The sequence below is a fragment of the Eurosta solidaginis genome, chromosome 4 (assembly GCF_040869045.1).
Source record: "Eurosta solidaginis isolate ZX-2024a chromosome 4, ASM4086904v1, whole genome shotgun sequence".
Classification (NCBI taxonomy): domain Eukaryota; kingdom Metazoa; phylum Arthropoda; class Insecta; order Diptera; family Tephritidae; genus Eurosta; species Eurosta solidaginis.
In genome coordinates this window covers 277,170,786-277,242,874 of record NC_090322.1, presented here as the reverse complement: position 1 = coordinate 277,242,874, position 72,089 = coordinate 277,170,786, and the positions used below count along the sequence as shown (strand labels likewise).

At 37.8% G+C, this 72,089-nt stretch overlaps 4 protein-coding genes across 6 annotated transcripts; 3 read left to right on the top strand and 1 right to left on the bottom strand.

The window, feature by feature from the left end:
• The first annotated feature begins 12,498 nt into the window (after positions 1–12,498).
• GstT4 (Glutathione S transferase T4) lies at positions 12,499–36,028 on the top strand. Of its 3 annotated transcripts, none has more exons than XR_010951847.1 (5): positions 12,499–12,888; positions 31,783–32,069; positions 32,135–32,270; positions 33,555–33,832; positions 33,969–34,107. XR_010951847.1 is itself a non-coding variant. In XM_067778445.1 (4 exons), exons 1-4 carry the CDS (start codon positions 12,774–12,776, stop codon positions 34,133–34,135), a joined length of 705 nt encoding a protein of 234 aa, XP_067634546.1. In that variant the 5' UTR covers positions 12,503–12,773; the 3' UTR covers positions 34,136–34,432. The 3 variants fall into 3 exon arrangements, 1 of the variants encoding a protein (XP_067634546.1); XR_010951846.1 differs by lacking the exon at positions 33,555–33,832 and adding an exon at positions 35,872–36,028 and having other exon boundaries at positions 12,503–12,888; positions 33,969–34,189; XM_067778445.1 differs by lacking the exon at positions 33,555–33,832 and having other exon boundaries at positions 12,503–12,888; positions 33,969–34,432.
• Positions 36,029–40,270: 4,242 nt separating this feature from the next.
• On the top strand, positions 40,271–41,377 carry MED8 (mediator complex subunit 8). The gene is made up of 3 exons (XM_067778444.1): positions 40,271–40,573; positions 40,639–40,981; positions 41,043–41,377. Exons 1-3 carry the CDS (start codon positions 40,409–40,411, stop codon positions 41,294–41,296), a joined length of 762 nt encoding a protein of 253 aa, XP_067634545.1. The 5' UTR covers positions 40,271–40,408; the 3' UTR covers positions 41,297–41,377.
• A 126-nt stretch (positions 41,378–41,503) lies between these two features.
• LOC137247492 (coiled-coil domain-containing protein 34-like) lies at positions 41,504–43,857 on the top strand. Its single transcript, XM_067778443.1, has 3 exons — positions 41,504–41,989; positions 42,060–42,308; positions 42,774–43,857. The coding sequence occupies exons 1-3, from the start codon at positions 41,829–41,831 to the stop codon at positions 43,252–43,254; spliced, it is 891 nt and encodes a 296-aa protein (XP_067634544.1). The 5' UTR covers positions 41,504–41,828; the 3' UTR covers positions 43,255–43,857.
• Positions 41,609–45,490, bottom strand: Ts (Thymidylate synthase). Its single transcript, XM_067778442.1, has 2 exons — positions 45,266–45,490; positions 41,609–45,209 (listed from the first exon to the last, which is right to left on the bottom strand). Exons 1-2 carry the CDS (start codon positions 45,459–45,461, stop codon positions 44,398–44,400), a joined length of 1,008 nt encoding a protein of 335 aa, XP_067634543.1. The 5' UTR covers positions 45,462–45,490; the 3' UTR covers positions 41,609–44,397.
• Between the last annotated feature and the right edge of the window lie 26,599 nt (positions 45,491–72,089).

The window sequence follows — 72,089 nt, the reverse complement described above, 5'->3', positions numbered from 1 at the left end:
AGATAATTTAAATGAGATGATTACGAATGATTCAGAGTCTGATTTTAAAAACAATACATTCCTGGTGATCGTGGATTCGGTAATCACTGGCATTACTGAACGATTTGCAGATATGAGAAATTTGAGCGAGACGTTTTCCTTTTTGTGGCAATTTGAACATATGGATGAAACTACGGTTCGGGCGAGCGCAGCAAAATTTGTCGAAAAATACAAGTCGGACATTTCTTAAAGCTTAGAATGCGAAATAATTCACTTGAAACACATTTACGAAGCAAATTTTGATAAAGGTCTGTCACTATTGGAATTGCTAAATGCCATCTACATATGTTCAAAATCTGTATACAATTTTCCCCAACATTTGTGTTGCTTTACGTATCTTTTGCACTATACCTGTCACTGTAGCCAGTGCAGAACGTTCTTTCAAGGACGCTGAATCAAAAACGTTCATAGATCGTGTTCATCTCAAGAGCGAGTTTCAGGACTTGCCACGCTTGGTGTTGAATCCGTTTTGGCAAGACAGTTAAATTTTGATATTATTATAAAAATTTTGCAGCGGAAAAAGCAAGTAAAGCCACTCTTTGATATCCGAACTTTCTATATCGAATAATTAAAATTTATAATCATCATTAAATTAAACAGACATGTTTTAAAATGTTACCAAATAACTAGAACAGATTATTTGAAATAATATGTGGCTGTTAAAAGAGAATTTTATTTCTACGTTACAAAAAAATTGTTGAGCAGTCGAGCTCAAAGAAAGTCTTTTTTCGGGTTTTTCACGAATTTTTCACTGTGTTTTTTTGGGTTTTAATATGTAAAAGTACCTATTTATCGGTTTTCTTACATCGAAAAGCCATTTTCACTTGACAATATTGATATTGACTTTTAATTTGTGGATTTTACTTTTAATAAACATTAATAAATAATATATATTTGTGTGATGCCGTGTGTGTGCGGGCATAAAGTTGACCGCGGTAAACCAAAAATATCTTGTGCTCAATGCAAAGATTATTTCCATTTGGAGTGCGTTGACTTATCTTCCGATGATGCGGATTTTCTCTTAAATTCTAATAGACAATTCTTTTGCAAGTCTTGTTTGTCTGAACGTCGTAAATCAATTCGTTCGCCTCCACTCTTTTCCGCTACCAACAACAATTCATCGAAAAGCCATTCTATTGAGTGTGACAACAACTGCAAAATACATTCCGCTACTATCATTAAAGAAATGACTGCTCTTAGGGAAGAGAATGCTCGTATTCTTTCGACTTTGAGTACAGTATGTGATGACTATAAATTCTTGCTAAAAAAATCTAATGACATGCATAGTGAGCTTTGTGCCATGCGCGCTCTACTTTCTGATAAAAACAATGCACTATTTAAGTATTCTTCAAATGTAAATAAGCCACGCTGTTGTGATATCACGAACGCTCATCATTAATTTTCGGCTGCCAACAACGGTGCTGACAGTTTAATCTCTTTTCTGCCTTCTCCTTCTTGTTCGGATGCTGCTACGGCCAATGCTACGTCTAGAATGAAATGGCTACACTTATCATCGTTTTCTTCTAATGTTTCTACTGCCGACATCTTATCGTACGTGTCCACACAAGCTAGTATTGATAAAAAATACCTGGCTTGCTTCTGTTTGGTAAAAAAGGATACCCAAGTCTCAGAGCTGCGAAAATCAACTTTAAATTAGGTGTATCTGAGGGTTTATACGATAAAGTTTTAAATCCATGCATCTGGCCAGTGAATGTTAAGATTCGCCCTTTTGTAAATATCGCCGCGCCTCAGCCAGTTCATGCTTAAATGCTGAAAATAAGTTGGTTGCGAAGAATATCCAAATCTACTTCCAGAATGTCTCTGGCATCAGGACAAAATCTAAAGATATTTTTAATTTGAGTGCTCACTTGGATTATGATGTTTTTGTACTTGTTGAGACCTGGCTGAACTCCGACTTTTACGATAATGAATACTTTGATTCCAATCTTTACAATGTCTTCCGCAAGGATCGAGACCCTAAAAAAACTGGTCTGTTAAGAGGTGGCGGCATTTTGATTGCTGTCAGTAGGAGGTATCGAGCCTCTGTTGTTCCATTGGATAATGGGGACTCTCTTCTTGATCAGCTTTGTATCAGTGTACGTGGTGCGTCTGATCTCATAATCTGTGCTTCGTACATACCGCCGGCAAGCGCTGACGCCATCTATAAAATGCACGTGGACAACATTGTGGGCTTGGTTTCTAAGAATTATAATTGTAATTTCTACATTCTGGGTGATTTTAATTTAAGTAATTTAGAGTGGATTTCCTGTGATAACAACTTTACATTCTTTCCAAAAACTGTTATTAGTTTTCCAGAGTCTTACGTAGTCGACAACATGGCAAGCTTAGATCTTTCTCAGGTTAACCATTTTTCCAATAGTCTTTTTAGATATCTTGATCTTATTTTCGTTAATGATAATATAAATTTTTCTATAACCGAATGTTTGGATCCTATTTCTAAGACAACCATTCATCATATTCCTCTTATTGTACTTATTGAGTTCTATAATTTTAGAGAAGTTTCGCTTAAAAGTGTTTGTTCAAGTTTCAATTTCAAACGTGGAAACTTGCATAATGTTAATTTGGATATAGCTGCCTTAGATTGGGACTCCTTACTTGCTAATATCAATACTGAGGAATGCTTTGAAGTATTTAGAAATAGAATTCAAGCATTTTGTTCAAAACATGTTCCAGTTTTTGGGAAGAAATGCCATAGGATACCATGGTATACATCGAAATTAAAGAGGTTGAAGAATCTAAGAAACAAATTTTACAAAAAGTACAAGTCTTCTAACTCTGTTTCTCATAAAGAAAAATTTCACCGCTATCGCAAAGAGTTTAAATCGCTAAATAAGGACTTATACCGAGATTATGTTCATAATTTTGAATCTGACATCAAGCAAAATCCAAAGTCTTTTTGGCGTTTTGTTAAATCCAAAAGAATGTGTTCTAGCATACCATCGGATGTGTTCTATAATGGAACCAGTGCATCCTCTCCGCAAGAGGCCGCTAATCTTTTTGCTGACTTTTTCAGCTCTAATTTCGAGTCGTCGTCTGAGCCGTTCGATGACAACTATTTCCCAGATACCAATTCACCAATTAATTTTGGATCACTTTTCCTATCGCCTGATGATGTGCTCGATGGTATTCTGCATATTAAGTCGTCTACGAGTTCGGATGTTGATGGTTTCTCATCTTACCTTTTCAAAAACTGCACTGCTGTTGCTTATCCTCTTATGATAATTTTTAATAAATCACTTCATTCGGGTGTTTTTATTGATGCCTGGAAATTTACCTCTATCACGCCTGTTTTCAAAAAAGGTAATAAAAATGATATTGCCAACTACAGGCCAATTTCAAAATTGTCAACCGTATCTAAATTGTTTGAATATATTGTCAAGCAAAAGATGTTCTTTTCCATCAAGAGATATATTTCGATCAACCAACATGGCTTCATGTCTGGTCGATCCACGGTTACCAACCTTGCAGTGTTTTCTGAATTTTGTACATCTGCTTTTAATGATCACCTGCAAATTGACACTATTTATACTGACTTTTCCAAGGCCTTTGACAAAGTGAGTCACACACTTTTAGTTGAAAAGTTGGCGAATCTGGGCTTTCACTCTACTTTTCTATCTTGGATAAAATCGTACCTTTCTTCTCGGCATTGCATTGTAATTGTTGACAATTTATCATCTTATGACTTTATTGCCTCCTCTGGTGTGCCTCAAGGTAGCATTCTGGGACCCTTACTCTTTATCATTTTTATTAATGATATTTGTGAGTGTTTTACCTTCTCCAATTTTCTGCTATACGCTAACGATCTTAAAATTTATTCCTCTGTTCGTTCTCTGTCTGATTCATCCAGAATTCAGAATGATTTAAACAACGTTGTTTTGTGGTGTGAAAAAAATCGACTTCTTCTTAATGTTAGTAAATGTTTCCATGTGTCGTTTGCGAAGTCTCGTTCCTCTATTCCCACCTCCTATTCCATTGGCAACTCTAATCTATCCACCCTGAATGAAATATCCGACCTGGGTGTTATTTTCGATGCTAAATTTTCATTCTTGAGCCATATCAATAGCACTATAGCAAAATCGTATGCTATGCTTGCTTTCATTCGTCGGTTTAGTTCGGACTTTAGTGATCCGTATACGCTAAAGCTCTTATACACGTCACTTGTTCGCTCCAAACTTGAATATGGGGTCTTTATTTGGAGACCATATTTTGATTGTCATATCAAACGACTTGAACGTGTTCAAAAGGTGTTTTTGCACTATGCTCTACGCTCATTAAATTTTATAGACCCACTTCCACCATATATTGCCAGATGCAAATTAATCAACCTGAAATCGTTAAACTCCAGCAGAACTATTCTCTCCCTCTCTACAGTGTTCGACATTATAAATGGTACAATAGATTGCCCTCTTTTACTTGAACGTATATTTTTCCATGTCCCGCAGCGTTGTCTTAGGAATAACGATCTTTTTTCCTTAAAACAAGTCAGAAGTACTTATGCTAGCAATGCACCTATCTATAGAGCTTTAAGGGAACTTAACTCTCCATCGGGTTCTTTTACCTCTGATTTATTTAGCTCTAAAGCCAAATTTGTAACTTCACTACTTGTAAGTTTTGATTAATATTGTAATTGTATAATCGTGTAATATTTATATTGATCACTTAACATTTATTATTTATACTAAGCACAAAAAAAAAACAAAAAAAAATCTAAAGTTTTGTAATTAGTCTGTAAGTGCACTCTCGTCATGTATGACTATAAATAAATAAATAAATAAATAAAATAGTATAAATAATAAATATTCTCTGTTAATTTTATTGCCAGCTCTTAGTCCAAAATCATTTAGTTGATGTGGCAAGACTTTTTTTTTATGTAATCCATCCATAATGATTCATCAATGAGACGTCATTAATTCAAGTTAATCAAATGTATTAGTGGATTTTTTATAGGGGGCCCGTAAATTGTTTAGTCCCGGGCCCGGATTTTATATATGCATGTGTTTTTGCGTCTCTTCTCCCCTGCGTGTACGTACATATGTGTAGACATAATGATTGATTCGTTTATGTAGATACAAGTGACTGCCTGCTTTATTGTTGTTGTGACTTCATTTACTTTGCATTTACTTAGCATCAGACTAGTGATGTGAGTATCACTTAGTGTCACTAATATTCGTCACAATATCAAAACTCACAAATATCTTAGAATGCGGAATAGTTTTAATTAAAGATTTCGCATATGTGGAGCCAAGTAACCATCACACATTTTAAGATTGTGTAATTTTCGTCACAAATATATTAATACACATTCTATGTATAATAAATTAGCTCCTGACGTATATTTGCTTGTCGGGGAAGCCTTTTTTCACTTCCATTTAAGTTCATCGCATTTAAATAGCAAATAGTTTAATTTACCGCAACTTTTGATAGCAGACCATCAACTTAAAACTTATTTTAAAAAATTAAAATCGGGCTCATGTCATTTTAAATTTATAATACTTTTTTAGAGATATAATAGTGTTTAAGTGGACTATAACATACTTAAAATGATATTTAATTTAGAACGATGTTTAAACCAATAAAACTCTATTTTATTTCGACTATGATTACGGGCCTATGTCTTTAAAGCCTTGCGCACTTTTCTTTGAGCTCTTCCCTCACCAAACCATTTTAAGGTAGGGTTGGACACAGAATCATGCGCATCTGCCTCATCAGACGCCAAAATATCCTCCATTACTCCACAAAAAATATACTATAATATAAGCTAGATGCCACAAAAAACCCCTGAATAAAAATCCAGTTAGGCAAGAATACCTGCACTAAAAACGTAAATATGTCACATAGATAAAATGAATTATACACTAATTAACTTTATTATAATTTTTATGCAAAGAAAATAGCCGCTATTGTTTTGGTTTTCACTCTGTATTTTTGAAATGGATTAAATTTTATCTTTCCAACCGTGGTAGTTGATGGTGTGACCTCATATCCCTTCATAGCTTCTTCAGGCGTTCCTCAGGGAAGCATACTGGGCCCTATTCTTTTTGTGATTTTCATAAATGATATTGCTAGCTGTTTTGACTCTTCACAATTCCTGCTATATGCAAATGATGTGAAGATTTTCAACAAGATTATTTGCCTTTCCGACTCAATTAAACTTCAGAAGGACCTAGATAATGTAGTTACTTGGTGCACAAATAATAAACTTGTGTTAAATATTAAACAATTTTGTCTCATATTCTAAATCATAATCTAAGATTTTAATATGCCGTTTTATTTGGCGACCGTTTTATGCTTGTCACATTTATCGTCTTGAAAGAATTCAAAAAGTATTTATTAAGTGCGCTCTAGGTTAGGTTAGATGTTTGCTTGCCAGTCTTAAGACTTTGAACTGCAGGAGAATTTTTCTCTCTCTAATATTTGTTATACTCAGCGTGCTTTGCACACAGAGTATATTAAATTTGATTGGATAACGGTTGGTTGTACAGGTATAAATGAATCGATATAGATATAGACTTCCATATATCAAAATCATCAGTATCGAAAAAAAATTTGATTGAGCCATGTCCGTCCGTCCGTCCGTTAACACGATAACTTGAGTAAATATTGAGATATCTTCACCAAATTTGGTACACGAGCTTATCTGGACTCAGAATAGATTGGTATTGAAAATGAGCGAAATCGGATGATAATCACGCACACTTTTTATATATATAACATTTTGGAAAACACAAAAAACTTGATTATTTAGTAAATAATACACCTAGAATGTTGAAATTCGAAATGTGGATTGATATTGAGACTCTTGATAAAAATTTGAAAAACATTTTTAAAATGGGTGTGGCACCGCCCACTTGTGATAAAATCAATTTTATAAATATTATTAATCATAACTCAAAAATCGTTAAACCTATCATAACAAAATTCTGGCAAAAAGGTTACCTTTACATAAGGAATGCTTTGAAGAAAAATTAACGAAATCGGTTAAGAACCACACCCACTTTTATATAAAAGATTTTCAAAAAGCTTAATATCAATGGTATTTCATTTCCCCAAGTATATTTATAACAATAAATAGGAAAAACTTCAAATTTTAAGAAATGGGCGTGGCACCGCCCCTTTTATGACTAAGCAATTTTCTATGTTTCGGGAGCCATAACTCGAAGAAAAATTAAATCGTAATAAAATTGGGTACACAAATTTTCCCTATAGCAGGAAATATTTATAGAAAAAATGGACGAGATCGGTTAAAGAACATGCCCACTTTTATTTAAAAGATTTTTAAAAGGGTCGTGGACGAATAAAATAAGCTATATTTTTGCAAAAAAGAGCTTTATATCAATGGTATTTCAGTGGTATTTATAACAACAAATAGGAAAAAACTTCAAATTTTAAAAAATGGGCGTGGCACCGCCCCTTTTATGACTAAGCAATTTTCTATGTTTCGGGAGCCATAACTCGAAGAAAAATTAACGGATCGTAATAAAATTGGGTACCCAAATTTTCCCTATAGCAGGAAATATTTCTAGAAAAAATGGACGAGATCGGTTAAAGACCACGCCCACTTTTATATAAAAAATTTTTGAAAGTGTCGTAGACGAAAATAATAAGCTATATCTTAGCGAATCGGCGGCCACCGTGGTGTCATGGTAGCATGCTCCGCCTACCACACCGTATGCCCTGGGTTCACACCCCGGACAAAGCAACATCAAACATTTTAGAAATAAGGTTTTTCAATTAGAAGAAAATTTTCTAAGCGGGGTCGCCCCTCGGCATTGTTTGGCAAGCGCTCCGAGTGTATTTCTTCCATGAAAAGCTCTCATTGAAAACTCATCTGCCTTGCAGATGCCGTTCGGAGTCGGCATAAAACATGTAGGTCCCGTCCGGCCAATTTGTAGGGAAAAATGAAGAGGAGCACGACGCAAACTGGAAGAGAAGCTCGGCCTTAGATCTCTTCGGAGGTTATCGCGCCTTACATTTATATCTTAGCGAAAAAGAGCTTTGTATCTATAGAATTTTACTTTCTAAAATGAATTATAATATTAAATTGGAAAACACTAAAATTTTTAAAAATGATTGTGGCACCGCCCCTTTTATGACTAAGCAATTTTCTATGTTTCGGGAGCCATAACTCGAAGAAGAATTAACATATCGTAATGATTTTGTGTACACATATTTTCCTTATAGCAGAAAATATTTCTAGTGAAAATGGACGGGATCGGCTAAAGACCACGGCAACTTAGATATAAAACAAATTGAAAAGAGTCGTAGACTAGAATAATGAGCTATAACTTAAAAAAAAATTGTTTTGAATCAATGATATTTCACTTATCAAGTTTTATTATAAGAGGAAATGGGGAGACATTTTTTAAATGGGCGATGCCACGTTTTATGTAGAAAAGTAATTTATCTGAAATGAAATGTACAATTGAAGCTCACGCTGAGATATAATGTTCGGTTACACCCGAACTTAGACACCTTTACTTGTTTTTAATTTAATACGTGGGGCGGTTGATTGTCCTTACCTTTTAGAACGTATTTTCTTTGCTATTGCACATATATGCTTAAGAAATAATGCATACTTTTTTGTGGGATTGGCAAGAACTAACTATGCTGCAAATGCTCCTCTTTCCAGAGCTCTTAATGAGTTTAACTTGCTCTCAAATTCTTCTACTCTGAAAATACTTTCAATTGTTACTTAATCAAATGTTAAATTAGTGCGTTAAGTCTTTATATATGTCAATAGTCTGTAAGAAATGTAACAATTTCAAGATGAGTAAATAAATAAATAAAGAAATAATACGCATAAAATGCAAGCATAACATATATTCACAAAAATACGAATAAAGTCGCAAAAATTCACCGCAAATTGGTTCTGTATACTAAAAAAAAGTAAATAACAAGACGCTGCTATTAGAAACAGCTTGAAGTTTGCTGCTACACGCATGAAAACGCCTGTAAGTAGAGATGCGTTCGAATGCGTTTTCGGACATAACCTTTAATTTTCACATGTCAAGTTCGTGCGTGCATCCCGTGAGAGTATATAAATTTAACTCATCTGTCAAACACAGGCATTCGTCTTAGCGTGTTACGAAGTGCCACTTTAAGGCGTTAGCGCAATTGTGCCGCACAGAATAGTGTCATCCATGCTTAAGTGATTGAAAAGTAGGTGTGGTTTTAACGGGTAAAATTGTTACATACAATCACAATTTAAAGATGGAAAAGTAAATTCTACACTTTGAACAAATTTCATTAAATGATAAACCGACCGTAGCCCATTTAACCCTGCCTTCATAACGTTATTTTGTACCCCTTAATTCATAACGATACGCCTGCCAGGCGTATAATGTTTAAGGACATCACCTGATGACTAATGAGTACATATAAAAAAAAACATCATGTTTCAGATATTTCAGTGTTATTTTTTTAATAAGAGTCATTTTTATAAACAGCAATTGCTTATTTTAATACTTTTTTTAAAAAAGTTTTATTGTCATCCAAAAATCAACAAAAAGGGCAGTATTCTCTGCGAGGAACAAAAAGTTTCCTTAAAAACTAAAATAATAATTTTTTTAATAATTCAATAAGTTACCAATATTTTATTTATACAATGTTAATTCATAAAAGTACAATTATTAATTAATTTATTAACATTCTATAAACTTAATTAATTAAATATATATAATTAATTAACATTCTATATACATGAGTTACAAATAATAATTTTATGTCCGTTACATACGGGCTTTGAACATTTCGTACAAGTCATTTTAGACACACGTTGAATTTTTGATGGGCAGAATGTACAATATCTCTTTTTTTTACTTAGATGTTTCTTCGTTTATATTCCTGGCTTCGAAAGATCTTTCAGGTAAACTTGCTGGTATACTGCTGCGCAAGCCACGTTTTAGAGATATTTCAACATTTCTCCACTGCGTAATTTCGGATATTATTTCATCCATGAAAAAGGCATCAAAACACGAGATAGGTTCGCAAAAAGATTTACATGTTCGGGTAGGACCTCTGGCTGTTCGAACGATGTTCATTGACAGCACTCTGCCAGCATTTCTTTCCTTTGAACTAGTCCAGCAATATTGGCTTCTACTTCGTATTGTGGGCTTAAGTACTACAATTATGCGCTTATCGAAGGACCGTGTGTCATTTAAGGCTTCATGTGGCTCATCCACGTCTGGTTGTGTATTCTCGATACTATCTTCTTCATCAACGTTTTCATCTTCTGTGTCACTCCAAACAACATGTTCTAATAACTCGTCTTCTACCTCACTATCCTCTTCCTAGGAACTATAGTCGCTGGAAAGGCTTTGCAGATACTTAGCAATTTGCCTGTCGTCTAGTCCTTGATTTCTTTCCATTTTTTAGTTAAAATTTCTACGACGATGGCCTAGGTACCTTAATTTTAAAATAAATTTAAAGCGGAAAAGTAACACAAATCATAACGATACGTCTCTCAAGCGTATGTAACATCCATATTTCATGAAATACGAAACTTACTCTGCAAAATCAACCACCACTGCAAAGCTGTGAGTAACGACTGAGATAAATGTAAGTATGAGCAAAAATTTTGGAATATAAAGATATTGCATGCGCGAACTTCGGTGGAAAGCAGCGGAGCGTAACAAAATTCTAGTAGGTCACTTTCACCACACCAAAAACCTTAACACAATTTTTAACATAATTTAAGCACAGAAATACACTGATTGAAGTTTTAGTGAGTAAAAGTTAAAACTCTGAACACATTAGCTGAATAAAAAGTGTACAAATAATTATTAAACAACAAATACAGACAGTGGTAGTTTAACAAATTCTGCTGTGGTAAGTGGTGAATGTGACATACTAGAATTTTGTGAAGCTTGCCTCACACGATTTTTCGTCTATGCAATGTCTCTATATTTTATCGTTTCTGGTATGAGTTTGCTGAGACAGCAATTGTAAGAGGGAGACCAAAAATAAAAAATGTGATACGCCTCGCAGACGTATGTTATGAAAGCAGGGTACTACAAATGTACTACGTGTTATGCGTTGACGAATATTACGATTCGACCCACGGTGTTGAAATATTTCATGCATAAACATCTTTGCTCTCGTTATGAAGAATCCAGAATTTAAATAGTGTCTGTGTCAAATCTTGGTGTCTGATTGGTTACTGAAAATAACGAGATCAGAGGAACAAAATTGAAAAATAAAGGGGAAAGGGTATAATAATAAAGAGACAAAGTAATGTAAGGAAGCTGTAAGAGAAGAAAAAGCAGTACAATCATTATGACGAGTATGGAAGGAAAAAGACGGCAGTCGCGAAAAAGAGATGAAAGAAAAAGAAAGAACAGGAAAAATAATAGTAAAAGGAATCGAAATCGCAACCGAAACCCAAACTTACAAAAACCAAAGCGGACCGAAGGTAGATTCGAAACCGGGACTGAAACAGGAACCGAATGCAGAACCAAAATCGTAATCGAATCCGAGTCCGAACAACCGAGATCGGAATAGGACAAATATATGAACCGCAACCACAATTGAAAGGAGTAAGCCATAACCGAAGATGGAGCCCAAACAGAAACCAAAGCCGATCCTGAAACCGCAAACGTAATTCAAACCAATACCCATACTGCGAATAGCACCAGAACCGGAACTTTTACCCAAATATCGGCTTCTCAGCCGGACATTATTGCAAAATAGTTTAGTTATTGAAAAAACATTAGCTTTTTCGGAGTCAGCATAAAACATGAACATGGCTCATCTACAGCAATAACACACCTGTTGCTAGTCCTGAGTGTTTAGGGAAAATAGTGCGATATATGTGAAACTACTTATTAGTACAAAATTACCCCCACTGCAGTAAATAATTGTCCAAGTGTTGGCTACATTCTCCATCTCCTTTTGACAATCTCTACGCCAGTGTAATGAAAGAAATAAAATAAGCTGATGAAATGAGTCAGCCATATAACTTAGCCATGCGCCAATTTGTAGGGAATTTAAATTGGAAGAAACCTCAGGCGAAATCTTCCTTTATTAATCTTTTTAGTTTCTAGACGTACAGTTCTTTGGACATAGTTTTTGGGTACCTTGGGCTAGTTTTAAAATTTTTAAGTTTTGAAATCCAGTTCCAGGCTTTTTAAATTTCTGGGTTTTGGTAAACTTTGAAGTAGTTCAAAATCGAGCTTTGGTTCGTCTTAGCCTGTGAACAGTTGATTTCTCCAAATGACTCTTCTTCGAGTTCAGTCGATTAGTTCTATACATCACTAGTAGTACACGTATTTATGTATGTATTTAAAAATCCAATGAGAGAGGTGTGAGCACAACAATTAACAGATAAACCAGAAAGTAAAACGAAAAGGCAAATAAAAACATTCGATCGACCGGCTTTTGCTGGTACTTTGCTAATCGGCAATGACATAGTCCACGGGTACGCAAGCGAAGCCCGTTAAACAGTAGATCAACAACAAATTTATGTATGGTATATGTAAGTTTATAGAGCTTGAATTTTAATTTTAAATGCTTGTTAATAGCAAAGCACTGCTCAGTTAATAATAAACAACGATCGAAGTCGAATCGCAATAATTAATGGACGGTGACAATTACGTACTAAAAAATATTTCGAAACTTGTAGTGAAACCTTTGAACAAAGTGCTTAATAGATTTGTTTACCAAAGAAACCTTACCTTCTTACAACAGCCAAACATATCTATACAAGAATAAAAAAAATGCAGCCAGTCAAATTTTATTTTGATTTTCTGAATCAATCGAGTCGTGCGTTGTACATTTTGATGGAGGCAGCAAAAATTCCATTTGAAGCAATACAAATATCAATACTTAAAGGCAAGTTACACATACACATATTTAGGTAATTCCCAAGACCTCTTAAAGTCTTATGTAATATTTTTTAAAATATGTCCTATTTAAATACATCTGGAAGGGCCATCAGTAAAAACCAATAACAAATCTAGATGTATGAAACCGTTAATCTTTTTATTTACATTTATCATTTCTTCGTTATCAAATAATTTTATTAAAATTTTATATGAGAAACAACAAAATTTAAAATAATAGCATTACGACAAATCGGAGACCTTGGGAATTGCCTCCGTACAAATTTGAAGAAGTTGCTTTACCTTTAAATTTCCATTTAATCAAGAATTTAAGCTCTGAATACCTAATATGAAATCACAGTCAAAATAAATTCTGAGCGATAGCCGCAATTCCATTTGCATTATCGGTAATAATTTACAAGAGTCGAGGTCGAGTGTTAAAAAATGTCGCTCTCCCTCTACCACTCTCAACCCCACTCTATATACATATTATCTCCATAAATATTTAATAAAAAATTAAATACTTGGAGCGATTTAGGCCGAGCTTCTCTTCCAGTTTGCTTCGTACTTCTTTTTAATTTGAGCGGCAACTGCAAGGCAGATGAGTTTTCGCTGATAAGCTTTTCATGGCAGAAATACAATCGTAGTGTTTGTCAAACCACTGCCTAGGGGCAACTCTGCTTGGAACAACTTCCCTCTAATTGAAAAAATTTTGAACATTTCGTTAAGAGCGGTTGAGAACTTTGAACGCCCATAAAACACACACACTCATATTGTACTTTCCCCTTTAGTTCTCGCACCAGTTGTGTATGTCTGCCGGCGCACTATGGAAAATAAATGCCTGTTTCTGATTAAAAATCAATAACTTTTTCACTTCTGATTATGTTCTAAAATTTTGCACAAATATAGAATAGGGTATATGGCTTCAAATGGAATGTAATTTATTATGATTTAATTTAAAACCATACCTTAAAAAATAAAAGAAATTCAAAATTATCAAAATGAATACTATATTTTATTGCTTACAAAAACCAAATGTCAAATAGTGCATCAAACATACATACAAATCAATTTAAATAATAAAAACATAAAAAAATGGTGATTGAAATTGAACACAGATTAGTTAATTAATTGTAATGTTTACTATTGTTATTTTATATATGTTTATTATGTTATTTATACTTAATTAACTTCGGGATCTAAAATTAATTCGTTCACTTTCAAAAGATCTAAGGTGTCTTCAAGTTCCTTCACGTTTATACAGTTTTCTAATGCTGCTTATGTAAGGATCTGAAGTATAAAGAAGAGTATGAAATACGTCCTCGTTTGTAGCGGATCTTGAGCATTTTCTAGAATGATATAGACGAAATTTTTTTTTATCCTTATTACGGGATTCTTGTGCATCTTCCGAAAGTTGACCAATAGGGAGTAATGCAAAATGCTTTATGACACTTTCTCTATGAATCAAAATTTTGTGAACTGAATATGGCATGTAATACCATTTATAATTGCTCACATAGCAGCAGAGCAGCTTGCATTCTGAAAAAATCTTCTGGCAGTATTACCGTCATTAGTATTACCACTTACTTGTCTTCGCTTGTCGATGATCAATCCTAGCTCTTCATAGAAACGCCTTTGTACCAGGGTTTTCTTCTCTTGCTTCAGTCGTTTCTTTTCTTCGCTTGTGGATGACCATGTTTGGAAAGACAGATTATAGGAAATTTGTAAAATCATATCCATACAACAAATCCAGGCGTACAAAGTAAACAGTCCGTATTGATAACAATCTTCATTTTCAGGCCTAGCATTCACTTTAGTCAAATCGTTAATTTGTCGTGGAGTAGCTCCACATATTGTACATGTGGAACCCGAAGGCGTATCTGTTAATATCTGAGCTACTTAGCCATCTATCATTGTAAGAAAGAGATCGTGCTTCACTTGCACACCCTCACCTTCTTTGTTAATTAATTATGGCCCCAAAGAAATTATTTGACCTTTTATTTCATCCACAACAGCTTTAGTTTTCTCGGGAGTTTCTTTGTTAAATTCTATTAATATAGGCCGACAAAAACGAACAGATGAAGGTACCGGATTTTACCAAACAACATCGCCTGTTAGCTCGTTAATTAATTTAATAGGCACCAAAGAAGTGATAAATAAGTTTGCATCAGAAATTAGTTCAGACTCTTCCGGCATTTTTTGCTTGTACTGGCTTTGACCGGATGAGCCACCACAGCCCCATTTACTGTATAGAAGCAAGTTATTCAATCCATTCCTATACACTGAATCTATTGTCAATATTCTAACTGTAGTGTGATCTAATAAATCTTGAAGTCTTACTATCTTTGCACTTGTGTATGTAATTTCTATAGCTGAAGGTGGTGGAAAGCAAGTAGTTTTAACTTCTTGCACTTTGTAATATGGGTGAAAAACAAAACATTTTCGTTCGTTCGTTAAATTTCTCAAGTACAAATATTGTGCTTTCGTTAAATAAATAAAATTTCGTCAATAAATACGCTCAATGCTTCTTCATCCGTTAACATTTTTGTCTGCCTTGCATCTTCTATGAGACTCGAGAATAAGGTCTTATTTTCACTGTCAGCAAACCTTAATGTTTCCACAAGTTTAGCTTCTGTTCCTTCTCCTATCGAACGCAGCCCTTCAAGATATGCATTATAGATGTGTTCAAATCCATATTCATTAAGTAGCATTGTATTTTTTCTTCTTTTACTGGATTCTGAGAAATGCCTCCAAGGATTTTTCTCCTTCGATATACGAAAGTATTATTTCACGTTTAAAACACTTGAAAGTAGACATTTTGAAGGGACAACAAAACACGTAGTTAATTGTATTCGTAACAATTACACTTCTAATAATTCACCAATATTTTGTTCATATACTAATATGAAATTTATAGGTAGTGCATTAAAACAAAGGGTATTTTGGAAATTCCGTTATAATCGCTTTTAACCTCGTTAGTTTCCTACCTAAGGTCTACATTCATAAATACTCCTAAACGTATGCCTAAGTTCCTTGCGCAAGTAGGTAGAAACCAAATGTCCCCATGCACATGCTTCACACTCATTCAGTCTACCCAATAAAATTTAAAAAACTAAAAATTCTTAGTTTAATGTATTATCCGCCCACAAAGTTTCGAATTGTAGGTATATTATGCAAAACTACACTTAATGTTTCACTTTTTTATTGTTTAAAATAGGATTCAACGCTCAATGTCACACGGCATAACTGGAATTTTTATTGATAAAAAATAGGAATAATACACAGTAATAATATATTTCCGCCCACTGAAATTCAAAAATTTAGGCCAAACTGCATTTAGTGTTTTTGTTATGATGTTTGAAAAGATAAAGCTTTACTTTTTTATTGTTTAAAACTGTATTCAACCCTCACGGTCACTCGAGAAAACTGGGAATTTTATTCAGAAGAAAGAAGAATCATTCAGCGCTGCGAGTACAAAAAAGATAAACGTCCCAATATCAACCAAACATTGTAAAACTTACCGTAAACTATTGATTTTTTGGTAATTTTTATAGCCTTATGCGTTTATGTTGTGTTAATAATAATGAGCTTAAAGGTCGTGGTTAAATAAAACACAATGTTTAAAATTTCATTGGTTTTGATCAAGCCGATCAAGAATAACCACAAGTTCCTGAAGATGGCTTCAGATTGAAGCCGAAATATTGACAAATTAAAAAAAAAAACCAATGAAATTTTAAACATTATGTTTTATTTAACCACGGCCTTTAAGCTCATTATTATTAACATAACGTAAACTATTGATATAAACGGCAACATTCATGATTTTTACTAGTTACTCCGAAAATCGCAAATTTCCGCAGCTTTTTTTATTTGATATTGTTTATAGATAGCTGCGCTACAAACCAACATAAAATGTAAAGCGTGGGTAAACGTGGGCAACTGTCAAAAGTCTTGATGAAGTTTAAAAAAACGTTTTTTTCACCATATTTTATTTTGCAGTTATTTTAAGGTAAACATTAACATAACATTAAAAACATATTAGTTGTTTATTATTCTTCAAAAAACAAGGTTTCGAGAAATATATAATACATCATACGTTTTCCTGTAACGTATAACATTAAAATCAATTTGAAAGTGATGAAGGGAACGGGCTTAACATGGACCTCCGTCAAAACTATAAAGTTTGTCATGTTGTAAAAAAAATCATTTCATATAACTGGTATAATTTTTTGGTTATAGTCTAGTTTGGTTCTTAAACTATTGATTAAAATAAAACAAGCATGCCAGTAGCGACATTGAAAACAACCATTTTTAATCAGCAGTTGTCCTACGATTTTCCATAGTGCGGCGTCCCGGACTAAGATTTCATTCCACAATGTTAATTTGTGATATATTTATATCTACCGTTATTTGAACTTTGCACAAGCAATACGTAACGAAGATGGAAATAAAGTGCCTTTACTAATTAGTGGAAACAGTTTTTAAATTGTTTGACTTGTTCGTTTTTGGTGCAAAGCGTAGGGTGCGTATTGGTGCGGAAAACAACAGTAAAAATACTGTTTACGCCGACCGCGGATGCCCTAAGGCCGACAAAAGGAGTGAGGGTAAGTTCCATTCCGCATAAGGAAGCGAGCCCTAAGCCTTGTTCAAAGCTTGATTCGTAGACTTCTATCATGAAAAATATTGTCCATCAGAAATAAATTTTGAATCCAACGTTCTTAAGCTCAAAATCTTTTTGCTACAAGAAATTATGGGGTGACGGTGTTTTAGTCATAACATAGTGGTGTACCAGTTTGGCAGCTAAGATATCTGACAGCCCTATAGTTATGCCAGGCCAGTAAAATCTACGTCCTATAGCAATGGCATGTAACTAGAAGATTAAATTGTGATAGGGTAGAGCTATGTACGAAATTTGAAAATATGTTTAACGTGGGCGTGGTCTTCCCCTTTTCAAGCTTTAACCACCAATACTTTAACGCCTTAAGACGAAAAAATACATATGTACTTAATATAATGAAATTTTTTAAAAAAGAAAAATATTCCTTCCAAAAATTAAGTAAAACAGTTGAAACCCACACCCAGTGTCATAAAATGGCGTATAAGAGATGCCATATGAGAAAAACTGTTAAATATTTGCGAATTGGTATATTTGTTTTATACAGAAGTATGTTCTTATGAAAATATAAAAATAAAGTATAAAAATTTTGATAACACCTTTGTTCTTGTTTTGCTTATTTTCACTTAAGCACCACCCATGGTGGTTCCGTCATGGCACCACCAAAGCTGCCATCCCACAGCCATGATCCACGGTGCCCGAAGGGTGTGACGTCATCTTGTACCTAGATTACTCATAAGAACGTACGAGTCGCAATTGAGCAGGGTTGATAAGCGCAATACACAGCATTATAGCTTCAGAGCTTCCGCAATCTAATTCTCAACCTCATCTACGCGAGGGGAATTCTGTTACAAATATGAATGTATCATACACATATTTAACCGACGAGGCTCTGGTGATCCCAAGTTCCTCAAGTAACTAGGGGGTGGAGGGCGGAATGGCCTAGAAGGTTTAATGTGGCCATGTTAATCGTTCCCGAGACGGTCGGGCTAGTACTTTAATGGTGCTATGTTACCGCAAAGTACCGGATTTATATCCGACAAAGGACCATCAACATCGGAAACACTAGCCAAAACCTTCGGGGGGTGCCTTTATCGTTAATATAAACACAACATCCACCGTGTAACTGACAATGGACCAACCCTACTCCATTACACTCACAATGTGGCCTTAGAAATCCAAAATAGAGATGTATTTACGTGACAATGACTTCTATCCGGAACGGTATAACATAAACATCAGGCTCAACAAAGTTTAAGCAAATTACAAGCCCTTTACGGAATGGAATAAGCATTTGTTTACCACGCACTTTGTACATATATACATAATGGTGCATGTATGGTATGTATGTATGTATGTGTATGGCACCTAAAACGAACAAAATCTGACAACTTAGGTTAATAATTTTACATTTATTAAGTTTATATTATTATTAAAATTGTCAAATGAGAACCAAATGTTTGTGTGTTTGCTTAATCAGTACTCGAGTTGTTTACTTATTGTATCTACCTATGTTGAAATATTTACATATCTACTAACAAATTTACAATATAGATACTGTATAATACTTATCAATGCATACAAGCTGGAGCTCGACTAAGCTCAAATAAATTGTTGACTACTTCGCAACCAGTGCACTTTAGAACCAACTATAAACTAGCCCCCTTATTCATAAACATAAAATATGTTTAAAAGGCCCGAACATATAAGAAAAACCTATTTGGCGATCCCCATACAAACCAAAAATTTTTGAAGATAAAGATGTTGCATGCGCGAACTTTAGTGGAAAGCAGCGGAACTTCACAAAATTCTAGTAGGTCACTTCCACCACACCACAAACTTTAACACAATTTTTAACATAATTTAAACACACAAAATACACTGAGTGGAGTTTTAGAGAGTAGAAATTAAAATTTGAATAGATTAGCTGAATAAAAAATGTACAAATAATTGTTAAATAATAAATACAGACAGTGGTAGCTTAACAAATTCTGCTGTGATAAGTGGTGAATGTGGCCTACTAGAATTTTGTGAAGCTTCAAACTATTTTTCGCCCATGCAACATCTCTATCTTAAATTGCTCTTTACAAACACATGCAGTCAACTGCAGGATCGTGCGCTGGCAGATGGGTTGACTGCATGTGTTTGTATGGTGATCGTCAAATAGGTTATTCTTATGTGTTTGGGCCTCAAAGGTCTGGGAATTGGAAATTGCCGACCGCCGTGGTGTGATGGTAACGTGGTCCGGAAGATCCTGCGTTCACGCTCCCGAGCAAAGCAACATCAAAATTTTAGAAACAATTTTTTTCAATTAGAAGAAATTTTAAACTCTAATCAACTTTCACTGGAGTTTAAACCCACAGAATGGTACACTATGGATCGTTAATTTTTTCGCTGATTCCTGAATTATATGGCTGGCTCATTGCATCAGCCGACTTTATTTTATTCATTGCACTGGCGTATGGATTGTTAAAATTTAGTGCATTATTTTCCCACAACACATATAAATTGCACAGTTGCGCTTTCTTTCCATTTCATTCGCCTAGCACCAGTACGAAGAAATTGACAGACTGAGAACAGGTATTTTTGATCAAGAGATGAGCCAGTTTTATAGTTGACTCATGGTATTTATTCAACTGTTACTAGCCAGCACGAAAAGAACCTAACTACAAGTTGGCTTCTAAAAAACTTACTTACGTTATTGTCTATTTTTTTTTAAGGGAACTACTTTGTATGGCAATTGCCGCAAAATAGCCAGAGATAATTCTTTCTGCAGTACTTTTCAACCAACTACTATTCAACTAATTTTGAATAATCTATATGATATTTTTTTCGTATTCTAATGAAAATTTCAAGTGCAAAATGCAGAATTCACTTTCTTTTTGACAAATTACTTTCTGACTAAGGCCCGGTTTTTCAGTAGTTGGTGAAGCTAAGCTTAAACTAAGTTTGCTTAAACTCTAGTCAAATTTAAAATCCAGTTAAACTACTGAGCAATGAACTACTCATGGCGGAACGATACAAGGCGGCAGCATGGGACAGCTGATTATAAACTTTTTTTATTTGATTTGATACATCAACTTCCGGCGCAGTACGATTTTGACGTTTCTCCATCGAATTTACAAAAACAAAGTACATGGAATTTTTACTCATGTTTGTAGGTATGTCGTTCCGCTATGGAACTACTTCAGTGACAGTTTAAGGCCGCCCTTGGGGCAGACTTTTGTACGGCAACATTGTTTTTTATTATCTAGATAATTTTCAGAAACGCAACAGCTGGATTTTGTTTACCCAACAGACATTCAAAAATATTTATCCAGCCTTAGATAAATATATACATATCTACTTCCGGAGCTGATACCCAACACCATGATCTAATTATTCTTAAACCAGATAGTTATCAAGTTGATATCCCACTTCATTCTCCAATAACTTTCCGACCTTTGAGATATTTTGTAAAACTTATAGTTCTCGAGTTGATCTTCGACGTCATTCTCAAATTATCTTCCGACCTTTGAGAAATGTACATCTCTCAAATGCATATCTAACACATTTCTCTAGTTTATATCCTACATTGGATATAGAGTTGAGGTGGGTTGAAAAAAATCTTCCCTGAGGTGATACCACCAAAGCCAAATGATGTTTATTGTGAGAAATAAACACCTGGTTGATAGCAGTAAAGAAGCGCTATTAATTAAAAATAAATTATACATGTTTTATTTTATTTTCGTTAAAATACTATAATATTGGAATCTTACATTTGAGTCGAGTTAGAGAAGCACACATAAATACAAATTGGGAACTATCATTTTTTTCAACTTAATCGCATTTTTGGCTTTATAAAAAAATTCCTTATTGCTGAGAACGTTATGATTCTCAAGTTGAATCACTGTTTCGAAGCAACTTTTGAGATTTTAGAAGTACGCCTTGTTATCAACATGAGCACTAATGGAGCCCAAATGCTTGTTGGGTATTTTCAATGAATGCAAATAACTGATAGGTTAACTAGAGTTTGACCCTGTCAGATCGGCCGCTTAAGCTCAGCTTAAACTTCAGTTTAAATGGACTGAAAAACTGCAGAATATGTTTAAGTGTAGTTTAACTGACAAACTAAGGCAAGGTGCACACGAGGCTATGCGTCATAGACGCTGCAGGCGAAATTTGTACGCTTTGATGCCGAACACATGTATTTGAATGGAGAGCTGCATACGAGGCGTCAACTGCATGAAAGCGACAAAGCATGAAATTTTCGTTTAGTTAAGCGTACAGCAATGTTGGTCGCTGAGCGTACGTACGCTTGAAAAAAAGGAAGAGCAAGATGTTTATTTACATTTTTTTGTATACAAATTTGTGTAATTAGTTAAAAAATGTTACTTTAGTTAAAACAAGTGCGTGAAAGGTATATTACCAAAGCGAAAAAGAGTATTAAACACCACAACAGCTTGGTTAGACATTGTTGAAGCGTTTAAAAGGCTAAAAAGTATTGGAAACTAGAAATCACCCTTTTCTCTAGTCCGCGGTGGTTTAAAATTGCCTTTCATAATTTACAAAGGCACGGGGATTCCTTTGGTTTCGGGGGCAGATATAGCCGAAGAAATTTAATTTTTTATTTTTTTCAATAATTGTTTGCCTCATCTACGCGAGGGGAATTCTGTTACAAATATGAATGTATCATACACATATTTAACCGACGAGGCTCTGGTGATCCCAAGTTCCTCAAGTAACTAGGGGGTGGAGGGCGGAATGGCCTAGAAGGTTTAATGTGGCCATGTTAATCGTTCCCGAGACGGTCGGGCTAGTACTTTAATGGTGCTATGTTACCGCAAAGTACCGGATTTATATCCGACAAAGGACCATCAACATCGGAAACACTAGCCAAAACCTTCGGGGGGTGCCTTTATCGTTAATATAAACACAACATCCACCGTGTAACTGACAATGGACCAACCCTACTCCATTACACTCACAATGTGGCCTTAGAAATCCAAAATAGAGATGTATTTACGTGACAATGACTTCTATCCGGAACGGTATAACATAAACATCAGGCTCAACAAAGTTTAAGCAAATTACAAGCCCTTTACGGAATGGAATAAGCATTTGTTTACCACGCACTTTGTACATATATACATAATGGTGCATGTATGGTATGTATGTATGTATGTGTATGGCACCTAAAACGAACAAAATCTGACAACTTATGTTAATAATTTTACATTTATTAAGTTTATATTATTATTAAAATTGTCAAATGAGAACCAAATGTTTGTGTGTTTGCTTAATCAGTACTCGAGTTGTTTACTTATTGTATCTACCTATGTTGAAATATTTACATATCTACTAACAAATTTACAATATAGATACTGTATAATACTTATCAATGCATACAAGCTGGAGCTCGACTAAGCTCAAATAAATTGTTGACTACTTCGCAACCAGTGCACTTTAGATCCAACTATAAACTAGCCCCCTTATTCATAAACATAAAATATGTTTAAAAGGCCCGAACATATAAGAAAAACCTATTTGGCGATCCCCATACAAACCAAAAATTTTTGAAGATAAAGATGTTGCATGCGCGAACTTTAGTGGAAAGCAGCGGAACTTCACAAAATTCTAGTAGGTCACTTCCACCACACCACAAACTTTAACACAATTTTTAACATAATTTAAACACACAAAATACACTGAGTGGAGTTTTAGAGAGTAGAAATTAAAATTTGAATAGATTAGCTGAATAAAAAAGGTACAAATAATTGTTAAATAATAAATACAGACAGTGGTAGCTTAACAAATTCTGCTGTGATAAGTGGTGAATGTGGCCTACTAGAATTTTGTGAAGCTTCAAACTATTTTTCGCCCATGCAACATCTCTATCTTAAATTGCTCTTTACAAACACATGCAGTCAACTGCAGGATCGTGCGCTGGCAGATGGGTTGACTGCATGTGTTTGTATGGTGATCGTCAAATAGGTTATTCTTATGTGTTTGGGCCTCAAAGGTCTGGGAATTGGAAATTGCCGACCGCCGTGGTGTGATGGTAACGTGGTCCGGAAGATCCTGCGTTCACGCTCCCGAGCAAAGCAACATCAAAATTTTAGAAACAATTTTTTTCAATTAGAAGAAATTTTAAACTCTAATCAACTTTCACTGGAGTTTAAACCCACAGAATGGTACACTATGGATCGTTAATTTTTTCGCTGATTCCTGAATTATATGGCTGGCTCATTGCATCAGCCGACTTTATTTTATTCATTGCACTGGCGTATGGATTGTTAAAATTTAGTGCATTATTTTCCCACAACACATATAAATTGCACAGTTGCGCTTTCTTTCCATTTCATTCGCCTAGCACCAGTACGAAGAAATTGACAGACTGAGAACAGGTATTTTTGATCAAGAGATGAGCCAGTTTTATAGTTGACTCATGGTATTTATTCAACTGTTACTAGCCAGCACGAAAAGAACCTAACTACAAGTTGGCTTCTAAAAAACTTACTTACGTTATTGTCTATTTTTTTTTAAGGGAACTACTTTGTATGGCAATTGCCGCAAAATAGCCAGAGATAATTCTTTCTGCAGTACTTTTCAACCAACTACTATTCAACTAATTTTGAATAATCTATATGATATTTTTTTCGTATTCTAATGAAAATTTCAAGTGCAAAATGCAGAATTCACTTTCTTTTTGACAAATTACTTTCTGACTAAGGCCCGGTTTTTCAGTAGTTGGTGAAGCTAAGCTTAAACTAAGTTTGCTTAAACTCTAGTCAAATTTAAAATCCAGTTAAACTACTGAGCAATGAACTACTCATGGCGGAACGATACAAGGCGGCAGCATGGGACAGCTGATTATAAACTTTTTTTATTTGATTTGATACATCAACTTCCGGCGCAGTACGATTTTGACGTTTCTCCATCGAATTTACAAAAACAAAGTACATGGAATTTTTACTCATGTTTGTAGGTATGTCGTTCCGCTATGGAACTGCTTCAGTGACAGTTTAAGGCCGCCCTTGGGGCAGACTTTTGTACGGCAACATTGTTTTTTATTATCTAGATAATTTTCAGAAACGCAACAGCTGGATTTTGTTTACCCAACAGACATTCAAAAATATTTATCCAGCCTTAGATAAATATATACATATCTACTTCCGGAGCTGATACCCAACACCATGATCTAATTATTCTTAAACCAGATAGTTATCAAGTTGATATCCCACTTCATTCTCCAATAACTTTCCGACCTTTGAGATATTTTGTAAAACTTATAGTTCTCGAGTTGATCTTCGACGTCATTCTCAAATTATCTTCCGACCTTTGAGAAATGTACATCTCTCAAATGCATATCTAACACATTTCTCTAGTTTATATCCTACATTGGATATAAAGTTGAGGTGGGTTGAAAAAAATCTTCCCTGAGGTGATACCACCAAAGCCAAATGATGTTTATTGTAAGAAATAAACACCTGGTTGATAGCAGTAAAGAAGCGCTATTAATTAAAAATAAATTATACATGTTTTATTTTATTTTCGTTAAAATACTATAATATTGGAATCTTACATTTGAGTCGAGTTAGAGAAGCACACATAAATACAAATTGGGAACTATCATTTTTTTCAACTTAATCGCATTTTTGGCTTTATAAAAAAATTCCTTATTGCTGAGAACGTTATGATTCTCAAGTTGAATCACTGTTTCGAAGCAACTTTTGAGATTTTAGAAGTACGCCTTGTTATCAACATGAGCACTAATGGAGCCCAAATGCTTGTTGGGTATTTTCAATGAATGCAAATAACTGATAGGTTAACTAGAGTTTGACCCTGTCAGATCGGCCGCTTAAGCTCAGCTTAAACTTCAGTTTAAATGGACTGAAAAACTGCAGAATATGTTTAAGTGTAGTTTAACTGACAAACTAAGGCAAGGTGCACACGAGGCTATGCGTCATAGACGCTGCAGGCGAAATTTGTACGCTTTGATGCCGAACACATGTATTTGAATGGAGAGCTGCATACGAGGCGTCAACTGCATGAAAGCGACAAAGCATGAAATTTTCGTTTAGTTAAGCGTACAGCAATGTTGGTCGCTGAGCGTACGTACGCTTGAAAAAAAGGAAGAGCAAGATGTTTATTTACATTTTTTTGTATACAAATTTGTGTAATTAGTTAAAAAATGTTACTTTAGTTAAAACAAGTGCGTGAAAGGTATATTACCAAAGCGAAAAAGAGTATTAAACACCACAACAGCTTGGTTAGACATTGTTGAAGCGTTTAAAAGGCTAAAAAGTATTGGAAACTAGAAATCACCCTTTTCTCTAGTCCGCGGTGGTTTAAAATTGCCTTTCATAATTTACAAAGGCACGGGGATTCCTTTGGTTTCGGGGGCAGATATAGCCGAAGAAATTTAATTTTTTATTTTTTTCAATAATTGTTTGCCTCATCTACGCGAGGGGAATTCTGTTACAAATATGAATGTATCATACACATATTTAACCGACGAGGCTCTGGTGATCCCAAGTTCCTCAAGTAACTAGGGGGTGGAGGGCGGAATGGCCTAGAAGGTTTAATGTGGCCATGTTAATCGTTCCCGAGACGGTCGGGCTAGTACTTTAATGGTGCTATGTTACCGCAAAGTACCGGATTTATATCCGACAAAGGACCATCAACATCGGAAACACTAACCAAAACCTTCGGGGGGTGCCTTTATCGTTAATATAAACACAACATCCACCGTGTAACTGACAATGGACCAACCCTACTCCATTACACTCACAATGTGGCCTTAGAAATCCAAAATAGAGATGTATTTACGTGACAATGACTTCTATCCGGAACGGTATAACATAAACATCAGGCTCAACAAAGTTTAAGCAAATTACAAGCCCTTTACGGAATGGAATAAGCATTTGTTTACCACGCACTTTGTACATATATACATAATGGTGCATGTATGGTATGTATGTATGTATGTGTATGGCACCTAAAACGAACAAAATCTGACAACTTATGTTAATAATTTTACATTTATTAAGTTTATATTATTATTAAAATTGTCAAATGAGAACCAAATGTTTGTGTGTTTGCTTAATCAGTACTCGAGTTGTTTACTTATTGTATCTACCTATGTTGAAATATTTACATATCTACTAACAAATTTACAATATAGATACTGTATAATACTTATCAATGCATACAAGCTGGAGCTCGACTAAGCTCAAATAAATTGTTGACTACTTCGCAACCAGTGCACTTTAGATCCAACTATAAACTAGCCCCCTTATTCATAAACATAAAATATGTTTAAAAGGCCCGAACATATAAGAAAAACCTATTTGGCGATCCCCATACAAACCAAAAATTTTTGAAGATAAAGATGTTGCATGCGCGAACTTTAGTGGAAAGCAGCGGAACTTCACAAAATTCTAGTAGGTCACTTCCACCACACCACAAACTTTAACACAATTTTTAACATAATTTAAACACACAAAATACACTGAGTGGAGTTTTAGAGAGTAGAAATTAAAATTTGAATAGATTAGCTGAATAAAAAATGTACAAATAATTGTTAAATAATAAATACAGACAGTGGTAGCTTAACAAATTCTGCTGTGATAAGTGGTGAATGTGGCCTACTAGAATTTTGTGAAGCTTCAAACTATTTTTCGCCCATGCAACATCTCTATCTTAAATTGCTCTTTACAAACACATGCAGTCAACTGCAGGATCGTGCGCTGGCAGATGGGTTGACTGCATGTGTTTGTATGGTGATCGTCAAATAGGTTATTCTTATGTGTTTGGGCCTCAAAGGTCTGGGAATTGGAAATTGCCGACCGCCGTGGTGTGATGGTAACGTGGTCCGGAAGATCCTGCGTTCACGCTCCCGAGCAAAGCAACATCAAAATTTTAGAAACAATTTTTTTCAATTAGAAGAAATTTTAAACTCTAATCAACTTTCACTGGAGTTTAAACCCACAGAATGGTACACTATGGATCGTTAATTTTTTCGCTGATTCCTGAATTATATGGCTGGCTCATTGCATCAGCCGACTTTATTTTATTCATTGCACTGGCGTATGGATTGTTAAAATTTAGTGCATTATTTTCCCACAACACATATAAATTGCACAGTTGCGCTTTCTTTCCATTTCATTCGCCTAGCACCAGTACGAAGAAATTGACAGACTGAGAACAGGTATTTTTGATCAAGAGATGAGCCAGTTTTATAGTTGACTCATGGTATTTATTCAACTGTTACTAGCCAGCACGAAAAGAACCTAACTACAAGTTGGCTTCTAAAAAACTTACTTACGTTATTGTCTATTTTTTTTTAAGGGAACTACTTTGTATGGCAATTGCCGCAAAATAGCCAGAGATAATTCTTTCTGCAGTACTTTTCAACCAACTACTATTCAACTAATTTTGAATAATTTATATGATATTTTTTTCGTATTCTAATGAAAATTTCAAGTGCAAAATGCAGAATTCACTTTCTTTTTGACAAATTACTTTCTGACTAAGGCCCGGTTTTTCAGTAGTTGGTGAAGCTAAGCTTAAACTAAGTTTGCTTAAACTCTAGTCAAATTTAAAATCCAGTTAAACTACTGAGCAATGAACTACTCATGGCGGAACGATACAAGGCGGCAGCATGGGACAGCTGATTATAAACTTTTTTTATTTGATTTGATACATCAACTTCCGGCGCAGTACGATTTTGACGTTTCTCCATCGAATTTACAAAAACAAAGTACATGGAATTTTTACTCATGTTTGTAGGTATGTCGTTCCGCTATGGAACTACTTCAGTGACAGTTTAAGGCCGCCCTTGGGGCAGACTTTTGTACGGCAGCATTGTTTTTTATTATCTAGATCATTTTCAGAAACGCAACAGCTGGATTTTGTTTACCCAACAGACATTCAAAAATATTTATCCAGCCTTAGATAAATATATACATATCTACTTCCGGAGCTGATACCCAACACCATGATCTAATTATTCTTAAACCAGATAGTTATCAAGTTGATATCCCACTTCATTCTCCAATAACTTTCCGACCTTTGAGATATTTTGTAAAACTTATAGTTCTCGAGTTGATCTTCGACGTCATTCTCAAATTATCTTCCGACCTTTGAGAAACGTACATCTCTCAAATGCATATCTAACACATTTCTCTAGTTTATATCCTACATTGGATATAGAGTTGAGGTGGGTTGAAAAAAATCTTCCCTGAGGTGATACCACCAAAGCCAAATGATGTTTATTGTGAGAAATAAACACCTGGTTGATAGCAGTAAAGAAGCGCTATTAATTAAAAATAAATTATACATGTTTTATTTTATTTTCGTTAAAATACTATAATATTGGAATCTTACATTTGAGTCGAGTTAGAGAAGCACACATAAATACAAATTGGGAACTATCATTTTTTTTCAACTTAATCGCATTTTTGGCTTTATAAAAAAATTCCTTATTGCTGAGAACGTTATGATTCTCAAGTTGAATCACTGTTTCGAAGCAACTTTTGAGATTTTAGAAGTACGCCTTGTTATCAACATGAGCACTAATGGAGCCCAAATGCTTGTTGGGTATTTTCAATGAATGCAAATAACTGATAGGTTAACTAGAGTTTGACCCTGTCAGATCGGCCGCTTAAGCTCAGCTTAAACTTCAGTTTAAATGAACTGAAAAACTGCAGAATATGTTTAAGTGTAGTTTAACTGACAAACTAAGGCAAGGTGCACACGAGGCTATGCGTCATAGACGCTGCAGGCGAAATTTGTACGCTTTGATGCCGAACACATGTATTTGAATGGAGAGCTGCATACGAGGCGTCAACTGCATGAAAGCGACAAAGCATGAAATTTTCGTTTAGTTAAGCGTACAGCAATGTTGGTCGCTGAGCGTACGTACGCTTGAAAAAAAGGAAGAGCAAGATGTTTATTTACATTTTTTTGTATACAAATTTGTGTAATTAGTTAAAAAATGTTACTTTAGTTAAAACAAGTGCGTGAAAGGTATATTACCAAAGCGAAAAAGAGTATTAAACACCACAACAGCTTGGTTAGACATTGTTGAAGCGTTTAAAAGGCTAAAAAGTATTGGAAACTAGAAATCACCCTTTTCTCTAGTCCGCGGTGGTTTAAAATTGCCTTTCATAATTTACAAAGGCACGGGGATTCCTTTGGTTTCGGGGGCAGATATAGCCGAAGAAATTTAATTTTTTATTTTTTTCAATAATTGTTTGCTTTTTGTAGCGACGCTCGAAAGTAGCTTCGTGTGCAGATCTTGAGGCGTAGTAGCTATATGAAATATCTTGTACGCGTCTATGACGCGTACCCTCGTGTGCACCTTGCCTAAGTTGAACTTGTACTGAAAAACCAGGCCTAAGAATTATTTGGATTTGATTTTTCTGTTACAGGGGCCCTATTCAGTAACTATGAGTTTTGAAATGTACATTTTTCTTTCATACAAATTATATGAAGAAAAAGTGTACATTTTAAAACTCACAGTTACTGAATAGGGCCCCAGTAGGCCTGTTTACATTCACGACGGCGGCTACGAAGCGACATCTGTCTGCGCGACAGAGCAGGACGACAATCATCACGAAAGCCGTTCTATTCAGATTAAATCTAATTCTATTTTTGGGAAGCGACAGTGAGTGGCGCCCTTTTTATTTTGTCAATAAAAACTAAAATAGAAGTTGGGCGTTTTTTAAACATAATTAATATTTTTTTCTAAATTTTTCGCTACTATTCGCTGTAATTTATATTGGTGGCTGCTCCTTTCAAAGTAATCAAGAAGCCAAGGCTATGTATGACCCGTCGTCAAGCTTTGCTTTATTGTGGTTGTGGTCTGTAGACATCGTGTTGAATGTAAGCAGCTCTAGTGGTTGCCATGGCAACGTTGGCATACTTTCCAGCCAGTGAATACCTGACTTTTTGTAGTTAACTAGCAGTAAGTTACTTTCCGGGATGCCGTAAAATAGTCAAACATTTTTTTAGCAATTGATATTTTTTTTCAATTTCATTTCAGATAATTTAACGCTATAAAAGCTAATGTCAATCTATCTTTCTTAATTGTACTTGTATTTCGTTTTTTCAGTAGAAACATGTTTGACTGAATTTAAATATTAACCTTGAGAAATCCATGTTATCTCAGTGTATGTATGAAAATAAGAAAATGCAGTATTGTATTTGAAATACTATACAGCACCCGGCTGGGTATTACACTGGGTCGAAAAAGAAGTTACAAAATTCGCCCGTAAATTTGAAGCTTAAGTGTGTAACGCCTCGGAAAATTTTTTAAAATATTTTGTTTTTATTCTCGCAAAAACAGCCGATTTTGTTTTTTTGTTGTAACTTGGTTATTTTATATCTGATATGTATATAATAATTTTTGTTTTAAGAATCTCTCTAACTCCTTCTAATGTCCTTTTGAGTTCCGATCTTGTTTTCGAGTTTTTTCTGCTTAACCAAGTGTAGCTCCTTTAAGTATGATTTTCTTTTCACCAAGCTATGAATAAACGGGTACTTAAAAACGGCTGCAGAGCTCAAAAAGACATTAAAGGGGGAACTATGGAGATTCTTAAGGCAAAAATAATAACATTTCAATTTAAAAAATTGGTCTACTGGGTATGTTGGACAAAAGAAATCTTTTTTGGAGCCATAACCAAAAAAGTAATTACCCCGTTTTCGAAGATATCCTCCAAAACATAAGAAGGTCTCTGTTGTTCAGAAATGGAAATTCTTAACTTACGTACTTAAATGGCTTTTAATCGTTGAAACGTCGTTCAACAAGATGCGGCAGTCGTTTCTTCGCTGACCGAGTTGGCGCCAATTGGTAATACCAAGAGAATTTGAATCGTTTTCCTTTGGTTCTTCCAGCGGGATGGATTCCTCCTCTGCTTCCGTAGGCGAGTTCCGATAACTAATACTTTTTTAGCCGGAGTATCATCTTTCATTCGCATAACTTGGCCTAGCCAGCGTATCCGCTGTGTTTTAATTCGCTGGACTATGTTGACGCCTGCGTAAAGCTGATAGATGTTCTTCGGAACTCGCCGTGAAAAACGTGTAGAGTTCCGTAAATCTTTCGAAGAACCTTTCTCTCGAACACTCTCAGCCGCATGTGATGTTGTTATGGTCCATGCTTCTGCACCATATTTGGATATTCTGAGGTACAATTTTAACTTTCTAAACTTCAATTACATTTTCTGAATTTCAATTGCAACTTTCTGAACTAAAGCTGAAAGAGGTGTAGCCATACACATTTGAAATTATATTTCTCCATTACAGGTGAACACTTAACCGGAGAATTTCGGGACAAAGTAAGTCATTTTAAGCGCTTGCCCGTTATTAAGGACGAAAATTTCTTATTGGCCGAAAGCGTTGCAATATTTCGACATTTAAATCGGGAGAAAATTGTACCAGAACATTGGTATCCACGCCGTAATTTTGGACGAAGTCGCATTGATGAGTTTCTAGAATGGCAACAACGAAATATGGGATTGGCATGCAGCAGATACTTTGAACAAAAATGGCTTGTGCCTTTTCTTGAAAAGACGTCGCCTGATGAAAAAAATGTAGGTAACAATATAAAAATTTAATGCTATTACTATATGAAGTTTTTTTTATTCTTAATTTGCAGGTTAATGCACTAACAGAAAGTCTAAACAAATCTTTGAAAGATTTTGAAAATTTGTTTTTGAATAAAAACAGATTTGTTATTGGGGATAACATCTCGTATGCAGACCTAATGGCGATTTGCGAAATTGATCAACCAAGTAAGCTCCTCTAAAATAAATGTGCGGAAAACTCTTAGAAAGATATCTCTCATACTTATAAGCTTCAGTTGTTCATACTTTCCTAACGAAGATTTTATATAGGAGATTTTTCGTCGGTTTTTAGACATTTAAAATCAATTTTCTCAACGTATTTTTGTAAAACTTTGTAATAGAAAATATTACGCTACGGATCGTGAACATTTTTTATTCATTTTAATATTTTTCTTTGTTTTGGATTCTATGTTGGAAAAAAGAAAATATGTACCACAGTTTTTGATGTTACGTAGTTGCAATGACCCCGTATATTTTTTATTATACTCAGTTACAACTGAAATCCTCTCTCCATATTATCTCTACACTATACTCCACTTCTATGACCGAAAAGTGTGTGAGTCCACTTTTCATATCAACCGATTCAGCTATACGTGTATATGTACATAAGTGTGGCTGATTGCTGCTTTTGTTGTTGTGATTATTTACTAACAGCATAGTGATGCTAATATTCGCCACAATTTGTATGGTGGTAGCGCCCTCGTCTACTACTAGAGGTGGTGAAAACGGCCCTACTTGAAGATTAGTGCATATGTGGACATGGTTTTTATTTGCTTTTTATGGCATACATTTCCAGTGTTTGATGCACAAGCGTCCGAGCTCCCTTGATGTGCGTTGTCATCTGAAAGTTTACTTTATTTTTTAAATAGGCAATGCATATAAGCTTATACCTACATTGGTCTCGTGAAGCTTATAAGCTATGTATATAAAGATCATAAAATTTTAAGAAAAATTATGTCTTTATGAGGTGCACTGAATAAATAAATAAGTATATATAAGATAATCGGCGTGTGAGATGAATAATGAACTGTTTACTTCGTATTTTATCTACTATTTTCTACATAGGTAAACTTATTTTATATTTACAAGTGTTTGACATCCATATGCGAAACGGGGCAGCTTGCGCACATGCCTTTATAGTTTGGCACAGTCCACTATATTTCGAATTCCACTAATATTTAAAACTTGGTGATAAAGGAGTGTTTTGTGCACGAAAAATTTAATGCACTATTCCTAAAATAAGCTAAATTTATGCAATTTAATTGATAGCAAGCCTTTGCATGAGAATCGTTGAATGTTAACTTTTATTTCGGTGTCATTAAAGCCTTTTTTGGAACCATCTTCATCTCAGTTCAGAGGACCTACCATATATGAATTTATGTATTTTAGAAATTTTTACGGTTAATATTTTCTTATGCTGAAAAACTATAGAATATATTTATTGAATTTCAGGAATGGCCCATGATGCAACAAACCAGACAGGTGAAGTCAATATTACAAAATGGATTTGCAGTTGACAAAATCGCCTTCATGGATTTAAGTGTTGCTTCTTGACTTATCTGCAGCATTGATTTTTTGAGCATAATAAAAAAGTACTACATTAATGCCTTTCTGTAATATGAAGTAACGTGCAGGAAAATTACGCCTGCGGTCTGCATTTCCTTTTGTGGGAGAATTTACTTGCTTTTCCTGAGTGGAAATAGAAAAGTTTTAGTCACCAGATTATAAGGGCAGTCAAATTTTTGTTGTACTTCTGACTTCGCATGTCTAGTTTAATAGCGTCATTAGAATGGCATTTTATATATATATTTGAAGTTTTTCGTATTAATATCGCATTTTTATGAATTCTATTTTTTTAAATTACAGAGTATATAGGGTTTGATCCCTTTAACCACCATCCCAAGCTTGGCAAGTGGTATGAAAATGTGAAGGAAGAGCTGGGTCCTTATTACAAACAAGTAGCTGACGAGTTTGATAACAAATTAAAAACAGCAGAAAAAAAGATACCTGAAGTTATGTATTTGCAGCAATAAAGTACAATTTTATTATTTTGTACTTCCTTCAGATGAAAACTTGGACTACGGAGGGTAAATTTCTTTGTTATCATTTTATTGTTACATTTTCAAAATAGTTATTATAGAATAATTAATGTAGTCTTTTGTATACATATATTTATAGAATTTTAAGAATTTTTTTAATTTTAACCTAAAAAACAATTTTTTTTGTACAAATCATCAAATTTTTTTAAATATTTTTAATGAAATAAAAATAAAATTTATTTAATTTTGGTAGTTGCTTCCAAATTTATAAAAATACTAATTAGAACAAAATGTCTGGGAGTTTATTACTTTAAATAAATAAATGAAAGGCGCGACAACTTTCGAAGAGATTTTAGGCCGAGCTTCTCTTCCAATTTGCGTCGCGCTCCTTTTAATTTTTCCTACAAATTGACGAGACGGGACCTACATGTTTTACGCCGACTCCGAACGGCATCTGCAAGGTAGATGAGTTTTCACTGAGAAGTTTTTTAAGGCAGAAAGACATTCGAAGTGTTTGCCAAAACTGTTTTCTAATTGAAAAAACTCGTTTTTAAGTCTTTAATGTTGCTTTGCCCTTGAATTGAACCCAGGATCTTCGGTGTGGTAGGCAGAGCATGCTACCAAAACAGTGTGTTGAGCACACCTAGGGGGCCACCATGAGGAAACAAAAATGAGAACATTTTGAACACGCAGCTGTTGAGGGATGATGTTTTCCAGATCTTATACCTCTGTTCAGAGGTTTAAGAATCAACTCGAACCAACTAAAACCACGTTTGCAATTGCACTAATCCACAATAGTTAATCTACGGTTTCAAATGTATCCCAACACTAGGAACCGGATTATTGGCTGTAAAATTTCCACGTTTCTCTTTTAAAAGCCTTTTACATTGATCAATTTTTGCAGTCAATCAGCCCTATTCTTGAATCCATCGTAGAAAATCTATATACGAAGAATTTGCTATCACTGAACTCATGTGAAACCGAAAAAAGTGCTGCCAACATATAATGTCAAATTTTGGTTATTCGAAGTCAGCTGAGCGATTGTAAATAAAAAATTTCAATTTAAATTTTAGTTTAAAATTGCATTATATCATTTAAAAAAAAGTTTAGTGCTTAAAATGGATTCTATATCATTTGCAGCTTTGTTAGAAGAAAATGAGCAAGAAAGGCGTGATTTAAAAATTGCGAGGAGTCTTGGAATTAGAAGAGACTATGTATGTGAAACGATCCGTGTTTTAATGAACTTATAAAAGTTTTAAAAAATTGTGTTTTATAAAAACTTTCCGCCTAAACAAGGCTGCGTTTACCTACGTGCACGGTGTTATAAATGAAGGAAGTACACCGTTCGGTGGGTCATGTTCAATGAGTGCGGAAGGTAGCTATCAGCACGGAGTTGGAAAAGATTTTGACTTTCCGATGTGTCAGACCACATTTTCCAAAGATGCCTTACTAATTTTCCAAACGCGGCTAAGTCTACAATTGATATACTTAGATATGACCAACGAAGAGAAACGTAGCGTAAAAAGGGAGTTCTACGAAAAATATAGGTTTCAGGGTGTAATCATGTTTTATAATTTTTGCAATAATTGTCATTATTATAAGACCCTTAAAAATTAAAATAAATATTTTAGTAATTTAATTTTAATTTAATTCTTTTAAGCCTTCTTCCAAATCTGTGAAGCTAAGTTGCCGATATGCATACGTATTACAAAAGCATTACTTTTTTCCAGATAGTTGCATCCTTTGTTGGTGGCGCAACACTATTTGCAATGTTTTCCCAAAATTTGTTAACCTCCTCCGTTGGGCACTTTGTAAACCCTAGCGCCATTTCAGGGTGCTACTGCAATAGGTCAAGTAAGCAGGAACATTGTTGGCGAGTTGTGACAATTTTTGACCTATTATAACAATAGATTGTAATTAAATTAGTATACATATCACTTTTAATAATATACTTATATTTTATTTGTTTAATATCCCTTTTTATTCTGAATTTTTAATGATTTTACTTTTTCCCGCAAACTGATACGCGTCGTAGAAAATGTGTACGAAACTCTACGATTTTAACGTTCGAGTGTGTTCAGTGAAGACTTTCTACGAATTTCGAACTTACGATTGATTCAGTAAACGTACTTTCGTAGAATTTACGAAAATCGAGTATACGATGGATTCAAGAATAGGGCTGAATATCTTTAATAATGTAAACGGGCGTGCAATAATTGCATGCCACAGAGTTGGTAGGAAGCCATCTTATGAACTTATTAAATTTTTGTTTCCTGCTGTTTGGACATTCGTTAACATAATGGCGCATAGTCATAGTCAAAATAAAATAGGTTTTAAATTTTCTTGCAGCGTTTTTGGCGGATAGCTTGTAGAAAATTATGTAAAAAAGCTCCAACTAAATTTAAAATCTTTTTTATTTCCACTATGACTATGCGCCAATTTAATCTTAGACTGCTTATGATTTCGAGGGCGGTATCCTTGGCCGAATAGTCACTCCCTAACGTTACAAGGTGTTTCCCTGGTGTAGCTCGGCAGTATAGCGCGACAAAAACATCCGTTAGAAAGTTTTAGGAGCTGCACCCAGAGCTTCTAGGAAAGTGACGTCGACGAAGGTATGAGTTCGAAGTAGCAGTCCTATAGCTTCTGTGCTGGCATGCGGTGTGAGGGTCAGGAGGCGTGGTAGCGACTGGTGGTAGGGGTTGCTACTGTTCGCACATCGGGAATTGTAGCTCGAAAAAACTGAATGCGCCCTGTGCCACGAGAGTCATGAGTAATAATAGACCATTTATAGCAACCGTAAGTCGCCTTTGTGCGTGACCGCCAAGGAGCCACAAATGATTTCAAGAAATTGTGTTCGCGACGTTTATTAGGAGTTAACTCCAGGTGAAGCTACGCTTTGCACGAGATATACAGACAAAAGTGTGACCATTTTATGTATCTCTATTTCTTTTCAGCAGACGCAGCAGTACCAATTCCAAAGACCGGGGTTAGGTTCGAAGCCTCTCTAGAGTAAGTGAACGAGTGACAATCCCTCCGCAAGGAGCCACTCCTGAAATTTTTTGAACGATCTACGAGATTTTGAGGCAAACACCCCGGATCTTTCCGAAATGGCCAAAACGTTGAATTTCTTAAATAAATACAAACAAAACCTTTCCTAACTATTGTTTCTTTTAAATAGAGACATCAAGCTTTCTAAAATAACAACACCGGCGTACATCGACGCGCCGCCCAGTGATCGGCGTAACCTCTAATTTATACAACCTGAGCTAATGAAAGCTGGGTAAAAATATGTGCCCGTCCGCTTTCCTCGTCACCCTCTTCAAGTAACAAGTTCCTGCAACAAATTATTTGTTTGTAAATAGCGACTTATGCTCGGTTTTTAGTGCAAGCTTAAACTCCAGTCAAAGTTGACTAAAGTTTAACCCTGCCGCTTCGACCGCTTAAGCAGCTGAAATAAGCAGCAACATTTTATGTGATCGAACTTTAACTGGAGTTCAAACTCGCACTGAAAAAGCGGACATGAGTGTTTATAAGGTATAACCGGTTTTGCGCAATGTAATATTTCATAATCCATGATACAAAAAATGGAGGTAGTTCCATTTAGTGTGGCGTTAGCTATTTGACTTTTGCGGGGACAATGACAATTTCACCAAAAACAAGCTACCAGGTTGAAAAATGTTACGAATTTTTCTAATTTTGATGGATTTTATATTAACCTATACGACTAAATTACTTTCATAGTTATTATAAATATAAAAGAAATATTTTAATACGAAATATCAGCCTAGAAAAGAAGGTTTGTAATAAGTTTTTTGAGCTCCAGAAAATTGCTGTGGTGGATAAACATGGGTCGAAGTATTATTATTATTACTAGGTCTGGAAGCACTCCGACCTTTGTGCAGATCTACTGTGGGTCGAAGTATACAAAGCAAGGGAATATAGCCTTCTTAAGTGTCCGTACGTTTGCTCAGAACATGTTGACAAAACATACACGTTTTTCAATCGTTTGCCCAAAGGAGGTCCTTTTAAACCGACACCGCAATTTCTAAAGTGTTCAGAATACTTAAACGCAATTTTTACGTAATTGAATGGTGATAAATTGGCTTCAAGTCCACATTTTATATTTATTGTATAATTCAAGCGTAGCTCTTGAGGAGGGAATTGTTAAACCATTTTTTAGAGAGAACACTGCCCTGTAGCTCTGCAGGTTAGCCACTAGTTATGAGAGTTTTTTTGCTCTTTGTACCAGGGGGCACCTTAAGCCCCACCTATACATATTCTGTGCCGTTTTAGCATTGACATGGATGTGGCGTCCCACAAACGTAACAAATTAAACATCTACCACTCACTGCAGACTTTGGAGGTAGACTTTTTCTCAACATGCCTTGAGAAATATCCACTGTAGAGGCATGATAATAGGACCATGATATAACAAAAGGATTTTTCGTGTATTGTTTTTTGTCTAGGGGACAAGCTGCCATAAAGATATGAGTCATTATCCACTATTTTTCCATAAAATTGGATGTTTTACTGTAGTCCCAATAGATATTTATGCACATAAATCGTGCTAAGCTGAATAAAATTTCAATCACGAAAAACCACAATTTCGCCTTAAACAGCAACGGTATGGCAACGCTTTTAGCAAAACAACAAACATTATGAAACTCCAAAGATCCCCAAATACCTCAAAAAATTTTGAGTGGAACTACCTTCTTTTTTTAAACCATATCAAAATCAATCTCCAAACAAAAGGAAATAAAACATAAAATATTCAAATTTGTTTTTGTTTGTGAAAAAAAACATAAACATGTATGTGTATAATACCTATATTACACTACTTTAATTTGTCTTGGACTTCAAGCTAGAAACACTTAGGAAAATTTATCGAAACATTATAATACAGAAACAATTTCCCTTAAAAACAAATCCCCCAACATAAATGAGTTACACAATAACATTGAGGCAATTCTCTCAGTCAAGGAAAGGTAGTTTAGAAAATATTTTACGTTTTCTAGACCAAATATACAACACTTAGAAAACGGCGTCACTTACTCAACTAGTATCCTTTTCATTTGACCCTGTATGTAGCGCTTAAAGTTAAGGCTGTATGCGAGTTTGCATAAAATGCTACCTAAATAGACGAAAACTGTCGGCAAGGCAGTACAAAAGAAAAAATTTAGATTTTTTTTGATCATACTTTTCAACCTAAATTGAGAATTCAAGATTTAAAAATAAAGCAAATTTTTGATTTTTCTTCAATTTTGTTTTTCACTTTTAAATTTTTTGTGAAATGCGCATCTGCAAACAAATATAGTAGTTAACATATAGCCAAGGCCGCGATGGTTAGTGATGTGGTAGGTGTGGCGATCGATTGGTAAATACGGTGCCAAGGCGAATTCTTTATAGGTGGTGTTATCCCATCAGCTGATTGCTTCTTCTTGATAATTTTCCATACAAAGCCTTTATACAACAAAATGTCAGTTAATCGAAATCTATGAAAATTTTCTTTTGACTTGACATTCATCTGCACGGCGAATTGATTGAATTCGCTTTGCCACCACCTGGTATAGATTCGCCTTGTACGGTGCCAATTAGTTGAGTTTTTGCAGTGAAACCAAATCGCCACACGATGACGGGAAGGAATGTGGATCAAAGTCTTCACAAATTTTCCAGAAATGGTCACTTACTGGCCAAAAATGTGTAAATAGTGACATGCTTAATGTTAGCCGCTTCATTTTACCCTAGATAGAGGCAGATCCCCTCAAGATGTTATTCAATACGGTCAGCGAAAGGCAAGTTGAATCAGATGCAGTTTCATGTATTGCTATCTTTGGAACTACTACTATGAACCCTTCTTAGTCCATGCCCATGTAACTCTTAATTTACTTATTTCACAAAAATATTGGGTTACGTATAATTATGTGCACAAAATTTACAAACCAAAAAAAAAATTTATTGTCAGAAAAAACAGCCGAATGTCAAAAAGACCTAACGAAATAAAAACTCGTTTGTTTTTATATATGTTATACTTATATGCTAGGCTTTGTATAAACACAAGAAAAATACATTTTAGTTCATTAAAGGTTAATAAACTGCATTACCGACATGGTCGCAACTGCAACCGTTCTACTTGTTGTGAACAGTCGACTTGACAAGCGATAACTTTGCTCTAAGATACATCTACAGCATAAACAAAACATCGCCTAAACGAAAAATTAAAATTTATTTAAAGCAGAAAATAAATAGGTAAAATAAGAAACAAGCAGAATGCAACGTGAAGAGAAGCAATTGGAAATGACATTGGACGCCATTCTAAGTAGGCTCAATGACTTAAAGATGTCTATTGGTGGCATGATACAAAAACTTGAAACAGAATATGAAATTATCAATTGGCCCACATTCCTTGATAATTTTGCTATAATTTCAAGTCATGTAAGTAATACCAAGAACAAAACAGCACCTACAAATTTATATTGGTGTTTTCTTCCGGTAACCAGTTAACTGGCCTATCCAAAATACTCGCAAAAGAAATATGCCCTCCACTACGGAATAGGACCGTGCTGCCGCTTATGCTATCTCCAGAGCGAGACGAGTCGTTAGTTAATCTAACTCAGGGGCGTGTACCAGTATTTTCGCATGATATTGTACCAGACTACTTGCGTACCAAACCAGATCCACTAAATGAGCAAAAAATGATTCAAAACGAGCAAAAGGCTGCAAATTTGACAACCGAAGCAGCCATGAAACAAGTAACACAATACAATAAAGTAGTTTCGCACGTATTGGATATGGTTAGTAAGGCGCGTGAAGAATGGGAGATCGAATCATCAACTAGATCAGGTTCACTAAACACTTTTTATCTTGTCCCCTTGTTCATGTAATGTTTTACGTTTTTTTAAAGGTATACAACAAACTAGCAGTATGGCTGACACTCATGCCCTAGTAGCCGCTGTTGGAATGGGCAAGGGCTTGAAAGTCAATGTTCCCATGAATGTCCCTTCAGGAGGTCCTGGTAATATGATGGTACCCCCATTGCGTGGCTCAGCACCCATGAGCTCAGCAAGTCCAGGCGGTGTTAGTCAAATAAACAAAGCCCCAGCTGGAATTAAAACCAATATAAAGCCTGCCATGCAAGTTCATCAATTTTCGCGTTAATTATTACATATATATGTAGGAGCAGGTTATAATGATTATTTACAATATAATAATAAAGTTAACGTTTATATTTATGCGCTCGATTTTGCACATGCTTTACTTATATATTGGCCCATACGCATGAAACTTGTGAGCGATATTATCTATATTTCAAATTTCATAGAAATTTGAAGCGATTGCTATTGAAAATGGGTTGGTATGATTCAATAGTGGTTGAACCATGGAGTTTACTAGTTTTATCCATATGACCCACCAAGGCAACCAAACTACTTTGACCGAAAAAACTCGATTATAAAAAAATTAACATTGGCAACCTGTTTCATCGTACTCAAAATTATATTTAAAACACGTTCAAAATATTTCATTTCCAAGATAATTCAGTTTTTGTGAATTTTTTAACATCCAAATTTTGCTCTAAATAACCCAAAAAGCGAAAAAAATATATTTTGAAATAATTTTTTGAAAACGGTTTCTTACTAATCGTTGGAGTTTTCGAAACAATAGTAAATATCAATTGGAAGAATTTGTTATCATGGCCTTCTACACTACACGCGTTGATGACAACGGCAACGAAATTGAAAGACGCCATTCGGCGCGTAGCCTTGCTATTTCATTAAGTACCAGCAGTACAAGCACTAACACTTCTCGCGCCAATCTAAGCTCAAGAAGTTGCGAAACCAAAGCAAGCGTAAGGTAAAGAACTACATATCACATTACATTGAGTAGTTGTTACTTACATATCTTGTGGTTAACCTTTTTCTAGGTACATCAACCCCGCAGCTTTTATTGAAAAAACACCAGACCAAAGCGAAAGAAGTAGCATAAACGAACAGAATAGACCTCAACCAAACTCGGAGAATCAAAGTGACATTGTGCCGCCATTGGATTTGCAATCGGAAGATAACTACCCAACTACGCGTGACTATACATTCTCATACCGTAAGCACTGTGAAGCGGCTAAGATTGTTTTGAAGCCTGACCTAGCTTATGAAACTTGGCTATCTGCCAAAAGGTATGTTGGTCTTCCATTGGCAACAAAAGATGGTAACAATCTAGAGCAGCGGTGGACTGCTAATACGCCTCCAAAAATATCGGAAGAGTTGTCAAACGACGCGTATTGGCATCGACAAAAATAATCCGAAGACTTTATTCTTCTGGTTGGTATTAATTTGTTGTACACAGGAAAAAAATGTGTACCAATGGATTTTGCAGGGATTTAATTTTGATCCCACATCATTGGGGGACCGTCTAGGGTAATTTTTTATAAGCGCGACCGAAGGCCGGCAATGCGGAAAGGTGTTTGCACAGAAATACTGTGGACCCTACCCATCGTTTCGGAACGATACAATTTTTTGCTTCCGCCTTCGGATAATTGATACTGAGATAAAAGCGTGTCTTTTGACACCTTTTCCAGTCTACCGCTGTTCTAGACTTTTACCCTAAGAATAAATAAAACTTTTTATTTTCATATTCACAGAAAGCTTATATCAGATGAAGCTGAACGTCGCAAAAGAGCAGAGGAGCAGAAACGAAAGGAGCAAGAAGCTAGAAAGCGTCTTTCAGAAGAAAAGTTTCAACAGTGGCTTAAAAACAAATCACGCCAAACAATATCGCGTGATAGAATGAAACCACAAATCGAGCAGGAAGAGAAACCATCAAAATCACAAATAAGTGAAGAAGAAGCACAAGCTAAACTAGAAGCATGGGAGCGCGAAAAACAAATAAAGGAGGAACGACGCCGTGCTCTTAAACGAGAGGAAGAAGAAAGACGTCGTTTAATGGAGGAAGAACGGCGTCAAATGGCTGCCGAAGCATGGAAGAAATGGCTTGCTGAGGCCGATAAGAAACCACGACCAGTTCCACTAAATCGTGGAATATTTACATTACGCGGAACTATTTCTGATATTTTCGTTAATCCGAACGAGTGGCAAAGTACAATTCCCATAGAGGATGATTGATACAATGGATTGAAATATCACTGTTAATAATTTTATTTAATTACTTTGTAATTCAATAGTGTTATATTCAACTGCAATTGCTCATCTTCGATCATGCTTGCGGGCGATTATGTTCAGGAAATATTAAATTTTCGTGTAATTAAAAAGCAAAGAACAAAGGCGTATACGTCGACTTCGATAGAGCTTTTAAAAAGGATACTTGTATATATGAGGGCCAGAAGAAGTAGCCCCATCCGTGAGACAACAGTGTGAATCGAAGGAAGGTTAACAACTAGCTGAATGAGCATTAAGCAGCCTAGCATTGTGCGACAAACAAAACCCCCAAGGTTTTATTGAGTCATATTACGGGAATGATAAAACACTCTGCCCCAGATAGTATATATACCCGCACCCCTTTATGGAAGCAGATGAAGGGGAAGATCTAGAGTGTGTTGAGAGGGACAGGTGAAGGCACACGACCTACCTTGGAGCTCTTGGCGCGACTTGTAATGCATCAAAAAAATTGCCCAGGCTATTAAACGTCAATTGATGATTAATGATAAAATGTCATCGATATAGGTATGTTAAGGAGAGAAACAGTTGCAGAGTGAGAGGACGATAGGTATAAAGAGAGAGGGATGGAGAATAAGTTGAATTTGGAGTGTGGAGAGGGAAGGAATAGCGATTAATGGGAACTTCTAGTTCATTTAAAATTAAGTAGGAAAACATAAGGTCTGGGAAGGACACTTTCCGGTTATGATAGCAAAGAGGATAAATATAATAAGAGCCGTCAATCGTTATTTTTTAGGCATTTACTCGATGTAAACTATGAGGTAGTCGCTACTTTTTTTTTGGGCGAGATGTTTATAAGTGTCTTCTATACATTTTCATGGGGTATTTGTGTTTATTTTTCCGACTGTATTTAATTCTCTCCAAAAAACACGTTTGCATAAAGTGACAACACCACATGGATAAATGGGGAGCTAATTCAAAAATGTCCCTCATAAAACAAAAGTAGCGACTACCTCACAATTTACATCGAGTAAATGCCTAAAAAATAACGAGTGATGGCTCTTATTATATTTATCCTCTTTGATGATATTAGAATTTGAACATGTACATATATCTTATAACTTTATTAAATAGGTAATGATAAAAAAAATACTAAACAGCCATTTCCATGTCGATTTTAGGATACGGTTTGTAGCCAACAATTTCAAAATCATCGAATATAAAATCATCGATGTTTTTCACATTTCGCCTAATAATTAGCTTTGGAAATGTGCGCGGCTTTCGCGTTAATTGTTCCTTCAATGGTTCAATGTGACTGTTATATACATGAGTATCACCTAACGTATGAACCAAGTCACCAGGACAAAGTCCAGTTACATGTGCAATCATGTAAGTGAGCAGTGCATAGGAAGCAATATTGAATGGAACACCCAAGCCCATATCTGCACTACGTTGGTATAATTGACATGATAACTCCCCCTTGGCAACGTAAAATTGCGCCAAACAATGACATGGTGGTAATGCCATTTGTGGTATATCAACAGGATTCCAAGCAGACATTATGATGCGTCGATCGTTTGGGTTATTTCTGATTGTATCAATAACTTGTTGAAGCTGGTCTATGCCCTCACATTTGTAACTATCCTTGCATGTCCGATATTTTGCTCCAAAGTGCCGCCATTGAAATCCATACACGGGCCCCAGATCGCCTTCTTCACGTTCACAAAATCCACATTTGTCTAAAAATTCGCGACTGCTATTTCCGTCCCATATGTGAATATTCTTTTCTTGCAGTAATTTGGCGTCCGTCTGCCCTTGCACAAACCAAAGTAGTTCTTCAGCAACAGCTCGCCAAAATACCCGTTTTGTGGTTAACAATGGGAAGCTATTTCTAAGGTTAAATCTCATCTGTGCACCAAAAATTGACCTGGTTCCAACACCAGTGCGGTCTGCCCGATCTACACCTGCATTTGATAAAAAAAAGTGGTTAGTATCTAATAAATTTTACAACTTGTATTACCAATCGAAATTATAGTCTGTATGAGGTCTAAGTATTGCTGCTCATCTTTATTTTCGTCAGCATATTCATTTTCCTTTACGGAATTACCATTTGCTGTACTAAAATCCATGTTCATGGTGTCGTTATTTTTATTTTCATCTATGTTTTTATCAAAGATGACGTTTTTATTTTCGATGTATTCAGCGCAAAATCCCATTTGGCGCCCAATAGCTTCGAGATAACATAGACCTATCGATATAAGGTTTCGACTCAGCGTTGCCGCTTTAAATTTTCTAAATTTCACAAAACCCAAACACAAATCCCCTTCCCAGGGTGTCAATTCCGTAACTGTGATAAACTGAAAAATGTACACATTGAAAACTCATTTGCACACACAATTTGCACTTTAAATTTTCATGCGATTCTGTAAATTATTGTGTACATTGTTTTGCTGAATGAGCGCTGAATGTAAAAGTCTTATGTCAGTGAGAAAATATTCATCAAACGCCATGAAAACAAAAAAGTCATTCTGCAACAGTGCGTATGAGTTTTGAATGTCAGAATAGTGTACACTGGCTGCCAAGAAAACTCACGAAGTTTTTATCAGTGAGTTTTTTTGTTCACAGTTTTGCTTTACAGAATCAGAATTTCAAAGTTTACACAATTTCTTGTGTACACCTTAAAACTCACAGTTAGCGAATAGGGCCCCAGATTACGCATTCATGAGTTCAAAGTTGCTTCCATTGTGAATGATGACTAAGGCCCTCATTATGTATTTCACCGTGAATGTTTGCGTCGAATTCACTCACATTCACACAGAATTCGTATTTTATAACTTCTTACGTATTCGCGTTTGTCGTCTTACGTAGTCACTAAGTGTTCACTCAGACTGTCAAACCCAATACGTAGCCAGTATAGCCACTTATTACTTTTGTTATTTCGGAAAAATTTGCAGTGCAATTTTTTCGGAATAACATCGTTTCAACGAGCTGCCAATATTGCAGGGAAACACCTGACAATTGTGAAAAAAAGAAAACAGTGTAAATTGCAATATTGATTGTTTGATTAAACGTTATTAAAAACAAGTGCTTGTTTATTTTTCAATATGCTCTTTTATATTGAGCTGTTTTTAATACCTATAGTTTATATATAGTTTTAAATATGGAAAATTCGAGTGTGTGTACTTAAACTGGCTACGAGTAGCAAATAAACAGTGGAATTTTGTGTTTCTTTATCTTCTTCCCAAGAACTGCCGGCAAGCGATTTGTTGATTTTATTGCGGCCTTGCACTACAGCTGCAATTTTGGTACCATGCGCCTTGAAGCTCATACCACTATGGCCGTATGGGCTACGCTCAAGCTTCCTTAGACACAGTCTCGTTGCAGTTGTTAACGCTAAACTGGTTATAACGTTAACCTGTTCTTTCTCATAATATAAAAGCTGGCGTTTTTTACGACAAACAAAATTTCTGGTATACGGCAAGAACAGGGGTCGACTGCCAATACGCGTCCAAAAATATAGAGAGAGGTGTCAAAAGACGCGTATGTTGTAAAATGTTTATCTCTGTCCGTAGATATTTGCAGTTGAAGGTGGCAATTTTAATGTGGTTGTTGTAATGATGTGTACGCATTTAATTTTGATCCCACCCCATTGGTAGACCGGCCAGAGTAATATTTTATAAGCGCGTCCGAAGACAACCAACGCAGAAAGGTGTTCTGCGCAAAAATACTACGGATGCCATCCCCGGTTCCGGAGGAACCCGGGGCTATGTTTCGATTTTTCGTAATAACTTTTGAACGAGCTAATATTTTTATTTTCGTTTGACACCTCTCACGATATTTTCGACGCGTATTAGCAGTAAACCTCTGTTCTAGAGTATTACCATTATTGTATTATTATAAAATTCCCTCAATGTTCTTTCAAGTTGTATGTCGCGGTTGATTCTGGATACGTAGAGTTTAACCTGTTACAGTGCCCAGATCGAAGTTTAGCTAGAGAGACGTGAATTTTCCTAGGAAAAGTGAGTTCCTCCTCTGCTAGTTCTGGGAATTTTTCTTTGAGTACTGGATTTGCCGGGAAATTCCTGGCATAGTGGTCCATTGCCTGTTTGTGGATATCACTGAGAACCTGTTTGTGCTTTTTTGCTTCATACGGGTGTGTTCTCAGGAGCCGTATTTCCTCATAATGCTTACGGAGATGATCCTTTAAGCCCCTGGGCGGTATAGACTCATCAATCAGATGTTTGTTGGGATGCCCAGGTTTCTGCGTATTCAACAGCAACTGTTTGGTTAGCGTTTCATTTCTCTTCCTAATGGGGAGTACTCTCGCCTCATTATGTAGATGGTGTTCTGGGGACACAAGAATACAGCCCGTATCGGGGACGCGTAGCATGCACTCGACCGGTCAATTGCTTTGTAAGTGGCAATGAGTGTTTCTTTACCCCAACTGCTGCCGGCAAGAGAAATGAGGATATTATTACGGCTCTGGATTGTAGGGATAATTGCGGTTGCATGCTCACCAAAATGTAGATCCTGATCGAACGTCTCACCTAAGATTTTTGGGTGTAAGTCAATAGCGTGATGCCATCGACGTGGATGTTCAATATGGTCGACATTTGGCTCGTCCATGTTGTAAATAAGGAGAAGGTTATTTATTTTTTACCCAGCTCATCGACGGGTGGCCCGAGACTTGTAGCCAGTATCATTCCCTCATTGGCGTAGGATAGAATGGTAACTCTATCTGGTGGCGAAAGGAGCTTCGATATGTAGAAGTTAAACAGAAGCGAGTGTAGGGCACCACCCTGTGGTACCCTTTGTTTAATTCTGACGAGACAGATAATTTGCGATACACCTTTGAGGCTTAATTTACTACGTTGTTCGGGAATCAGCAGAATCACTGATTTATAAGAAAATTAAAATCCGGGCATTTATTTTATAAGGCCGAAAATAAAAGTTATATCCGGACTTCTATTTTTTAAGAACAGAATAAAAGAGCGACCTCATAACTAAGATACGCTTCGTCCAAATGAAACGATTTTTTTACCAATCCATTCTCGTAAATAGCTGGATTTGAAACCTGTAGGGACACTACACTTTTTCCTACTAACACTAGAAACTTGTTATCGAAAAACCACAACCAATTGCTGTTGTTGTTATAGCGATAAAGAAACTCCCCGAAGGTTTCGGGGAGCGTTATCGATGTTTATGGTCCTTTACCGGATATATATTTGGTATGTTCCGGTAACAAGCACCATTAAGGTACAAGTTCGACCATCTCGGGACCGATTTAATATGACCACATTGAACCACCAATCATTTTTTCTGAAGTATTTTTTTTACAAAAGGAATTACAGTTTGGGTCCCTGGCTATAATTTTTATAGGTTTCGCTTTTTTTTTTTGTATTCCTGTAAAATTTTATGAAATATGCATCCACATTGAATGAAGTTATAAATATAGCCTTTATCGGCTGTCTATGGAAAATTTCAATCTTTTTTTCCACGAAATGTCAATATTCTTCAATTTTTACTCAAAAATGATAAAAAAAAAACCATAATAAAAAAGCGAAGTGAATGAAGCAAACGCGACCCAGAAGCAAGTGAATATTTTGACAGCAAAAATGAGTGTTCGTCACACTTTGCGTCGCTATATAATACGAAAAAACGTAAGACAATCACCTGCAGTCACCGATAGTCACCGAGAGTCACTGAAGTGAATGAATGGTCTTATATGATACGAATTTTGTTTCACTTGGGTGAAAGTGACTCCTCGCGTCACTTTAAAAAATAAATAAATGTAAGGCGCAATAACCTCCGAAGAGATCTAAGGCCGAGCTTCTCTTCCAATTTGCGTCGTGCTCCTCTTGATTTTCCCTACAAATTGGCCGGACGGGACCTACATGTTTTATGCCGACTCCGAACGGCATCTGCAAAGCAGATGAGTTTTCACTGAGAGCTTTTCATGGCAGAAATACACCCGGAGTGCTTGCCAAACACTGCCGAGGGGCGACCCCGCTTAGAAAAATTTTCTTCTAATTGAAAAATCTTATTTCTAAAATTTTGATGTTGCTTTGTCCGGGAGTTGAACCCAGGGCATACGGTGTGATAGGCGGAGCACGCTACCATCACACCACGGTGGCCGCCGCGTCACTTTGCGTTATACATAATAACGACGTTAGTGTGTTATCTTATCTCTCAACTGCCTGACAGGCTGTTCAAAATGGCTACTTTTCAGCGTTTTGACAGGCTGTTCAATATGGCGGCGCCTATCTTCAGCGGGTGATAGAAAGAGAGACAGAATGAGACAGCGATAGTCAAATACAAATCAGGTGATCCAATCACTTTGGAATTTTGACGTTTATGCAGAAGATATCACACTTAGTCATCATTCACAATGGTTGCTTCGTTCTGCGCAACTACGTCATAGTTGACTCATGAGGGAAGAAAAAAAAGAGTGCGAAAAAACAGAGCTAAAGGAAAGGGTCAATTCATACGTCAAAAACAGCTGATCTTATGTTTAAATGCACAATGTTTTTGTTGTTGTAATTAGTGCTTCGCCCCACCTAATAGTTGCGACCGATCACAAATTGTCATCAATATCCTCTAACGGGAGTCCAAGGAAACTTGCTGTTTCAACAGGGGTGGACCATAATGAAAGTTAGAGGCGTTGGTTCCAAATTACAATTAAAGAAATGGTTGGTGTCATGTGTGGACATATTGCAAGCGGGGCATACCGTTTGTATGCCGGGGTTGATTCTGAATAGGTAAGAGTTTAACCTGTTACAGTATCCAGAACGAAGTTGAGCTAGAGTGACTCGCGTTTCTCTGGGGAGTATGCGTTCCTCTTCCGCAAGTTTTGGGTACTGTTCTTTGAGTACTGGATTCACCGGGCAATTCCTGACATAGAGGTCCGACGCCTGTTTGTGGAGTTCACCAAGGACCTGCTTGTGTTTTTTTGCTTCATACGGCTGAGTTCTCAGGTGCCGTATTTCCTCAAAATGCTTTCGGAGATGACTCCTTAAGTCCCTAGGCGGTGTTAGCTCATCAATCAGATGTCTGTTGGGATGCTCAGGTTTCTGGGTATTCAACAGGAACTGTTTGGTCAGCATCTCATTTCTCTCCCTGATGGGGAGTATTCTCGCCTCATTATGTAGATGGTGTTCTGGGGACATAAGAAGGCAGCCCGTGGCGGTTCTGAGAGCAGTATTTTGGCAGGCCTGTAGCTTCTTCCAGTGGGTAATTTTTAGGCTTGGCAACCATATAGGGGACGCATAGCATGCAATCGGCTGGCCAATTGATTTGTATGTGGTAATGAGCGTTTCTTTGTCTTTTCCCCAAGTACTGACAGCAAGGGATTTGATGATTTTATTACGGCTCTGTATTTTCGGTACAATTGCGGCTGCGTGCTCACCAAAATGCAGATCCTGATCAAACGACACACCCAAGATTTTGGGGTGTAGGACAGTCGGTAGCGTAGTGCTATCGACGTGGATGTTCAAAATGGTCGACATTTGGGACGTCCATGTTGTAAATAAGGTGGCGGAGGATTTAGTCGGTGATAATGCCAGGTTTCGCGAGGCGAAAAAACCGGAGAGATCAGGGAGGTTGCCGTTTATTATATTGCAAAGCTCATCGATCTGTGGGCCTAGGCCTGTGGCCATTATTGTGCAGTCATCGGCGCAGGAAACGATAGTAACTCCTTCTGGTGGCGAAGGTAGCTTGGATATGTAGAAATTAAACAAAAGAGGATAGGACACCACCCTGTGGCACCCTTGTTTAATTCTTCTTGGTTTTGATGTTTCATTTCTAAATTGCACCGATGCCCGCCGACCACCCAGATAATTTATAAAAAAAAAAGATAATTTACGGTCCACCTTTTAAGACATAGGGGAAGGGTAGACCCTTCCAGGCTTTGCAGTAACGTGCCATGGTTGACCGTATCAAAAGCTTTTGATAGGTCTAGCGCAACGAGTACTGTTCTGTGGTGGGTGTTTTGATTTAAACCGCAATTTATTTGGGTGCTGATGGCATTTAGCGCGGTGGTGGTGCTATGGAGTTTTCTGAAGCCATGCTGATGACAGGCTAGCTGCAAATATGCTTTGAAGTAGGGGAGCAAAATGGCTTCGAGCTTCTTGTCTATTGGCGATAGCTGGTTTCCCAGGCTTTAGTAGCGGGACCATTTTGGCCATTTTTCGGGTATGACAAAGGTGGAAAGAGACAGGTTGAAGACATGTGCTAAATATTTGAAACCCTCTTTCCCTAGGCTTTTAAGCATCGGCATGGCTATGCCGTCTGGGCCCACTGATTTTGATGGTTTAGCATGACCGATGGCATCCTCAGCCTCTTTGGCGATGATGGTAATTGGTGACACGCTGAATTTATGTTTATGTGCGTGTCTGTTGGCCCTCCGTCTATCTTTGTCGACCGTAGAAAGCATTATATATTGTCGACAGAAAGCGCTCGCGCATTTTTTCGCATCCGACAGCACTTCATCGCCAAAGGCGACGGAAACTTTGTCATTGTGCCTAGTCGGATTCGATAGGGACTTTACGGTGGACCATAGTTTACCTATACCGGTAGAGAAGTTACAACCGCTTAGGTGCTCCTCCCATTTCGCCCGCTTGTGTTCATTCACAAGCAATCTGATGCGTTGGTTTATATATATTGTTACGAATATTAGCAAAACTAAGGAGTGCTGCCAGCTCTAAGCCGATCTAAGCAGTGACGTGAATGCACATCAATAATTCAATCATTATGTATCTACATAAACGAATAAATAATTGCGTCTACACATATGTACACATTCCGACGAGCAACATTTACATACAAGGCAGCGAAAGATGAGATGTCACACACCGATGAATTTACTTATACGCTTATGTGTGTGCGGGAGACTGTAAACTACAAACACATGCATATACTTTATCTGAGTTGTCACAAGAGAGAGCAATAATTTGTGCACGTAGTTCTGGCTGGCGATTTTGTAGCCGAAACAACTAGTAACTTCTGGAAATCGAAGAGCCTAGAAGTATGCAGCGTAAACTATAAAAGCGGCGCCAGCGAGTAAGAAGTAATTCAGTTTGATTTGAATTGTCAAGCAGTTACGAGTAAGACGATATCTAGCGAGCAATAGCACTATTATTTTGAAAGTCAGTTTCCTTTAAGATATCAGTTTGGTTATTGAGCTATTCGTTGCACAGTTTGAGTGTTATTGTGAAGTACTTAATAAAGGCCATTTTTCCATCATTCAATATTGGAGTTATTTATTCAACAGTTTAGTGATTCGAACTTAGCAGAGGATTGCAAGTAAGAGGAATTGCAAGTAAAATTCGTTACAATTGGTGTCAGAAGAGGAATTGTTGAATAAATTGCAAAGGACAACAAGGACATGGCAAAGTTCAGTGAATTGAAGATCCAGCAACTAAAGAAGGAGTTGGAAGCCCGTGGGATGAATACAAGCGGCGTTAAACTCGAACTTCAGGCACGGCTACGAGAGGCAATGGAAGCAGAAGGAATTGATGTGGACGAGTATGTTTTTTATCCTGATGAGGACGAGACAACAACAAAAATTGAAGAGAAAAATGAAACACCGCAGACAATGGCGAATACAGACCTGAACATGATATTGGTTGCAATATCGGCACAAATGTCCGAAATGTCATCACAAATATCTACCAACATGTCATCACAATTGGAAGAACAGAAAACGTATATGTCATCACAGATGGAATCCCAAGAGACACGAATAACATCGAAGATTGAAGCACAAGAAACGCGAATGTCAGAAATGTCGACACAGATTACATCCAAGATGGAGACACAATTGGAAGAACAGAAGACATATTTGGCATCTCAACTGGAAGCGCAAGAGGCACGTATATCTGAAATGTCGGCACAAATTTCGGAACAGGTATCAGCGCAGCTCTTTGTGAAACTGGAAGAGCAGGATGCAAAAATTTTACAACTCGAGGACAAAATTGATGCCGAAATAGAAGCGTTAAAAGGTCGTATGGAGCAGTTACAACTAAACCGCCCAGCTGTTTCAGCGAGTAATCCAAAGGTAAAGACACCATCCTTTGACGGTTCTGTTCCTTTTCAGGTCTTTAAGCTACAGTTTGAGAAGACCGCAGCAGTGAACCAATGGAATGCTGAAGATAAAGTTGCAGCTCTGTTCGTGGCACTGAAAGGGCCTGCCGCGGAAATCTTACAGACCATCCCAGAGTACGAGCGGAACCACTACGAAACATTGATGAGCGCTTTAGAGAGACGTTACGGAAGCGAGCATAGGAAACAGATATTCCAAATTGAGTTGCAAAACCGCTACCAAAAAGCAAATGAAACATTGCAGGAGTTTGCTTCAGATATTGAAAGATTGGCTCATCTTGCAAATGCGGACGCACCCGTGGAATACACTGAAAGGGTAAAAATCCAGAGTTTCATAAATGGCATACGGGACGTGGAAACGAAGCGAGCTACATACGCAAACCCAAAGCTGACATTTTCTGAAACGGTATCCCATGCATTGACTCAGGAAACGGCGTCATTATTGAGTAAACCAGCATACAAAGCTCATCGTGTGGAAGTAGAAAAGCCGGAGTGGGTAGACACAATTTTGGAAGCACTAAGGGGATCTCAACAGAAGAATGCCGGAGTTATTAAATGTTTCAAGTGCGGCAACCCAGGTCACATTGCACGTCATTGCGATCTTGGTCCTAATAGTTCCAACAATGTGGGTGGCCGTAAACGCAAAGCTGGCGGAAATGAGCAAGAGCGTGTCGAAAGTAAAGAACGAAAACTTGCCCCGGCTGTTGAATGTCCTGTGATATCTGTGTCGCAGATTGGAAGGAAATCAAGCAGTCTTACCATCAGAGGGAATGTGGATGGTAAAGAGCGTGTACTGACTGTAGATACGGGGGCATCTCATTCCTTGATTCGATCTGATTTGGTCTACAGGGGAATAAAGTCATTACCTGGAGCGAGATTGCGTACGGTCACAGGCGAATATAACAAAGTTCAGGGAGAAGTAATATGTGAAGTCCTAATTGGGAAGGTCATGGTTCTACACAAATTCGTTGTGGCGGAGATCGTTGATGAAGTCATATTGGGAGTGGACTTCTTGGTTGACCATGACATCAGGATCGATATGCGGAGAAAAATTATGCGCTATAAGAACCAGGACATACCACTTAACTGTAGTTTGGAAAAAGGGTTCAGCAGTAATCGGGTACTGGTGGAAAAGACTCGACAAAGACCACGAAAGTCGAAGGCAAAGGTTGAAAGATCGAATGGGCCAAATAAATCAAAATCAAAAGTACCTGCGAGAGAAACACTGGCATTGACAAAACCTAAAAGACGCAGGAAAATGAAGCAACGAATTTTCGAGAAGGAATGCGAAGGTAGTTTCAATCCAGAGCGCACTACTGTGGGGAAACGTGGGAACGATACTGATTATGCAAAGCAAATCCGTCCAGCGCAAGATCTACGAAGTAGTTCATCGGCCAAACAACAGAGTGTAAAGGAACGAACCAGGGTATTGAGTGGTACGATGAAACACAGGTACCATGAGAACAATAATTCGAAAAGTTTCTTGGCGGGAGATTTGGTACTGTTATACAACTCTCACCGGCGGAAAGTTGTTCCATCCAAATTTCGGTGCAGTTGGGAAGGCCCGTACAAGATTGTGAAGAAGTTCAGTGATACCATCTACCGCATACAAAGCATTGAGATACCACGGAGTAGAAGAATGGTACATTTGGCGATGCTAGCAGCGTTTAGATCGAGAGATTTGTCTGATCGGGACGATCAGACTTAGGTGGAGGGCAGTGTTACGAATATTAGCAAAACTAAGGAGTGCTGCCAGCTCTAAGCCGATCTAAGCAGTGACGTGAATGCACATCAATAATTCAATCATTATGTATCTACATAAACGAATAAATAATTGCGTCTACACATATGTACACATTCCGACGAGCAACATTTACATACAAGGCAGCGAAAGATGAGATGTCACACACCGATGAATTTACTTATACGCTTATGTGTGTGCGGGAGACTGTAAACTACAAACACATGCATATACTTTATCTGAGTTGTCACAAGAGAGAGCAATAATTTGTGCACGTAGTTCTGGCTGGCGATTTTGTAGCCGAAACAACTAGTAACTTCTGGAAATCGAAGAGCCTAGAAGTATGCAGCGTAAACTATAAAAGCGGCGCCAGCGAGTAAGAAGTAATTCAGTTTGATTTGAATTGTCAAGCAGTTACGAGTAAGACGATATCTAGCGAGCAATAGCACTATTATTTTGAAAGTCAGTTTCCTTTAAGATATCAGTTTGGTTATTGAGCTATTCGTTGCACAGTTTGAGTGTTATTGTGAAGTACTTAATAAAGGCCATTTTTCCATCATTCAATATTGGAGTTATTTATTCAACAGTTTAGTGATTCGAACTTAGCAGAGGATTGCAAGTAAGAGGAATTGCAAGTAAAATTCGTTACAATATATTATTTGGGGGTTGCCGGGATCGAGCTGCCTTATAAGGTAACGTTCTCTCTCTAAACTTGCGGCCTCTGCCGGGAAGTGGGACCGAATTTCGGGAATTCTACGGGCGGGAATGAAACGAGCCGAGGCGGATTTAATGACCTTGCGGAAAGCACGCTCCCAATGGCGGGCATCAGTCGGGATAGGGAGGGCAGCAAAGCGGTTGTCTGTAAAGGATTTGTATTCGACCCACTTTCCTTTTTTAAAGTTAATGAAAGTGCGTTTTTTGTGACGATGAAGTCGGAGGTACGCTCGAGCGAAATAAGTATAGGCTGGTGGTCGGATGCCAATGTTACCATCGGCTGCCAGTTGATGCAGTTTACGAGATCTGCGCTCACGATTGAAATATCCGGCGAACTGTGACAGCTTCCTACCATACGTGCGGGGGCGTCTCCGTTTATTGTGCAGAACGTCGTTTCTTCTATTTGATCCGCCAACATCTCACCCCTACTGTCCGCCCGCAATTTGAATGCCATAGATAATGACGGGCATTGGAATGACCTAAGATAATACTGTAGCGAATTTACTGGCAAATCCTCTTATTTGTAATCTTCTGCTGAGTTCGAATCACTAAACTGTTGAATAAATAACTCCAATATTGAATAATGGAAAAATGGCCTTTGTTAAAGTACTTCACAATAACACTTATACTTTGCAACTAGCTTGCTTAATAACCAAACTGACTGATAGCTTAAATGAAACTGATCTATTGCCCGACAGATAGCGTGCTTAACTGAAACTGCCCATAACGCCTCTACCGCTGATGCTTTTATACTCTGTGATTTCCTCGTGGCATCTTCTAGGCGCTTCCAAAATTTTACTTAGTTAGTTATAAATTTCTCAGCTACAACTACAGATGTATAATTTTTATGGCTTCTCTCATGCCCCATGCGCTTGTATGTGTGAGCGACACTTCCACAATCACAATTGCATACCTTTAGGAGCATTTCAGATAAGATTTCTGCATGTGCTGGTGCGTTGCTCTCAGCTGCTTGTACCTACATATGTGTAGGCATTATGATTGATTCGTTTATGTAGATACATAATGATTGATGTATGGATGTGCATGCAAGGCGCTGCTTAGCATCGGCTTAGAGATGGCAGCACCCCTTAGTTTTGCTAATATTCGTAACACTGCCCTCCCCCTAAGTCTGATCGTCCCGATCAGATAAATCTCTCGATCTAAACGCTGCTAGCATCGCCAAATGTACCACTCTTCTATTTCGTGATTTCCCAATTGCTTGTATGCGGTAGATGGCATCACTGATCGTCTTCAAAACTCTGTACGGGCCTTCCCAACTGCATCGATATTTGGATGGAACACCTTTCCGCCGGTGAGGGTTGTATAGCAGTACCAAATCTCCCTCCCGGAAACCTTCTGAATTATTTTCCTTGTCATACCTGTGTTTCATCTTACTATTCATTATCCTGGATCGTTCCCTCGCACTCTGTTGCTTGGCCAATGAAGAACTACTTCGCAGAGCTTGATCTTGACGGATAGACTTTGCATCATCAGTATCGTCTTGACGTTTCACAACAGTAGTGCGCGCTGGCTTGAAACCACCCCTGCATTCTTTCTGGAAAATTCTTTCAGTCGTTTTAGTGCGTCCATTAGGGTTTGTCAATGCCAGTGTTTTTCTCGCAGGTACCTTTGATTTCGCTTTATTTGGCCCATTCGATCCATCAACCTTTGCTCGATCTACTTTCCTTGACTTTCGTGGTCTCTGTCGAATCTCCTCCACCAGCACTCGCTTACTGCTGAACATTTTTTCCGAACTGAAGTTAAGTGGCACATCTTGGTTCTCATAACACATCACCCTTCTCTGCATATCATGGTCAACCAAGAAATCCACTCCCCATATAACTTCATCAACAATCTCCGCCACAACGAATTTGTGTAAAACCATGACCTTCCCAATTAAGACTTCACAGATCACTTCTCCCCGGACTTGGTTATACTCGCTAGTGAACGTACGCAACCTCGCTCCAGGTAATGACTTTACTCTCCTGTAGAGCAAATCAGATCGAATCAAGGAATGAGATGCGCCCGTATCAACAGTCAGTACATGTTCTTTACCATCCACATTCCCTCTGACGGTAAGACTGCTCGATTTTCTACCAATTTGCAACACAGATATCACAGGGCATTCAATAGCTGGATCTAGCTCTAGATCTCTACCTCTTACTCGCTCTTGCTCATCTCCTCCAGCTTTGCGTTTACAGTCATCCACATTGTTGGAACTATTAGGACCAATATTGCAATGGCGTGCAATGTGACCGGGCTTCCCGCATTTGATAACTTTTTCACTCCGCTTTTGCGATCCTTTCAGCGCCTCCAATATTGCGTCTACCCACTCTGGCCTTTCTACTTCCACACGGCGTGCTTTGAAAACTGGCTTACCCAGAAGCGACGCTGTTTCCTGAATCAGAGCATGTGATACCGTTTCTGCGAATGTTGGCTTTGGGTTTGCGTATGTAGCTCGCTTTGTTTCGACGTCCTGTATGCCATTTATAAAGCTCTGAATCTTTACCCTTTCAGTGTATTCCACGGGTGCGTCCGCATTCGCTAAATGTGCCAGCCTTTCAACATCGGACGCAAACTCTTGCAATGTTTCACCAACCCTCTGGAAGCAGTTTAGTAACTCCATTTGGAATATCTGTTTTCTATGCTCGCTTCCATAACGTCTCTCGGCAGCGGCCATCAATGCTTCATAGTTGTTCCGCTCTCCCTCGGGAATCGTTTGTAGGATTTCGGCTGCTGGTCCCTTCAATGCTACGAATAGAGCTGCAACTTTATCTTCAGCATTCCAGTTGTTCACTGCTGCGGTCTTCTCAAACTGTAGCTTAAAGACCTGGAAAGGAACAGAAACGTCAAAGGATAGAGTTTTTACCTTCAGATTAGACGTTGAAACGATTGGGCGGTTCAATTGTAATTCCTGAATCCTATCTTTCAAGCATCCATCTCTGCCTCTACTTTATCCTGTCCACCACTGAAGCCTTCATGAAACTGGGTTAGTTGTTCTTCCATATGCGCTTCCAGTTTCGATGATATACGGACTTCCTGCTCTTCGAGTTTTGTGGAGATATTAAATGATATCTATACTGAAATTTGTGCCGAAATTTCGGAAATACGCGTCTCCTGTGCTTCGATCTTAGATGTTATGCGTGTTTCTTGCGATTCCATCTGTGATGACATATACGTTTTCTGTTCTTCCAGTTGAGTTTCCATCTTGGATGTTATGCGTGTCTCTTGCGATTCCAGTGGGGATGCCATATTTGTGGATATTTGTGATAACATTTCTGTTATACGTGCCTCTTGAGCTTCCAGTTGGGATGCCAATTGCGACGACATTGATGCTACTGTCAATGTTTGTGCCGATATTGCAGCCAATATCATGTTCCTCTGTGTTTATAACTGTCTGCGATGTTTCGTTTTTCTATTCAATTTTTGTTGTCTCCTCGCCATCAAGATGAAAAACATACTCTATCACGTTAATTCCCTCTAATTCGATTGCCTCTCGTAGTCGTGCCTGAAGTTCGAGTTTATTGCCGGTTGTATTCAATCCACGGCTGTCCAACTCCTTCTTCAGTTGCTGGATCTTCAATTCACTGATCTTTGCCATGTCCTTGTTGTCCTCTGGAATTTATTCAACAATTCCTCTTCTGACACCAATTTTAACGAATTTACTGGCAAATCCTCTTATTTGCAATCTTCTGCTAAGTTCGAATCACTAAACTGTTGAATAAATAACTCCAATATTGAATAATGGAAAAATGGCCTTTATTAAAGTACTTCACAATAACACTTATACTTTGCAACTAGCTTGCTTAATAACCAAACTGACTGATAGCTTAAATGAAACTGATCTATTGCCCGACAGATATCGTGCTTAACTGAAACTGCCCATAGCGTCTCTACCGCTGATGCTTTTATACTCTGTGATTTCCTCGTGGCATCTTCTAGGCGCTTCCAGAATTTTACTTAGTTATAAATTTCTCAGCTACAACTACAGATGTATAATTTTTATAGCTTCTCTCATACCCCATGCGCTTATATGTGTGAGCGACACTTCCACAATCACAATTACATACCTCTAGGAGCATTTCAGATAAGATATCTGCATGTGCTTGTGCGTTGCTCTCAGCTGCGTGTACCTACATATCTGTAGACATAATGATTGATTCGTTTATGTAGATACATAATGATTGATCTATGGATGTACATGCAAGGCGCTGCTTAGCATCGGCTTAGAGATGGCAGCACCCCTTAGTTTTGCTAATATTCGTAACAATACGATTGTTGCCAGTGAGTAAGGCGCTGATATTAGGACGGTATCCACTGGGGCAACAGGTGGCAGGAATGATGTAGATGTTGATGATTTCTATGTTTGCATCGCCTGACCGGACCTGCGTCGATGTCGGAATCAAATATATGATATTGCACAGAGTGGTGTATGATAAACGCGAGGCCGCCTCCATTTCCGCTCTCGCGATATTTTCTGTAGACATTATACCCAGAACAGGTCTGCAGTGCAGATCTTGCTGTGTGTTTAGTCTCTTGAATCGCAGCAATCCGGATGTTGTGCCGCTTCATGAAATCGACTATCTGCGTGATCTTCCCAGTTAATCCATTACAGTTTAACTGCAGAATTCTGAAGTGCAACGGGGGAGACGTCGTCACTCTGGGAGTAAGTGACGGGTGACTACGCGTGGGTTGTGAAAGGCTAGGATGCAACTGCTGTTGTGGCACTGGGACTGGACGTCCTTGGGTAAGCATTGGGGTACCCGGTGTATTTGGGTTTGCGGCCTGGCGACATGGCGTTATGAAACCCATCGGGGAGTTGCCGTCGCGGAGACGAGAACATCTAGGAATGTGGCACCGTCCAAGGCAGAAGCTGCATTGGACGGATGTCGCAAACATATATATTCTGTGCTGGCAAACGGTTCAAAAAGAGGTAGGGAATAAGAGTCTGTTTCCCTGACCTACACGATTGCTGCCGGAAAATAAGTGAGGTGGGGGGGGGGGGGGGGGGGGGGGGAGACGGAGCAAGGGCTGATTCTCGGCATTGCTCACGAATCTACTACGGAGATTGTAGGTATGAGTGGGAGCAGCCGTGTGAGTTGGTGGCGCCGTGGGGGCGCGAGCAGCAGCGGGTACTTGTTGTGGCTTGCTGAGCAGCGGGGCTGCTGGAAGGCAGGGGGAGGGGGGCGCTAAGGCGCAGACTACGGGAAGTCCTAGGGCGTGAACAGCGAGGAGTCACAAAAGATTTATAGAAGTTACGTGGATGTCTGGTTTTGGAATCTAGCCCAGAACAACCTGTCCGATGCAACCATCCCTTACACGAGACACACTGACAAGAGTAGGTATTACTCTCCTAAAAAGATTCTTTTCCGGCAGATGCAGCAAAACTATTTCTCAGGACCGGCGTCAGAAGACGGACCCGGATTGGGTTCGATACCTTCCCGGAGCATGAGAATATGGAGTAGTCCCGCTGCAAGGAGCTGCTGGGAGGATGACAATATGTGGGAGGGACGCAACAAATTAAATGGGGTTACACTGAAATGACAGTCCTTGGTCAGGAAAAATCCCGATTCACTCCGGTACATAGAACCGACTGCATTGGGAAGCGCGCAATCTTCTTGTGTGATTTGTGAAACCCAAATTAAAGTTCCCCAGATCTGTAAAAATTCCCCACAGTAAATTGCAAATACTTCAAATATTCCCCGAAAATGAAAAATATTTTTCTCGTTTATATGACATTTACACTGCACCAAATGCGTCAATTTGGGTGAAAAATTCCAAAATCGGCGCATTCGAAACAGGCGATTCTATTCTATTGCGATGGATTGGTGCCCTCGCAGTCGTGTGTTGCAGGGGAGGCTGAGGCCAATGTGGACGCTTTGAAATAACTCATTTGGAAGTACGCATTTGAGGCCGGTGAAAATGTGATATTAGTCATAACCAATCTAGACTTATGGCAGCACATAATATTCAAAGGGATATCTGACATTTAAATCTAAAAATTGCTTTGGAGATAACCATAGTACAGGGTACAGGTTTACAAGTACGATATGCTCATTTTCTTCTCTTTCTAACACACTGCCGTTTGACACTGACCGAAGATATGGGTTGCTCTGATGGTAACTTTTTTTGAACAAATTTAGTATGAAAATGTAAAGTGCATCTACATGATACCTACGTTTGCGCGTAAAAAACCCTGGTAATAGTCTAGTTGAGGGAGGGGTCGACTGCTAATACGCTACCAAAAATATTGAGATAGGTGTCAATCGACACGTCTTGACATCAGTATTAATAATACGAAGGCGGAAAATAAAAATTTTAACTCGTTCAAAAGATATGAACGAAAACCCGAAAAATTACTCGCGGGTTCTTCCGAAACCGGGGGTGGTATCCATAGTATTTTTGCGCAGAACACCTATCTGCATTGGCGGCCTTTGGCCGCGCTTATAACAAATTACCCTGGGTCCCCCGCAAAACACTTATGTTCACAATTTTTTTTTTGTGGGTACAACATTACAACAACCACATGCAAATCGCCAACTTCAACTGCAAATATCTTCGGACAGAGATAAATTTGCCTTTTTAGGGTTATTGTTGTCGAGGTCAATACGCGTCTTTTGACACCCCTCTCGATATTTTTTGACGCGTATTAGCAGTCGACCTTTCAACTAGACTTTTACCAAAAACCTGTACTATGCTGAAGTGCTTACTTCCAAATGACTCATAAGAACGCGTTTATATTAACGTCATTCACATCTCGCTTAACCTTCCCTGCAAGACACGATTGCGAGGATACCAATCCATAGCACTCAGCGCATTGAATTTTAGGTTGCCTGCGATCGACCTTATTTCCACAAATACACGGCATTTTGTATTAGATATTCAAATAAAACAAAAACAATCAATAATGATTTAATATTTGCAAAAATACAAGCGAGCGCTTAGGAACACGACCGAACAGCGTGAAGGTTGAACATAATCCGATTCAGAGTCTGATATTAAAAACAATACATTCCTGGTGATCGTTGATTCGGTAATCACTGGCATTACTGAACGATTTGCAGCTAAGAGAAATTTGAGCGAGACGTTTTCCTTTTTGTGGCAATTTGAAGACATGGATGAAACTACGGTTCGGGTGAGCGCAGCAAAATTTGCCGAAATATACAAGTAGGACATTTCTCAAAGCTTATAATATGAAATAATTCACTTGAAACACATTTACGAAGCAAATTTTGATAAAGGTATGTCACCATTGGAATTGCTAAATGCCATTTACATATGTTCAAAATCTGCATACGATTTTCCCCAACATTTGTGTTGCTTTACGTATCTTTTGCACTATACCTGTCACTGTAGCCAGTGCAGAACGTTTCTTCAGCGTCCTTTCAAGAATCAAAAACTTTCATAGATCGTGTTCATCTCAAGAGCGAGTTTCAGGGCTTGACACGCTTTGTGTTGAATCCGTTTTGGCAAGACAGTTAAATTTTGATATTAATAATTTTTTTTGATGTAATCCATCAATAATGATTCATGAATGAGACGTTATTAATTCAAGTTAATCAAATGTATTTTTTATAGGGGGCCCGTAAATTGTTTAGTCCCGGGCCCGGATTTTCTCTCAACGGCCCTGCCTCCACTCCTCATCTGCTAACTTTGATTGCCTCGCACATTGTTGAAACTGTCCCCTTCTCATGCGCACTTAATTGATTGTGCATTAAAAATTAATTCGAATGTAGCCGAAATCGACATTTTAAAAATTGAAGATACTCATTAAGTGCGAAGTAAGCGACGTTTATGATGCAAGTACTGATGATGTTGTTTCACTGGTAGTAATTTCCGCTATATGCCGGTCATTTGTCACAATACCACCACGTCCAAGTTGAGTTGTCCTTAAACGTGGAGGAACGTCGCTCAGCAACCTCTGATTGTAAATGGTCATTAATAAAAGGATATTGGTATCGTTATCAAATTTCTATCCCTCTCGTTTCTTCATTCACCTTAATTCTTTAACATATGTATATGTACATACATACATACGCTTGGAAACATAAATAAAGTTGTTAATGCAGTACAATGATACAATTCTTCTACTTATTTTGGTTCGAGGAAAACCATTGGGTAAACCCACCCAACTACAATAACCAATCTAAAGCCCAGAGTTTTTAAGAATCCTTGCATTTTCATTCCAGGAATGACACCTTTTTGATTGCATCACTTATCCCCAAACCTAGTTCTAGTAACCATAGGGCGGCAGGCAGAGTAGTCCCCTATACTGCACGGCTCCTCACGGAAGTCGATGCGGTTGTGCACCTTACAGAGTGTAGATGTGACGGTACAAATGATAGAAGTGAGTTCTCTTTATATACTTCAAAATTCTTTGGATTGAAAAGCGTGCTGGGCGAAATAAACTATGAAATTAGCAGAGGACAGTATAATATAGAGCTTACGACTTCTTCTAAAACACAAGCGAAAATTTCCAAAAAACAACAAGTAAAATTCAGCAAAGTGCATATCTATATAATAATTGAATGCCGAGAAGCTCAAGAGATTTACGAGTATTTCGAGATTCTCGAATGCCTAATAATATTTTTGCAAATTCCAGATTTTTTATTCAATGAAATGATTTTTTTAATATATGTAAATAGTGTATCTGATTTTAATTTTTTTTGTCAAATAAACAATAATCATGGTTTCCTGGCTTATTTATTTTAATAATTTCGACATCTTTTGGAATGAGTTTGGAACAATTTCGGAACGTTTTAAACATTTCGTGATAATTTCGGGAAAGATTTGTGGATCGGGGAAAAAGCACTGATTTGTGATTGTTCTAAGGGCAATGTCTGGACTGTTACGGGATTGTTGCCCGGATAGTTTTAGGTCATTAGAGGTCAATTGTTGGAAAGTTTACGGGATCAATTTGGAACTTTTCAGTTTATCGTAGTACTATTTTGTTTTCGAGCTTATTACTTTATCCAGACCAGAGAGGGCCGAAGTTACGGCGCGTTTGTTAAGGCTAATGATTTCAATATCATCAGCTGTTTTTTTTTAAAGAAATAGCACGATAGTGAATCGATTTGTCTAAATAATCCTTACTAAGCTGATGTTGTTACCCATCGGCGCAGCTTTAAAAGTTTGCGGGGACCTTCAACTCATGATGGCTGCACTTCTTGCCGTGCTCTTTAAAATTGCTTTAAGGTCTACAAAAAAATAGGTGTGGGATTTATTGGAAATTTTTTGAAATACATGCAATACACATGCAATTAGTTTTTACATACATATGCTAGCACTGACCATCAATTTATCTCAATTTAAATGTATCCAAAACCACCGCAATGACACTCGAACTCTTGGCAAATTGCTCGCAAAATTTTATTATTTTATACCTATTCAGCTTTGGTATACCAAAGGACGCGGCATAAACTGAATTCCATAAGATAATCGAGGCGTTCCACATTCACAGTTTTGTATGCCTGTTTTTTTTTTTTTATTTTTGTTCCTCGTTTTTGACTTTCCTTTATTAGAGTAATAAGCAAAAAGTTTTCTAAATTCCTTTGCTGCAAACGGTTTTGGTGACCAAAATGGTTTTTTTTGCTGATATTGCAGTTTCCGTTTTGTTTCTCTTTTTTGTTGATGTAAATATTTTGCCTGTTTATGAATTCCATTCGTTGTGCATGAGGATCCGTATTTGTAGGTGACTCCCAGACAACTTTAGCAGTAGAAATATTATGAATTCGGTGTTGTTGCCATATTTGCCTAGTTTCTGTATAAACTTGAGGCAGCGATGTGCTAAGCGTCGCCAATCTCTCCGACATCGACCTGGCCTCGTGTTTCATATTAAAGCAATTTTTTTGACTGTCCGATAATGTCGTTTTGTTTGTAATGGATTTGGTAGTTATACATATTTAGAAAATGAGTTGAAATTGCTTATCTGACGTTCTTGTAACTTTAAATTTTATCTTATTGGGCTCAAAGCCAAAAGTGACTTCCGAAAGTGGTATTAACGTTGTACATTTTCGCATCTTTTATCAACTATTTCATTCACAGAGGTGACAAATGAAGTTAAAGCTTTAAACCAAAGGCGTGATTTATATAAGGACTGAGAGAAAATTATCAAAACAGGGCATCGATTACACCCATATTAAAAAATATGTTTTTTATTTACCACAACACAATACTTTTACGCCACGATTCTGAGCGTTACCGGTAAAATAGTACCAAGAACATTATGTAACCGAATATCGTTACCAGTTCTTTTATCCGCGATTCTGGCCCAAGTGGTAACGCTGTCATCACCGAAAAACTCACCAGTGTCTGTGGAGAAATTTGAAAGGTAGTTTTCTTCGCTTTCACGGTTGCCACCTTGGTCCATTTGGACCAAAAATGGTCCCTTCCAACCCCATTTGGTCCGCTGGTCCCTTTTCTTCAATTTTGGTCCTCCTTAGGCAGTAGCCACGACAGGTACTTTTCTTTCTTCTTCACTCAGGTAAAAATTCACAATATTGCCCAAAAATTCGCCACACTTTCGTTAGCCCCCATATAATTTTGAATTTAAAATGTACCAGAACAACAACATTTCACCTAGGATATAATTTATGCCAGGCATTAAAAAGAAAAGTGTTGGCAAACACATTGTCGTTAAGTGTTGATGAAATAACCGATTAATCAAAACAAAAAAAAAAAAACTCTTGTTTTATAATAATATTAGCTGTGTTTTTTTTTCACATCTATATACGTTTGTTTACGCTTAAACTTTATATGGACTGCTAAGCGACAAACTTTAAATATACCTCTGAAATTGCTACGCATAAAATTAGTACTACTAAATTTCACGCATTATACTCAGATGTAACTGAAATATGTGTCTATGTTTCACCCTCTGCACTAATTCTATGTATTCTATGCTTACTTACTTACTTAATTGGCGCTTAACCGTCTAAACGGTTATGGCCGTCCAACAAGGCGCGCCAGTCGCTCCTTCGCTCCGCCAACCGGCGCCAATTGGTCACACCAAGGGAGTTTAAATCGTTTTCCATCTGGTCCTTCCAACGGAGTGGGGGCCACCCTCTACCTCTGCTTCCATAGGCGGGTTCCGATAGAAACACTTTCTTGGCCGGAGCATCATCTTTCATTCGCATAACATGGCCTAGCCAGCGCAGCCGCTGCGTTTTAATTCGCTGGACTATGTTGATGTCTGCGTATAGCTCGTACAGCTCATCATTAAATCTTCTTCGGTACTCGCCATCGCCAACGCGTAGAGGTCCATAAATCTTTCGAAGAACTTTTCTCTCGAACACTCCCAAAGCCGCTTCATCTGCTGTTGTCATGGTCCAAGCTTCTGCCCCATATAGCAGGACGGGTACGATAAGTGACTTGTAGAGTATGATTTTCGTTCGCCGAGAGAGGACTTTACTTTCAATTTCCTACCTAGTCCAAAGTAGCATTTATTGGCAAGATTGATTCTTCGCTGGATTTCAGTGCTGATGTTGTTGCTAGTGTTGATGCTGGTTCCCAAATAAACGAAGTCTTTTACTATTTCGAAATTATGGCTGCCAACAGTAGCGTGGTTGCCAAGGCGCATACGCGCTGACTCTTTGCTCGATGACAGCAGGTACTTCGTTTTGTCCTCATTCACCATCAAACCCATCTTTATCGCTTCTTTTTCCAGTTTGGAGTAAGCAGAACTAACAACGCGGGTGTTTAGGCCGATGATATCAATGTCATCAGCATATGCCAGTAATTGCACGCTTTTATAGTATATTGTTCCAGTGCGGTTAAGTTCTGCAGCTAGTATAATTTTCTCCAGCATCAAATTAAAGAAATCGCACGATAGGGGGTCACCCTGTCTGAAACCTCGTTTAGTTTCGAACGGCTCGGAGAGGTCCTTCCCAATTCTGACTGAGCTGATGGTGTTGCTCAACGTCATTTTGCATAGCCGTATAAGTTTTTCGGGGAAACCACATTTAGACATAGCGGCATATAGGCAGCTCCTTTTCGTGCTGTCGAAGGCGGCTTTAAAGTCGACGAAGAGGTGATGTGTGTCGATTCTTTTTCACGGGTTTTTTCCAAGATTTGGCACATTGTGAAAATCTGGTCGATGGTAGATTTACCAGGCCGCACTGATAAGGTCCAATCAGCCGGTTCACGGTGGGCTTCAATCTTTCGCACAATACACTTGAAAGGACCTTATATGCGATATTGAGAAGGCTGACTCCACGATAGTTGGTACATTTTGCAGTATCCCCCTTCTTGTGGACTGGGCAAAGAACACTTAGATTCCAACCGTCGGGCATGCACTCTTCCGCCCATATTTTGCTAAGAAGCTGCTGCATGCACCTTACCAACTCCTCGCCGCCGTACTTGAATAGCTCCGCAGGCAATCCATCAGCGCCCACGGCCTTGTTGTTTTTCGATCTGGTTATTGCTATTCTAGCTTCGTCATGATCGGGCGGGGGGACATATATTCCATCATCATCGATTGCGGGATCGGGTTCTTCATCTCTGCGCTCTGAATTGCTGCCTCCATTTAGGAGAACAGAGAAGTGTTCCCTCCATAATCTAAGCACCCTCTGGACATCAGTTACAAGGTCACCGTTTTCGTTCCTACAGGAGTTTGCCCCGGTCTTAAAACCTTCCGTCTGTCGCCGTATTTTATCGTAAAATTTTCGGGCGTTATTCCTGGTGGCTAGCAGCTCAAGCTCCTCGAACTCACGCCTTTCTGCTTCTACTTGTTTCTTCCTGAAAAGGCGTCTCGCTTCCTTTTTCAACTCACGATAGCGTTGACACACTCCTCTTGTCGCGCTCGCTTTTAACGTAGCCCTGTAGGCAGCGTCTTTTCTGTCAGTTGCAACGCGGCATTCTTCATCGTACCAGTTGTTGTTTCGTGGTCGCCGGTAACCAATTTTTTCCTCGGCGGCAGTACGAAGTGCTTTGTAAATATGCTCCCACTGCTCCTGTATTCCTTCAGGAGGAGTTGTGCTCTCAGAGAGCAGGTGTGAGAGTCGAGTTGCGAAATCATTGGCAGTCAGTTGTAATTGAAGCTTTTCGACGTCTAGCTTCCCTTGTGTTTTTTGTTCCTTGGTTTTAACCGCGTTGAGGCGCGTGCGTATTTTGGCTGCAACGAGATAATGGTCCGAGTCGATGTTAGGTCCTCGGATCGTGCGCACATCTAAAACACTGGAGGCATGCCGTCCGTCTATCCCAACGTGATCGATCTGATTGCGAGTATTTCGATCAGGAGACAGCCATGTAGCTTGATGTATCTTTTTATGCATGAACCTTGTGCTGGATATGACCATGTTTCGAGCACCGGCAAAGTCAATCAGCCTCAGTCCGTTAGGAGAAGTTTCATTGTGTAGGCTGAACTTTCCGACTGTAGGGCCAAAAACACCTTCTTTGCCCACCCTGGCGTTAAAGTCACCAAACATGACTTTTATGTCGTGACGGGGGCAGCGCTCGTATGTGCGTTCTAATTGTTCATAAAAAGTGTCTTTCACCTCATCGTCTTTCTCCTCTGTCGGCCCATGGGCGCAGATGAATGATATATTAAGAAATTTTGTTTTTATTCGGATAGCGGCGAGACGTTCGTCCACAGGTGTGAATGCCAGAACTTGGCGACAAAGTCTCTCTCCCACCACGAATCCGACGACGAAACTGCGCTTATTCGTATGGCCACTCCAATACATGTCACAATTTTTGATCTTCTTTCTTCCTTGCTTCGTCCAACGCATTTCTTGGATGGCGGTGATGTCAGATTTTGCTTTGACGAGGACATCAATCAGCCGGGCATCTGCACCAATCCTATTCAGGGAGCGGACGTTCCAGGTGCATGCCCTCAATTCATTGTCCTTCAAACGTTTGCCATGGTCTTCATCAAGAGAGAGTGTATTTATCCGAGGCTTGTTGTTATATTTCATTGGAGTATGGTTTTACGTGGCGGGTCCCAAGCCCAGCGCACAACCCGCTCAGCGGGGGTGAAAATATTACTTGACACGTTTATATAGCGAGCCGCTTGCTCCAAGACAGACGCCCGCTTGCAGCCGCATCTAGAGGTGTACAGACGCTGCCTATGAGATCTCCCCCGGCTAGCCCTTAAACCGATTATGTCAGAGTGGCCTAGCCCGGTTGTCGCCTTCTCACATTAGCTCACCGCTAAACGGATGTTTAGCAACTAGCCATAGGATATTTGGCCGCAAGCGACCGGCAGTAGCCAGCTGCTTGAACCGCATGCAAAAGAATCGCTCTGGTCATTCCCAGGTGAATGGCGGTAAGAAGCTTTCCCCACTTTCGTGGACTTCTACACACGACCCCACCCTCCCTTCTATGCACGTCCACTATTTATCACAACTGATTCAACTATATGTTATACTCAGAAATACAACAGAGGGTTGTGTCTCCGCTTTTCGGTACACCCTGTGCTGTATCTAGTTGTTTAACCACTGTCGCTAGATGGATCTCCTAAGCATTATCTAAGAGAGGATAGGCGTTTTTTTTCACGCCCAAACGAAGCGTATACGCGAGTTACATACATTTGTAACAACAACAAAGTTGCCCCTCTCTCCCACTACATTATGTAAATTCTCTCCATATATTTAATATTCAATTACAATGCATTACAAAACACTATGTTTCTCTTTTTAAATATACTTTACTTTTTAAGCTTTCTATCAAAATGAATCACTACATGTCTTTTAGTCTGAAGATTGGCTTTAAAATAAAAACACCTAAAACAAGTGGTTAACTTTTATTACTTACGTAACTCGTGTGTAAAAAAAACACGGCAAACAGGGGTGACTCTAGAATGAGTTTGTACAATATGGGTATCAAACGAAAGGTGTCAATGAGTATTTTAAAAGGACGTGGGGCTTAGTTCTATAGGTGGAAGCCTTTTCGAGATATCGCCATAAAGGTGGACCAGGGGTGACTCTAGAATGCGTTTGTACAATATGGATATCAAACGAAAGGTGTCAATGAGTATTTTAAAAGGGCGTGGGGCTTAGTTCTATAGGTGGAAGCCTTTTCGAGATATCGCCATAAAGGTGGACCAGGGGTGACTCTAGAATGAGTTTGTACAATATGGGTATCAAACGAAAGGTGTCAATGAGTATTTTAAAAGGGCGTGGGGCTTAGTTCTATAGGTGGAAGCCTTTTCGAGATATCGCCATAAAGGTGGACCAGGGGTGACTCTAGAATGCGTTTGTACAATATGGATATCAAACGAAAGGTGTCAATGAGTATTTTAAAAGGGCGTGGGGCTTAGTTCTATAGGTGGAAGCCTTTTCGAGATATCGCCATAAAGGTGGACCAGGGGTGACTCTAGAATGAGTTTGTACAATATGGGTATCAAACGAAAGGTGTCAATGAGTATTTTAAAAGGACGTGGGGCTTAGTTCTATAGGTGGAAGCCTTTTCGAGATATCGCCATAAAGGTGGACCAGGGGTGACTCTAGAATGAGTTTGTACAATATGGGTATCAAACGAAAGGTGTCAATGAGTATTTTAAAAGGGCGTGGGGCTTAGTTCTATAGGTGGAAGCCTTTTCGAGATATCGCCATAAAGGTGGACCAGGGGTGACTCTAGAATGCGTTTGTACAATATGGATATCAAACGAAAGGTGTCAATGAGTATTTTAAAAGGGCGTGGGGCTTAGTTCTATAGGTGGAAGCCTTTTCGAGATATCGCCATAAAGGTGGACCAGGGGTGACTCTAGAATGAGTTTGTACAATATGGGTATCAAACGAAAGGTGTCAATGAGTATTTTAAAAGGGCGTGGGGCTTAGTTCTATAGGTGGACGCCTTTTCGAGATATCGCCATAAAGGTGGACTAGGGGTGACTCTAGAATGCGTTTGTACAATATGGGTATCAAACGAAAGGTGTCAATGAGTATTTTAAAAGGGCGTGGGGCTTAGTTCTATAGGTGGACGCCTTTTCGAGATATCGCCATAAAGGTGGACTAGGGGTGACTCTAGAATGCGTTTGTACAATATGGGTATCAAACGAAAGGTGTCAATGAGTTTTTTAAAAGGGCGTGGGGCTTAGTTCTATAGGTGGAAGCCTTTTCGAGATATCGCCATAAAGGTGGACCAGGGGTGACTCTAGAATGAGTTTGTACAATATGGGTATCAAACGAAAGGTGTCAATGAGTATTTTAAAAGGGCGTGGGGCTTAGTTCTATAGGTGGAAGCCTTTTCGAGATATCGCCATAAAGGTGGACCAGGGGTGACTCTAGAATGCGTTTGTACAATATGGATATCAAACGAAAGGTGTCAATGAGTATTTTAAAAGGGCGTGGGG

Excerpts from the sequence above, each read along its gene's own strand:
- GstT4 (XM_067778445.1), top strand. The coding sequence starts at position 12,774 with ATGCAGCCAGTCAAATTTTATTTTGATTTTCTGAATCAATCGAGTCGT. Across the intron at positions 32,070-32,134 it reads CGTCGCCTGATGAAAAAAAT|GTTAATGCACTAACAGAAAG; the intron begins GTAGGTAACAAT and ends CTTAATTTGCAG. Across the intron at positions 32,271-33,968 it reads TTGCGAAATTGATCAACCAA|AGTATATAGGGTTTGATCCC; the intron begins GTAAGCTCCTCT and ends TTTAAATTACAG.
- MED8 (XM_067778444.1), top strand. The coding sequence starts at position 40,409 with ATGCAACGTGAAGAGAAGCAATTGGAAATGACATTGGACGCCATTCTA. Across the intron at positions 40,574-40,638 it reads TTGCTATAATTTCAAGTCAT|TTAACTGGCCTATCCAAAAT; the intron begins GTAAGTAATACC and ends TCCGGTAACCAG. Across the intron at positions 40,982-41,042 it reads CGAATCATCAACTAGATCAG|GTATACAACAAACTAGCAGT; the intron begins GTTCACTAAACA and ends GTTTTTTTAAAG.
- Ts (XM_067778442.1), bottom strand. The coding sequence starts at position 45,461 with ATGGGATTTTGCGCTGAATACATCGAAAATAAAAACGTCATCTTTGAT. Across the intron at positions 45,210-45,265 it reads ACAGACTATAATTTCGATTG|GTGTAGATCGGGCAGACCGC; the intron begins GTAATACAAGTT and ends TATCAAATGCAG.
- LOC137247492 (XM_067778443.1), top strand. The coding sequence starts at position 41,829 with ATGGCCTTCTACACTACACGCGTTGATGACAACGGCAACGAAATTGAA. Across the intron at positions 41,990-42,059 it reads GAAACCAAAGCAAGCGTAAG|GTACATCAACCCCGCAGCTT; the intron begins GTAAAGAACTAC and ends ACCTTTTTCTAG. Across the intron at positions 42,309-42,773 it reads ACTTGGCTATCTGCCAAAAG|AAAGCTTATATCAGATGAAG; the intron begins GTATGTTGGTCT and ends TCATATTCACAG.